General features: G+C 38.2%; 3 non-coding genes across 3 annotated transcripts; all 3 read left to right on the top strand.

Moving 5' to 3' along the window:
- Nucleotides 1-15,884: 15,884 nt before the first annotated feature.
- On the top strand, nt 15,885-15,990 carry LOC122039154. Its single transcript, XR_006128045.1, has one exon. It is a non-coding gene; the product is annotated as a small nucleolar RNA R71 (small nucleolar RNA).
- A 15,315-nt stretch (nt 15,991-31,305) lies between these two features.
- Nucleotides 31,306-31,411, top strand: LOC122039331. Its single transcript, XR_006128172.1, has one exon. It is a non-coding gene; the product is annotated as a small nucleolar RNA R71 (small nucleolar RNA).
- Nucleotides 31,412-36,873: 5,462 nt separating this feature from the next.
- On the top strand, nt 36,874-36,984 carry LOC122039293. The gene has a single exon (XR_006128147.1). It is a non-coding gene; the product is annotated as a small nucleolar RNA R71 (small nucleolar RNA).
- The last annotated feature ends 35,105 nt before the right edge of the window (nt 36,985-72,089 follow it).

The raw sequence follows: 72,089 nt of genomic DNA, 5'->3' as shown, positions 1-72,089 counted from the left end.
TTGCACCAAGACCTCCTGTTACTTCTAGCATTGGTCCTTCTCCATCCCTGTTGGATCGAAAAGAATTTAGATATCTCCACAATGGTATGATATTGTCCACTTTGGGCCTAAGCCCTCATGGGTTTGCTCTTGGGCTCTCCCCAAAAGGCCTCATACCAATGGAGATATCTTTTCTCTTATAAACCCATGATCTTTCCCATGTGTTTTCAATGTGGGACTATGTTTACAACCTTGCAACCCCAACAATCCCCCCCTCAAACAAAGGACCACAGGCTTCCCACGTTCGATCCTCGACCCACCAAGTCTTCCTGCCCCTCGGTCCACCAGACCTACTAGGACTTCCTTGCCTAGTCGCAACAAGGACTTCCTGCCTGGTATCTAGTCCTCTTGATCCGAACATAGGAGCCCCCACTTTCTTTATTCGAGGTTAATATTGTACCCACATGCCTCAATTAGACCATAGCACTTGTGCACAGTCGGTGGTTAAACCTTCTGGCAGTCCGGGCTCTTATACCAATTGTTGGATCGAAAAGAATTTAGATATCTCCACAATGATATGATATTGTCCACTTTGGGTCTAAGCCCTCATGGGTTTGCTCTTGGGCTCTCTCCAAAAGGCCTTATACCAATGGAGATATCTTTTCTCTTATAAACCCATGATCTTTCCCATGTATTTTCAATGTGGGACTATGTTTGCAACCTTGCAACCCCAACAATCCTTTCCTAGTTTATTGCCTTCTCCTTCGCTTCCAGGGCCACTACCTTCTTCATCTATGAGACCTTTAGCTTCGGCCCCACCTCAAGTGGTTTTCAGGCTGGCCCAAGGTCTTCATTCTTGATGGGATCGAGTAGCGCGATAGAGGGGGGGGGTGAATATTGCTCGCTTTAAAACTATTCTTTTCTTTTGAAACCGAAGTCGTGCAGCGGAAAATAAAGAGAGACAAGGTATTTTACTTTGTTCGGAGCCTAGCTCGACTCCTACTCGAAGGCCCGCAGTCCTTGACCGCATCGATGGGCAAAGCACTAAAACTCTTCTCTCCGAACTTCTCGGAGAGAAGCAGATCGTACAAGTACAAGAGATATAAGATAGTAACAGCTCTACTATCTTATACAATTTAAGTGCAACAATAATAAATTTACCGACAAATGAATTTGAAAGTCGAAGCTTGTGGTCGGCGTGAATGCAGAGATTGATGGAGACTTGTTGCTTCGAGCAGCTTGTAGAACAGTAATTTTTTGATCAGAAGAGTTGTTTGCCTCTGTCTTCGAGCTTGGCTTTATAGGGGTACTGAAGGTTCGATCGACCGATCCCCTGTTCGGTCGACCGAACCAGCTCCGATCACCTACAGCTAGCAATCTGACGCTGGCTCGTAATTGTGCTTTAATTTGCCTTCAATGGTTCGGTCGACCGATCCCTCTGTTCGGTCGACCGAACAGGCTCCTTCCCTGTTCGTCAAGATTTGCCGTGATCTGCATTTACTGCGGCTTTAATATTGATTGTTCGGTCGACCGATCAGCTTAAATTCCTTTTGCTTCTGATCGTTGCTGACATAACTGATCTGTGCTGAGTCAACTTGGTTCGGTCGACCGATCCCTCTGTTCGGTCGACCGATCCGGCTATAGCTGCAACACAGAGTTAAGCAAAGTATCCCTGCAACACAAAGGTTAGAATAGTAATATATAATGCATGAGTAGTATAAAGACAGTAGGACTGTCTTGATCTCAACTTGGAAACTTTCCCGGTTTCTTCAGTTGGATTAGCGACCTAGGTTGTTCCCTTTGGGAACCCGACCTCACTGTCGCTCCTCCAGTTGTTTACCTCAACTTACCTGCCAAACATGCTCCTCCAGACATGTTTGGACTTTTGCCTGCTCAGTGTTTGATCGCCTGATCCACTAAGACTTTTTCTGCAATACCATATTAGCCAACAGTAATAATAGTAATACAGAAAACAATAGTAAACCTAAACCTAGATTTACCGAGATCCGCTGGTCCGGTCGACCGGAAACCATCCGATCAACCTTGCTTGGAGTTCACTCCTCCAAGACTTCTCGTTACCTAAGGTTACCACCCCTAGGGTTTTCTCCACTTGGCTTCACTCACCAAGACTCAGTATTCGGCTACCCAGGGATCATGTCCTCCAGACCTATCCACCTGGCTTACACGACATACCGAGATTTTCCTTACCTAGCCTACAACTAGGACTCAGTATTCGGCTACCCAGGGATCAAGTCCTCCAGACCTATCCACCTGGCTTCCACGATATACCAAGATTTCCCTCCTTGCCTAGCCTCCAACTAGGACTTCCCTTGCCTAGCCTACAACTAGGACTTCCCTAGATCAAGCTTCATACATACTTAAGCATACTTAAACATATTTGTCTGACATTAAAACCTTGGAGGTCGATTGCACCAACAATTCTTTATTGAGGAATGCTCCCATTCCTTCTTCTATCGGCATCCTTCAGCTAAAGGACTCCATGACCGATTCTTGGGTACAAGGCCAAAACTCTCTGAGAGGCAAAAATGTTTTTGATCAGGCTGATGCCTACAATCAACAAGCCTCCGCTGTAAGTATTTTAGATATATCTTTCTAGTTTATGTCTACGGATTCTAATCATGTTATTATATTCATCTAGTTTTTCGCTTCAAGCTTCTACATGGGCAACTTAGTTGCTGACCTAGAGAGGGAAAATAGAGAATTGAAGAACCAATTAAGGGCCCTAAAGGCAGCCTCCCCCAATCTGGGTAATGAGGTCATTCAACTCAAAGAGAAGGTAAGTTCTCAAGACAATATGATGACCCTTTTGGAGAAGGATTTGTAGCATCATCGCCAAATGTTAGGAGTTAAAGAAAAAGAGAAAAAGAGAAAAAGTCTTTGGAGTTGCAAATACAGAGCCTCTCCTCTCAGTTGAGTATTGAAGTAGCTTAGAAGAATAAGGCTATTTCAGACGCTATTCTTAGATCTTCTATCCTAGAACAGTTTCAAACTTCCGTCTCTAGATCTCCAGATTCAGCTCAAGAGGTGGCCTCTCAGAATTTTGAGTTATTATAGTTACAAGAGAGATTGAAAGATCAAGATTTAGAAATAGACTTCCTCACCAAGGAGTCAGAGCGTCTCAAAACTGAGAAGGCCAGTTTCCAAGAGAAAACGGAACACCTTGAGTTAGAGTTACAGACATATAAGGCGGGTGAAGAGGAAAGATGGGAAAGCCGTTGTTGAGAGTACCTGACCTATCCTGAGTTCACAAATAAGTTCGCCAGTCGCATGATGGGGACCTTAACTCATTCAATTGATGGGGTTCTGATACAATTTCGAGAAGGAGAGTTCTTACCTCAAGAACCTCCTCCCCGATTTATAGATCGTCGCCAACTTAACAAGGAACTACCTAAGGACGTTATTAGTAGTTTTAAGTAGAACTTTGTGTTGGTTGGTCCTAGGAAGATCGTACCGATTCCACTGTACAAAAATTTTGTACAAGTGTTGAACCTTTCCTACACAACCTATTGTGTTCTTTAGAAATTAAATTAGGAATCGCAAATGGAACTTAACATTATTGATTCCAAATTTAACTTATCTATTCTTAATAGTTTAGATTTGGATCGCAAGCAGAACTTAACACTATTGATCCAAATCAACTTATGTTACAAATTCAATTAAATATCTATTTCGAAAATCAGTTCCCAGGACAAACATGGCGAGACACATGACCTTCTTGGGTATGGGAGCATCCACTACTACCTCGACAAAACCTCTTACAAAATTAAATATTTAATTTCCTAAAATAACATTAGGTTTAACCAAAAGGAATAATCGAATCACAAATTCGAAAAACAAACAAAAAACACAACTTCGAAACAAATCCGAAACTCTAGAATCATATGCCTCTTGTGTTTGGAATTCGTATAAAGAAGAACTAGCATGATGCGAAAATTAAATACTAGTTATACCTCTTCTTTGTATGCTAATAACCTCAAGATCTTATGTCGTATTCCTCGCCTCCTCTTGGACGTCGTGTGGGCGACAATCCTTCAAGACGAACACCACCCAAAAGCTTCTTCCTCCTTCTCTTAAAATCCGGCCACCACCACCACCACAAAGAAATAAGAGAGCAAGGGGAAAAGAGAGGGAGAGAGGGCTGGCCACAAGAGAGAGCTCCAACAAGAGAATAAGAATTGATCTTACATGAGGCCTCCCCTCCCCTTCTTTTATATTACTTGCCCAAGGTAAATAAGGAAAAGATTTTTACAAAAATTAAAATCTTCCTCTTATTTTTTCTTTTCCCCTTTTATTTTTCCTTTTCCTTCCTCTTGATTGATTCAATCATTGATTGGATCAATCATTGATTGGCCGACCCCTTGCTTGGGCACCAAGCAAGAGTGGCCGACCCCTTAAAAGGAAGAAAATAATTCTTGTAAAAAATTTATAAGCAATGAAGAAAAGCTCTTATAAAATTTTACAACCTCTCTTTTAATTTCCTAAAGTGGATGTTAAAAAAGGAAAGTTTTAAAATTTAAAATTTCTCTTCTAAAATTTCCTTTTTTAACATGGTTAGAAAAATAGAAAGTTTCAAATTTAAAACTTCTCTTCCCTTTTTCTAAAAACCATGAGGATGGTTAAACAAGGAAAGTTTTAAAACTTTTAAACTTTCTTTTAAATCATGTGGCCTAATTCAAATAAGGAAAATTTTATATTTTAAAATCTCTCTTTTAAAACCTGTAGATATCTACAAAGAGAAGATTTTAAAAAATTCAAAATACCCCTCCTTGTTTAAATTTTATTGGTCGACCCCTTCTTGCTTGGGCACCGAGCAAAGGGCCAAACCCTTTGAGAAGTAAGTGGCTGGCCCCTATGGCTTGGTCACCAAGCCATGGGTCGACCCCTTCTTGAACACCAAGATGATCTTTTCATGAGTAAATTTAAGGCTTCATTGAGGCTACGACAGGGACCTAGAGGAGAAATTGGTTTTGACTTTCCGATGAGCTTAAGTATCTCGTGTTCACCCCGAACACACAACTTAAGTTCATCAATAATAACTCATTCCACTAGAGAGTTATTATTGCACTACCGTACAAATCCCAAATTACATTATGGGCTCATTCTTATCATGAGTGTGTTAGTCTCCCTGTGTTTAAAATATCGAATGCCCATTAATCTAATTGAGTTACTGACAACTCACTTTAATTAATGTCTTAGTCCAAGAGTAGTACTACTCAACCTTATCGTCATGTCAGACTAAGTCCACCTGCAGGGTTTAACATGATAATCCTTATGAGCTCCTCTTGGGGACATTCTCAACCTAGATAACTAGGACACAGTTTCTCTCTATAATCAACAACACACACTATAAGTAATATCATTTCCCAACTTATCGGGCCTTTTGATTTATCGAGCTAAATCTCACCCTTTGATAAGTTAAAGAAATAAATACTAAATATATGTGCTTATTATTATATTAGGATTAAGAGCACACACTTCCATAATAACTAAGGTCTAGTTCTTTTATTAAGTCAATATAAAAAAAACTTAGCTAAAATAGTCATACTCAATACACTCAGAGTGTACTAATGCAATTTATTAGTCAATATAAATGAATACCTAATTACACTACGACTATTCCAATGGTTTGTTCCTTTCCATCTTAGTTGTGAGCAACTGTTTATAATTTATAAAGAACTAATAACATAATCTTCTGTGTGTGACACCACACACCATGTTATCTGTAATATAAATTAATTGAACAACTACACTTAACAAATAAATATAGACATTTGACCAATGTGATTCTTTTATTTCAAAAATAAATGTTTACAAAAGCTAGGCTTTTAGTATACACTTTAACAATCTCCCACTTATACTAAAAGACTAAGCTGCCATATCTGCTACCATACATCTGATTCCCATCCCCTCCACATGTTGATCAAAAGCTTTTGCCGAAAGGGCCTTAGCGAAAGGATCTGCCAGGTTATCTGCTGATGCAATCTTGGCGACGACAACTTCTCCTCGCTTGACGATGTCTCGTATCAGGTGGTACTTACGCTCTATATGTTTACTTGCCTTATGAGCTCATGGTTCCTTTGAGTTTACAACTGCACTGCTATTATCACAATAAATTGTGATGATTTTGGGCAAACCAGGAATCACATCTAAGTCCATTAGGAAGTTCTTGAGCCATACAACTTCTTTGGCTGCCTCAGAGGCTGCCACATACTCAGCTTCCATGGTTGAGTTTGAAACGCATTTCTGCTTGACACTCTTCCATGCAATGGCTCCACCTCCTAAAGTAAACACATATCCTGATGTAGACTTACTATTATCCTTATCTGATTAGAAATCTAAATCCGTGTAACCCACATGGAGCAAATCATCTGATTGGTAAACTAGCATATAATCTCTAGTCCTTCTCAAGTACTTTAATATATGCTTTACAGCAGTCTAATGTCCTTGTCCAGGGTTACTATGATATCTGCTAACCATGCCTACGGTAAAACAGATATCCGATCTTGTACACAACATTGCATACATTAAGCTTTCCACAGCCAAAGCATAAGGAACTGGCTTCATGTCCTCTATCTCCTTTGATGTCTTCAGAGACATCTCTTTAGATAAAGCTACTCCATGCCTAAAAGGTAAGAAACCTTTCTTAGAGTTTTACATGTTAAAATGAGCAAGGAATGTATCTATATATGAAGCTTGAGATAGACACAACATCCTTTTCTTGCGGTCCCTTATGACTTTGATCCAAAGAATGTATGCACATTCTCCTAAGTCCTTCATATCAAATTGTTTGGATAACCATACCCTTACGTCTGATAACACTTTGACATTGTTGCCAATTAACAAAATATCATCTACGTATAGTACAAGAAATACCACCACATTTTCATTACACTTCTTGTATACACAAGACTCATCCAGACACTGAATAAAACCATATGAGTGGATTACTTCGTTAAACTGGATGTTCTAAGATCTTGAAGCTTACTTCAGTTCATAAATAGACCGATTCAGCTTGCACACTAGATGCTCTTTGCCTTTTTCAATGAATTCCACTGGTTGCTTCATATGGATGTTTTCTTCAAGAATTCCGTTAAGGAAAGCTATCTTGACATCCATTTGCCAAATCTCATAATACATATGAGCGGCAATGGATAAGAGTATCCGGATAGACTTAAGCATAGCTACCGATGAAAAGGTCTCCTCATAATCGATTCCTTCTTTCTGAGTATACCCTTTCGCAACAAGTCTTGCTTTGAAGGTTTCTACCTTCCCATCTGTCCCTCTTTTCCTTTTGTAGATCCACTTGCATCCAATGGATTTTACACCATCTGGTGGTTCTACAAGCTCTCAGACCTTATTAGAATACATAGACTCTATTTTAGAATTCATTTCCTTTTGCCAAGATACTGCATCTTGATGTGCGTAGAGTGTATACACTTGTTAGCATGTTTTGACACACATTCACATATTTTGAGCATGCTTGATCTATGCATTTTTGTACTTCGAGCTTTCATTTTTAGCATATTTACTCTCTTTGTTCGGAGATCTACTTTTGTGCATTTTCTGTACACAGGAGTCGAATTTGGTGAAGGATGCGTGTTCGAGGCCAAATCTGCAAACAAAGCAATGGAGGAAGGCATTGTACTTGAACCCCACACGGCCCTGCCATGGGGGTTTGCCCAGGCCTTGTGGAGATGAGAGGCCGTGTAGCTGCAGCAGAGAAGGGAGATAGCCTGGTCGTGTGAACCTCACACGGTCGTGCCAAGTTTTGAAGCCTAGGTCATGTACACCACACGACCATGTCAGTTTTCCAGAGACCAGAGAAGCCTCGCCCGTGTACCCTACACGACCGTGTGAGGTTTCCAGTGAGCAAGAGAGTGCTAGCCATGTGCACCACACGGCTGTGCCGGGTTTCCAGAGGCAAGGCAGTACAGGCCATGTAGATTTACACGACCGTGCAAGGGGATCATTGGTAAAGGCAAGCCATGACCATGTACCTCACACGACCGTGTGAGGTTGGCAGAGAAGAGAATGGAGAAGGTCGTGTGAACCTCACACGGTCGTGCTTCGGGGCTGTGTGGCGCCCAAACCCCTCTTCTATATAAGGCTTCCTTCAAGATTCTAGGGATGATCTTCTCCCCTTTGGGAGAAAGGAAGATTTAGGTGATTTATCTCTATCTCGGAGGGAATTTTCGACGATTCTAAGGAGGATCTTCATCGATTTGACTCCAAGATCGAAGGATTGGATCCGAAGACCATTCTTCTCCATAGATAAGTTTTCTTTCTCTCATTTCTTGGATTTGAGGGATTAAGAATGCTTGTAATCTTTGTTTCTTGGGATTTCTTTCTTTGATTTATGGAGTAGATCTTTTGTTCTAGGATGGAAGGAGTATTTGTAAGGATATCTTGATGTAAACTTCTTATAGATATGTCAATTTCCTATTTCTATGATTTTGTCCTGTTTGTATCATTCTTTCTTGTGTGGATTGTTGAGATTGTGCCTAATTACCATGCTTGATTGAATGATTGGATACCTTGTGGATCTTGTAGAGGTGATTTCTCATTCGATTTTTCGAGGGATCTTCGTGACATGAACATGCCCATGTAAGGATGTTTGAGGGAGAATCTTGAAGGTGAAATAAGGTCATTCAAGGGGGTAGGATAGATAAGTTGTATTAATCTTTATATTATATCTTGATGGGTTGATGAGTGATGGATTCCTATGTTGATTTTTCGAGGGACGCACGTGACAGGCAAGCCCATGTAAGGACAACATAGATTCATTCCTAATTGATCAATCTAGGTATGAATTTCAGTCCTAGGTCGGTTCTCTATTGCAAGAGAGAACCGACAACCTTCTACAAATGATGGACAATTGAGAAAAAGGATTTGGTAGATCATATGCATTGAATAACCTTACAAAGAAACCAAAATTCCTAGAATATCCCTTATCATTGCCTTTATTCTTGTTGCCTATTCTTTCATTCCTTTGTTAACTTTTCATAGTTACACTTAGACTTTGTTAATTCATTGATTTGTTGTCTAGCTAATTCGCGTTGAGATATTTTTAGTGCTTATTCCAGTCCTTGTGGATACGATAATCTTTTATATTACTTGCGATATTTTCGTACACTTGCGGAGGTCAACACATCTATATCTTGGAGTGCTTCGTCATATGTCTGGGGATCAGGTTCATGTTTACCCGGAATCAAGTCTGAAGACTCTCCCAAAAACATGAATCTCTCTGGTTGTCTCACAACCCTCCCACTACGATGAGGCACTGTCTACGGTTGTGTATCATATGTGACACGTGTTGCAGTCTCTTGTGGTACTTCATCTTGTACTGTTGATATTGAAGTAGACGTGTCCTTTCTTATTTCTTCTAGAACAATTTTACTTTTGAGCTTATGATCCATTATATAGTCTTCTTCTAAAAACTGGGCATTGGTGCTAACAATAACTTTCTGGTCTTTAGGACTATAAATAAACCACCTTTCGTTCCTCTAGGATAACCCACAAACACGCGAACTTCTGTACGAGATTCTAACTTATTAGCATCTGCTTTCAGCACATGTGCTAGACTACCCCAAATCCAAATATGTCTTAGACTGGGCTTTCGCCCATTCCACAATTCTGTGGGAGTAAAGGGTACTGATTTAGAAGGTACTAAGTTCAAAATGTGTGCTGCTGTTTCCAGAGCGTATCCCCAAAATGAATCTGGTAATTCTGAATAACTCATCATCGATCTAACCATCTCCATAAGAGTCCTATTCCTTCATTCTTCCACACCATTCTGTTGGGGTGTACCAGGTGCAGACAACTGGGATTGAATCCTGGCCTATGATAAGTAATTCCTAAGCTCTCCTAAGAGGTATTCGCCACCACGATCAGACCGTAGTGTCTTGATACTTTTACGGAGATGTTTTTCTACATCAGCCTTATACTCTTAGAACTTATCAAAGCATTTGGACTTGCGGCGCATCAAGTAAATGTATCAGTATCTTAAATAATCGTCTATAAAAGAGACAAAGTATTCGAAACCACCTCTTGCCTGGATAGACATAGGACCACACAAATCAGAATGAACCAGTTCTAACACATCTTTGGCTCTATACCCCTTGGCCTTAAAAGGTCTCTTGGTCATCTTACCTTCCAAGCAAGATTCACAAGTTGAAAAATTTTTCAATATTAATGTACCCAAGAGTCCATCGGCTATAAGCCTTTGAATCCTACTTAAGTTAATATGACCAAGCCTTAGATGCCAAAGATATGTTTGGTTCATCTCCGAAGGTTCCTTTCTCTTATTGGAATTAGAAGATGTGTTATTAATTTCCATTTGTTGCTTTGTGAAAGAAATTAGATTTAAAGTATATAAATTACCAACCAATGCAATAGAACAGATAATAACCCTATTTCTGTTTATAACCACATTGTCATTAAAAGAAACAAAATATCTATCGAAATACAGTTTAGAGACTGAATTAAATTCTTTCTAAAACTGGGTACATAAAGACATTTCTTAAAATCAAACTTCTATTCCTATCAAAAGATAATTAGACGTCTCCCACTGCAACAGCCGCAACCTTAGTAGCATTGCCCATGTAGATAGTTATCTCTCCTTTAAATAGTCGTCAGGTTTCCTAGAACCCCTGCAAAGAGTTGCAGACATGATCAGTGACTCCCGTATCTACACACCAGGTGCTGGTAGATAACATCGCTAAACATGTTTCAACTACTACAAAATGAGATATACCTTTATTGTTCTGATTCCTACGAGGATAGTCTGCCTTCCAATGTCCAGCCTCCTTGCAGATGAAGCACTTGCCCTTCGACATCTTCATTCCAGCTTTTGGTCCTGTTCCTAGAGGTTTATTCACCTCCTTTACTGAAACAACCTGCTTCTTCTTCTTCTTGCCTTTCGACTTAGAAGTAGAACCATTTTCAGCATAGTGAATCTGAGAACTGTGACGAAATATACCTTCTGCTGCCTGTAGTTTTATCAGAAGTTCCGCCAACGTATACTCCCTTTTGTTCATGTTATAGTTTAGGCAGAACTGCTCAAAACTTCTGGGTAGCGTTTGGAGAATAATATCGACTTGGGTTTCTGATATGCAACCGCAAGTGTACGGTTTCGTCGTCAGTAATATAAAAGATTGTCGAACCACAGGGACAATTGATTAAGTACAAGGGATATCACAAAGTACATTATCTAGACTAACCTAAGGTTGGTGAGAAAAGAGAGTAAGAGAGAGAGAAGAGGAAAGTGAGAAGAGAGAAAAGAGAGAACTGATCTTGGAGGGAATGAGCTTTGGGAGATGGATTCTAGGATTTCGGTTTCATTATAATACTAGGAGATACTACATAGATTGCTTAGTTTCCATCCTCTATGTCCATGCTCTTGCAGGAAGTTAGATTGGCCAGTATCCCTAAGTATCACATAGAGATGATACCTGTGAAATCCAGTAACGGTTAACACCCCTGTCACGAGGGCGCCTTGGTAGATCACTTGGATACATATCTAGTAAAGAACAAAAAGAATAAAGGTAGGGGTTCGGTACAGTTGCCTACTTCCTTATGGAGGAATTGCCTCTCCTTTCAAGAGAATGTCCTAGACGTCCATAAACGGGTTACCCTTGTCACTAGGGCCCCTCGGGTATACGATCTAGAGCACTCTCTTTACGAGAGCAGCAGTTCCTAAGGGATTGTTTCTTCTTCTAAGGGAACGTCTTAGGTGTCCAGAAAGGGTTACCCCTGTCACTAGGGTACCTTAGTCAATACGCTCTAAGGTATCCCCTTTGCGGGATCAACAATCCTCCACATCAATCAATCAAAGCATAGAAATATAAACATGTCACACAAGCATGAACAAGACATTGACAAGTCATCGAATAGAAACAGGATGAATCTACATAGTTCTACATCTCCATCACATTACAAATACTCCCTAATCCTAGAAGAAGACGTCTACTCTATTGGTGGGGAAGAACAACCCCAGAACATAAAGAAAAGCATACTTACAACCCTAGAAGGAAAGGAAGAAGAGATGCTTGATGATTCCAATGTCTTGGGGATGCTTCCTTGCTCCGGAAATGGACGGATCGTGAAGAGACGACGGTGGATGAAGCTCGACGGCTTTCCCCAAGGGGAGCGACGAAGTCCTGAACCAAAGATACTCAAATATAGGTTTTTTGACCCTTTTATAAGCTAGGGTATGGGCGCCACACGACCCGTAGCACGACCGTGCAAGGTTGACACGGCCACGCCCATCCTCCCTTCTGGTGATGTCGCACGGCCGTGCGAAGTCGCACGGCCATGCTCTTCCACTGCACTGGTTAAGTGGCACGCTCGTGTGTGTCTGCATGGCCATGCCTTCCTACTGCTCTAGCAACACCGCACACCCATGCAGAGTTGACATGGCCATGTGTCAAGGCCGTGTAAACTTTATAGATCATTTTATCACATCTTAACGTGGGATTCTTGAGTTGAGGTCTTCATCAGAGTTGTAGATCTTGAAGTTAGCTACAAATGTGATATAAAGAACAGCCCAAAACTCCAACATACCACAATGTTATGCCTATTTTACTCTTCATGTGCAGTGCAGGATTTGACACGGTCGTGTGCCACGGCCATGTCTCATAGAAATGAACTTTATACCTTCAAGACTTGGTTGTCTCTTGTTGAAGTATTCATAAGAGTTGTAAATCTTGAAGTTATCTACATTTTGATATCTGGAACGACTCATAACTCTAAACTAGCAGAAAGTTATGCTCATTTTACTTTTGGTCTGCAGTACTAGAAATTCCACACCGCCACATGGCCTCAACCGCCCCACATGGCCTCCACACAGCCGTGTGGGTTCTACACGGCCAGAACATGAAGAAAACTTAGTCTTCTCCTGCCCGTGACAATATGGAAGCTCTGGACTTTATGTAGGCTTCATTTTTTTGCTCCAAATCACGTCCTATCAATCAGAAAACACACAAAAGAGCAGATCTTCGAACAAAAAAAATATTTATGATGAATATGTGCTAAAAGAGGTGAACATGCATAAAATATACATGAATAAAGTAAGAGAATGTGCATCAAAACATGCATAAATGATCATAAGATCTACGCACATCAAACCCCCAAACTTAAACCTTTGCTTGTTCTCAAGCAAAACCCGCAATCTAGATTCATGTGGTTAGATAGTGCATCATAATCTCTAGCAAGTCAATTTAATTCTATCAATTGATTTCATTGGTGAGCAAGATACAAAAGTAGTTTAAGTATGACCTAAGTAGTAGTCCTCCGTGCTCAGTGAGAAAGTGGCCTAAATTTATCAAGTTTCAATCCCTAAGTCTAGTCAAGTCGTCATAAAATTGTGTTCCTTATGCTTCCGGCGATAGGCACTTACTTGCCACACGCAAGGTTCGTTCCCCTCAAAAATGCTATGCATCGTCTACACAAGGTCTCAAAGAAATACTCAGTATCAAGAGAAATATAACATTCATTTCCCCAGTAACCTTACTCGGTCTCAAAGGGGTGAATTGCTAGTTTCCACTCACGACAATAATTTTTTTATCCCTTATTTTTTTTCATTCATTTTTTTTGAATGTTTGCAAAGTACTAAACTTGAAAAAACTTTCATTTTTTTTGGGATTAATTTTTTTCCAAATGAGCTTATATGATCTGAGTTTATCCAGTAACCAAAATGTAGTTGAGAGGTCACCATAGAAGCACAAGTACTAGTCCAATTCTATGAATCATGACTATTTTAGAGTTATCAACCATCAAAAATAGGCATAGTGTATAGAGATCCTAAAACATGGTCAATACTTAAACTCTTATAGTAAAATCATTGCTCACTTCATGCTATCAAAGATAGAAAAAGATAGATCACTAAACATACTAGCACCATAAGTAACACATAAACCACATAAAATCTAGAGTAGACATGCTAGTATTTTGCATTAAGGAACAAACAATCATAATATGATGTAGGATGCAACTACTAAGCGAAAAGAAATAAGCAAAAACTGAACTAAACTGAATGCATCTAATGCATCCCCCCAGATTTAAACTTTTCATTGTCCCAATGAAAACTAATAAACAATGTGGAGAAAATTTATAGTAAGAGAAGTTACCAAGTGATGAGACATTCATGTTTTTGAAGATACTCCTCTATCCAATGCTCACATTCTTCCACAACTTTGAAATCTACAAAAATAAGATAGACAAGAAAAATTAAATAGAGGGTATGATTTATTATCAATAAAGTAAAAACAAACTAAAAAGAAAACAAGGAAAATGAACTTGGGTTGCCTCCCAAGAAGCGCTTGGAGGGGTAATAGATTTTAGAACCCTCTTACCAAGGGCTCTTATTATGGAGGGAGCTTTCATCAAAAAGTGAAGAATAACTCTCTCCATCTTTGTCTTCTTGGAAATTCTTTCAGGAGGTCGAAGACGGTTCAGATCGAGTTTCCAATTAAAGGCCCCTTGAAAATCTGCACACCCAAAAGAAAAATATACCCCTCCTAAGAATGCTATATCAGATAGAACTAGAACCTTATTAAGATGAACTGAGTATATATCAAAAATTGAATCACAACCAATAAAATCAATTATGGGTACCTCTATAAAGTTTTCCAAAAGATTGCTAGAAATACTAACCTTGCATTGTTGAGATATACCTGAAAGTTCTAGAATGTGGATGTGACTCCTTCAGAATTAAGTACTGGTTCTAACTCTGACTCAAGTGGTGGAGCTTCTGAAAGTGGTGATTCTTGGGGCTTTGCTTCCATTGCACAAGTCCGTACACATTGGTCCACAACATATTCAATCCTTGCAATTCTCATAATCTCAGAAGGTTGTGTGGATAAAGGAGGTGATTCTTAAGATGCTGCTTCACAACACAGCTCCCTACACTTCCTTTCTTAACATCATCATGAACACAAGCATCAAAAAATAAACAAATATCAATATCCTTAGTGGGAGAATCATCTATAGGAGGATCACTAACTTCATTTGTAGTTTTAAGTTGATCTACCACATCACACTCATCATCTAAAAATTCAATTTCATCATAACACCCTATAAACCTAGAAGGTAAATATGAAAACTTGTTATCCACTGCATTATCATCAAAATCCTCATCTGAAGAGTCCTCATCTTCATATACGTCCAGAAATCTACACTCAACCATATTGGTGTCACAGAATCTAACAAAGTCTTCATTTTCATTGACTCTCACTAGCCTTTGTGGAAAAGGAACCTTTAGTGAAGGTCTTGGGAAAGATCCTTCCTTTTCCTCATATTCCCTTTGAGCTTGGGGAGGATGTCCAATTCGCTTATCTAGTGATGGTGTGAACAATCGTTGAGGGAAGGGTTCGTGTGGCCTTTGTGAACTTCTTGGAGTAATGAAACTGAGGTCTTGTGATCTTCTGTTGTTCATCTTCTCAATTCTTTACAAGTCATTTTTTAGAAGTTCTTCATGATTCTTGCCGCCCCTCAACTTAATATCATTATAATTTTCAATAGATCATATATGTGTAGGAGGGGGATCTTCTTTGAATCATTTTGAAACTATGCTCTCAATCCTTGCCCCCAAATGTTTGAACTCCTCATTCTGTGACTTCTGAATTTCGACATTCTTGGGTGGTTGAACTGCATTTTGTTTGACATGCTCTCTTGAATATATGGCTTATACTTCTTGAATTTTTTAGGGAGATTCCATCCAACTTTTGCTCGACCATCCATGGAGGTTCAATGCCACTTGATCAATTAATGTATAATCTTCTTCTATACTCTTGTCCATAAAAGAACCTCCAGCTGATGAATCTAACAAACACTTATCTGAGAAAGAGATCCCCCTATAAAATATATGCAGGGTCAGCCATTTTTCTAAACCATGATGAGGGCACTGTCTTTGTAGACTCTTGAATCTGTCCCATGCTTCAAATATTGATTCTCCATGTGTCTGAGCAAAATTCGTGATGCAACTCCTAATGTAGATTGTTCTGCTTGGAGGGAAAAAGTGATTCAGAAATTTTTGCTCCAATTGTTCCCAACTTGTGATGCTTTGAGGATGGAGAGAATATAACCAAGTCCTTGCTTTGTCCTTGATACTAAATGGAAATGCCATCAACCGGACTGCATCTGCCGATACTCCTTCACAATTCACTAAAACATAAAGCTCTAGAAATGTCTCAAGATGTAGATAATGACTTTCTGATACTTCTCTAAAATTGTGACCTTGTATCATGGAAATTAACTCTGGGTCTAGTTGGAAATTTTCTGCTTCAATATGAGGTTGCACAATGGGAGATAAAAATCTTGCATAAATAGGTGCAGAGAAATCTCTTAAAGACCTGCTTGACATGTTAGTGCTTATGGATATTCAAGAAAAAAAATTTGAGAGAAAAATAAAAATTAAGAATTAATTGCGAGAAAGAGAATGTGAAAATAAAGAAAAAGAAAAACTGAACCTTAAACTAATAACAAGAAATAAATGCAGAGTTTTTTTTTTGAATTATGAAAATGAAAAAAAATAAAAACTATTCACAAGTCTAGATTGAATAAATTGCTAATATACTAATGTTAATGCGAACATTCCCCGACAACGGCGCCAAAAACTTGTTACACAACCGCAAATGTACGGTTTTATCGTCAGTAATATAAAAGATTGTCGAATCATAGGGACTGTTGATTAAGCACTAGGGATATCACAAAGTACGTTATCTAGACTAACCTAAGATTGGTGAGAAAAGAGAGTAAGAGAGAGAGAAGAGGAAAGTGAGAAGAGAGAATAGAGAGAATTGATCTTGGAGGGAATGACCTTCGGGAGATGGATTCTAAGATTTTGGTTTCATTATAATACTAAGAGATACTACATAGATTTCTTAGTTTTCATCCTCTATGTCCATGCTCTTTTAAGAAGTTAGATTGGCCAGTATCCCTAAGTATCCCGTATAGATGATCCCAATGAAATCCTGTAACGGTTAACCCCCCTGTCACGAGGGCGCCTTGGTAGATCACTTGGATACATATCTAGTAAAGAACAAAAAGAATAAGGGTAGACGTTCGGTACAGTTGCCTACTTCCTTATGGAGGAATTGCCTCTCCTTTCAAGAGAATGTCCTAGACGTCCATAAATGGGTTAGCCTTGTCACTAGGGCCCCTCGGGTATACGATCTAGAGCACTCTCTTTACGAGAGCAGCAGTTCCTATGAGATTGTTTCTCCTTCTAAGGGAACGTCTTAGGCGTCCGGAAAGGGTTACCCCTGTCACTAGGGTACCTTGGTCAATACGCTCTAAGGTATCCCCTTTGCGGGATCAACAATCCTCCACATCAATCAATCAAAGCATAGAAATATAAACATGTCACACAAGCATGAATAAGACATTGACAAGTCATCGAATAGAAACAAGATGAATCTACATAGTTCTACATCTCCATCGTATTACAAATACTCCCTAATCCTAGATGAGGGTGTCTACTCTATTGTGGGGATAGAACAACGCCAGAACATAAAGAAAAGCATACTTACAACCCTAGAAGGAACGGAAGAAGAGATGCTTGATGATTCCGATGTCTTGGGGATGCTTTCTTGCTCTGGAGATGGACGGATCGTAAAGAGACGATGGTGGATGAAGCTCAACGACTTTCCCTGAGGGGAGCGACGAAGTCCCAAACCAAAGATACTCAAAAATAGGTTTTTTGACCCTTTTATAAGATAGGGTATGGGCGCCGCACGACTCGTGGCACGACCGTGCAAGGTTGGCACGGCCATGCCCATCCTCTCTTCTGGTGATGCTGCACGGCCGTGCGAAGCCGCACGGCCATGCTCTTCCATTGCACTGGTTAAGTGGCACGCTCGTGTGAGTCTGCATGGCCATGCCTTCCTGCTGCTCTAGCAACACCGCACACCCATGCAGAGTTGACATGGCCATGTGTCAAGGCCGTGTAAACTTTATAGATCATTTTATCACATCTTAACGTGGGATTCTTGAGTTGAGGTCTTCATCAGAGTTGTAGATCTTGAAGTTAGCTACAAATTTGATATAAAGAATAGCCCAAAACTCCAACATACCACAATGTTATGCCTATTTTACTCTTCAACTGCAGTGCAGGATTTGACACGATCATGTGCCACGGCCATGTCTCATAGAAATGAACTTTATACCTTCAAGACTTGGTTGTCTCTTGTTGAAGTATTCATAAGAGTTGTATATCTTGAAGTTATCTACATTTTGATATCTGGAACGACTCATAACTCTAAACTAGCAGAAAGTTATGTTGATTTTACTTTTGGTGTACAATACTGGAAATTCCACACCGCCACATGGCCTCAACACGCCCCCCCCCCCCCCACACGGCCTCCACACGGCCGTGTGGGTTCTACACGGCCAGAACATGAAGAAAACTTAGTCTTCTCCTGCCCGTGAAAATATGGAAGCTCTGGAATTTATGTAGGCTTCATTTTTTTGCTCCAAATCACGTCCTATCAATCAGAAAACACACAAAAGAGCATATCTCTGAACAAAAAAATATTTATGATGAATATGTGCTAAAAGAGGTGAACATGCATAGAATATACATGAATAAAGTAAGAGAATGTGCGTCAAAACATGCATAAATGATCATAAGATCTATGCACATCACACCCCCAGACTTAAACCTTTACTTGTCCTCAAGCAAAACCCGTAATCTAGATTCATGTGGTTAGATAGTGGATCATAATCTCTAGCAAGTCAATTTAATTCTATCAATTGATTTAATTGGTGAGCAAGATACAAAAGTAGTTTAAGTATGACCTAAGTAGTAGTCCTCCGTGCTCAGTGAGAAAGTGACCTAAATTTATCAAATTTCAATCCCTAAGTCTAGTCAAATCGTCATAAAATTGTGTTCCTTATGCTTTCGGCGATAGATACTTACCTGCCACATGCAAGGTTCGTTCCTCTCAAAAATGCTATGCATCGTCTACAAAAGGTCTCAAATGAATACTCAGTATCAAGAGAAATATAACATTCATTTCCCCAGTAACCTAACTCGTTCTTAAAGGGGTGAATTGCTAGTTTCGACTCACGACAACAATTTTTTTATCTCTTATTTTTTTTCATTCAATTATTTGAATGTTTGCAAAGTACTAAACTTGAACAAACTTTTATTTTTTTTGGGGATTAATTTTTTTCCAAATAAGCTTACATTATCTGAGTTTATCCAGTAACCAAAATGTAGTTGAGAGGTCACCATAGAGGCACAAGTACTAGTCCAATTCTATGAATCATGACTATTTTAGAGTTATCAACCATCAAAAATAGGCATAGCGTATAGAGATCCTAAAACATGGTCAATACTTAAACTCTTATAGTAAAATCATTGCTCACTTCATGCTATCAAATATAGAAAAAGATAGATCACTAAACATACTAGCACCATAAGTAACACATAAACCACATAAAATCTAGAGTAGACATGCTAGTATTTTGCATTAAGGAACAAACAATCATAATATGATGTAGGATGCAACTACTAAGCAAAAAGAAATAAGCAAAAACTGAACTAAACTGAATGCATCTAATGCATCCCCCCAAATTTAAACTTTTCATTGTCCCAATGAAAACTAATAAACAATGTGGAGGAAATTTAAAGTAAGAGAAGTTACCAAGTGATGAGACATTCATGTTTTTGAAGATACTCCTCTATCCAATGCTCACATTCTTCCACAACTTTGAAATCTACAAAAATAAGATAGACAAGAAAAATTAAGTAGAGGGTATGATTTATTATCAATGAAGTAAAAACAAACTAAAAAGAAAACAAGGAAAATGAACTTGGGTTGCCTCCCAAGAAGTGCTTGTTTAAGGTCATTAGCTCGACCACCTCATTAGATTTAACGAAATCACGATCTTGGAGGGGTAAGATATTTTAGAACCCTCTTACCAAGGGCTCTTATTATGGAGGGAGCTTTCATCAAAAAGTGAAGAATAACTCTCTCCATCTTCGTCTTCTTGGAAATTTTTTCAGGAGGTCGAAGACGGTTCAGATCGAGCTTCCAATTATAAGCCCCATGAAAATGTGGACACCCAAAAGAAAAACATACCTCTCCTAAGCATGCTATATCAGATAGAACAAGAACCTTATTAAGATGAACTGAATATATATCAAAAATTGAATCACATGCAATAAAATCAATTATGGGTACCTCTATAAAGTTTTCCAAAAGATCGCTAGAAATACTAACCTTGCATTATTGAGATATACCTGAAAGTTCTAGACATGTGGATGTGACTCCTTCAGAATTAAGTACTGGTTCTAGCTTTGACTCAAGTGGTGGTGCTTCTGAAATTGGTGATTCTGTTGGTTGCTACTCGGAAAACCTAGAGGTTCCACTGTACAAAAATTTTGTACAAAGGTCTGAACCTTTTCCTAGCTACCATGTGTTATTTTAAATTAAATTTTGGATCGCCTGCGGAACTTAACACGTTTGATCCAAAACTTAATCTATTTGTTCTTTTAGGTTTTGACTTGGATCTCCTGCGGAACTTAACACGTTCGACCCAAGTCACCTTAAGTTATTAACTCCATTAAATATTAATTTCCATAATTGGTTCCCAGTACTGACGTGGCGAGGCACATGGCCTTCTTGGATATGGGAGCAACCACCACCGACTAGACAAAACCTTTTATAGAAAGCTAATATTTAATTTCCTAAAATAACTTTAGGTTAACCGAAAAGAACAATCAAATCACAAGGACAAGAAAAACAAAAGAACACTATATCGAAAACAAATTCGAAACTCTAGAATCGTATGCCTCTTGTATTTAGTATTATTTCCAAAAATAACTAGTATGATGCGGAAAGAAAAATACTAGTTATACCTTTTAGAAAAACCTCTTGATCTTCTACCGTATTCCTCTTCTAACCTCGGACGTTGTGTGGGCAACGATCTTCCGAGATGAGAAACCACCAATCACCTTCTTCTTCCTTGCAAGTTTCGGCCATCAAAACATCTTCTAGGATGAAGAGGTTCGGCCACCACCACCATGCTCCAAGGGATGCTAGAAACGAGGCTTGCTTTCTCTCCTTCTTCTCCTTCCTTGATCCGGCCACTAACAAAAGCTCCACCAAGAGGTAAGTTTCGGCCAACAAGAGGAGAGGAGAGAAATAGGGCCGGCCACACCACCAAGGAAAAAAGAGGGAGAAAAATATAATAGAGTCGTTAGCCTTGAAGCCTCCTCTACCCCCTCTTTTATAATCCTTGATCCTGGCGAATAAGGAAAATTTAATAAAAATTTCCTTAATTCTTTTTCCATTGAAAAGGAAAAATTATTTAATTAAAAACAATTTTCTTTCTCAATTTTATTTGGCCGGCCACACCAAAGCTACAAACAAGGAGAGTTTTAATTAATTAAAACTTCCTAATTTGTCTCCAGAAATTTATAAAATTTCTCCAATAATTTAATCCTTCATGATTGGTTTATAAAAAGGAAATTTAATAAATTAAAATCTTTCTTTTAAACATGTGGATAAAAAGAAAGTCATCTCTAAAAATTAAAATCTCTTTTAATCTACAAATAAGGAAAGATATCAAATCTTTTCTCAATCTTTTGTAGAAACTAATAAAAGAGAATTATTAATTTTTAAACTTTCTTTTAAATCATGAACATGGTTAAAAGGAAAGTTTTCTTAAAATTTAAAATCCTTCTTTAATCAACAAATAAGGAAAGATTTCAAATTTTAAACTCTCTTTAAACATGTAGATGATTTACAAATAAGGAAAGTTTTACCAAAATTAAAACCATCCTTTTAAACTACAAATAAGGAAAGAGATTAATCTCTTCTCTTAATCTTTGTAGAAAGCTATAAAAGGAAATTTTTAATTTTAAACTCTCTTTAAAATCATGATATCCACATAAGAAATAATTTTAATAAAATCCTTTTAAATATTCTAGTGGCCGGCCACCTAAGCTTGGGACCCAAGCTTTGGCCGACCACCTACATGGCTCATCCACTTGGTCTTGGCGGCCCTAGCTTGGGTTCCAAGCTAGCTTGGCCGGCCCCATTGGATGGGTAAGAAGGTGGGTATCGGTGGGTATAAATCTCTATATACTAGAGGCTACGATAGGGACCGAGAGGAGGAATTGGTTTTGGTCTCCGATGAAATTAAGCATCCGTGTTCGCCCGAACACACAACTTAATTTCATCAATAATAATTCATTCCACTAAAGAACTATTATTGAACTACGCACCAATCCCAAATTACATTTTGGGCTCCTTCTTATTATGAGTGTGTTAGTCTCCCTGTGTTTAAGATAACAAATGTCCACTAATTAAGTAAGTTACTGACAACTCACTTAATTAATATCTAGCTCCAAGAGTAGTACCACTCAACTTCATCGTCATGTCGGACTAAGTCCACCTGCAGGGTTTAACATGACAATCCTTATGAGCTCCTCTTGGGGACATTCTCAACCTAGATCACTAGGACACAGTTTCCTTCTATAATCAACAACACACACTATAAGTGATATCATTTCCCAACTTATCGGGCTTATTGATTTATCGAACTAAATCTCACCCATTGATAAATTAAAGAAATAAATATCAAATATATGTGCTTGTTATTATATTAGGATTAAGAGCACACACTTCCATAATAACTGAGGTCTTTATTCCTTCATAAAGTCAGTACAAAAGGAACGACCTCAAATGGTCCTACTCAATACACTCTAAGTGTACTAGTGTAATTATATAGTTAAGATAAACTAATACCTAATTACACTACGACCTTCCAATGGTTTGTTCCTTTCCATCTTGGTCGTGAGCTACTGTTTATAATTTATAAGGTACAGATAACATGATCTTCTGTGTGTGACACCACACACCATGTTATCTACAATATAAATTAATTGAACAACTACATTTATCATAAATGTAGACATTTGACCAATGTGATTCTTATAAATGTTTGTACCAAAAGCTAGGCTTTTAGTATACACTCTAACAATCTCCCACTTATACTAAAAGTCTAAGCTGCCATATCTGCTGCCATACATCTGATTCCCATGCCTTTCAAAAAGCTCTTGTCTTAAGGACCTTAGGTTATCATCTGATGAAGTCTAGGCGGCAACAACTTCTCCTCATTATACAATTTCTCGTATTGTGTAGTACTTGCGCTCTATTGTGTTTACCTTATAGACTCATGGTTTCTCTGAGTTTGTTACTGCACCATTATTATTACAATAAATTGTAATAATCTTTGGACAAACTAGAAATCATATCTTAGTCTATCTTGAGGTAATTAAGTCATTCAGCTTTTATGGCTACCTCAGAGGCTTGTCATATACTAAGCTTCTATGGTGGAGTCCAGAAAAACACCTATGCTTATCACTCTTCCATAGTTATGACTTTACCTCCTAAAGTAAACACAAAACCCTGAGGTTGACTTATTATTGTCCCTATCCGATTGGAAGTCAAAATCCGTGTAACCCACAGGGACCAAATTAACTGCCTTATAAGCTAGCATATAATCTCTAGCGCCTCTAAGGTACTTTAATATATGCTTTACTGCAGTCCAATGTCCTTGTCTAGGGTTACTTTGATATCTGCTAACTATGCCCTTGGCAAAACAGATTTCTGATCTCGTGCATAGCATACATTAGGTTGTCTAATTGCCGAAGCATAAAGAACTGTCTGCATGTCCTCAATCTCCTTTGATGTCATCGGAGACATCTCTTTAGATAAAGACACTCCATGCTTAAAAGGTAAGAAACCTGTTTTGGAGTTTTTGTATGCTTAAAACGAGCAAGGATTTTTCCGATGTATGAAGCTTGGGATAAGTAAAATATTCTTTTCTTGCGATCCCTTATTACTTTGATCTTAAGAATATATACATTCTCCCAAGTCCTTTATATCGAATTGTTTGGACAACCATACCCTTACTTCTGACAACATTTTGATATTGTTTCCAACTACCAAAAATGTTATCTAAGTATAGTACAAGAAATACCACCACGTTTCCATCACATCTTTTGTATACACAAGACTTATCCGGTTACTAAATCCATAGATCTGGATTACTTTGATAAACCGGATGTTCCAAGAGCTTGAAGCTTTGCCTCAGTCCATAGACTGATTGAGCTTACACACAAGATGCTCTTAGCCCTTTACAATGAACCCTTCTGGTTGCTTTATATGGATGTTTTCTTCAAGACTTCCATTAAGGAATGTTGTCTTGACATCCACTTGCCAAATAGATAAAAGAATCCGGATAGACTTAAGCATGACTACCAGTGAAAAAGTTTCCTTTATCATCTAGCCTTGCTATGAAAGTTTCTACCTTCCTGTCTATCCCTCTTTTCCTATATAGACCTTTTTACACCCAAAGGCTTTTATACCATTTGGTGGTTCTATAAGCTTCCAGATTTTATTAGAATACATATATTCTAATTCTGTTATTCATTACTCTTAGCCAAAATATTGCATCTTTATCTTGGAGTGCTTCGTCATATGTCCGAAGATCAGGTTCATGTCCTCCAGGGATCGAGTCTAAAAACTCTCCCAAAACATAAATCTTTTTAGGTTGCATAACAACCCTCCCACTATGACAAGGCACTTTTTGTAATTGTGTATCATTTGTGATACGTGTTGCAGTTTCCTTGTGGTATCTCATCTTGTACAATTGGTACTAGATTAGACATGTCTTTTATTATTTCCTTAAGAACAAATTTACTTATGAGCACGTGGTTCATTATATAGTCCTTTTCTAAAAAATCAGTCATTGATGCTAACAATGACCTTCTGATTTTTAAGACTATAAACCTACTTTTGTTTATCTAGGATAACTTACAAACAAGTGAACTCCTATCCAACTTATCATTGTCTCTCTTTAACATATGTGCTGGATTACCCGAATCCGAATATGCTTCAAAATAGGTTTTCACCTATTCAGCAATTCTATATGAGTAGAGAGTTCTAACTTGGAAGGTACTATATTCACTTTCGTTATCAGAGTTTATCCTTAAAACAAATTTGGTAATTTTCTGAATAACTCATCATCTTAATTATTTCATAAGAGTCCTTTACCTTCTTTCTACTACACCATTCTGTTGGGGTGTACCAAGTGCAGTTAGTTGGGATTGAATCCCTACTTTTGATAAGTGACTCCTAAATTCTCCCAAGAGGTACTTGCCACTACGATCTTACCATAGTGACATTTACTTTAACATTTCTCCGCATCAGCCTTGTACTCTTTGAACTAATCAAAGTACTTAGTCTTGCGGTACATTAAGTAAATTTATTTGTATCTTGAATAGTTGTCTATAAAATAGATGAAATATTCAATACTACCTCTTGTCTGGATATTCATAGGATCACACAAATCAGAATGAACCAATTTCAACATATCTTTGACTCCATACCCCTTGGACTTAAAAGCTTCTTGGTTATTTTCCTTCCAAGTAAGACTCGCAGGTTGGAAAGATTTCCACTACCAATGAACCCAAAAGTTCATCAGCTACCAATGAATCCTACTTAAGTATAACCTAGCTTTAGGTGCCAAAGATATAATTGGTTCATTTCCGAAGGTTGCTTTCTCTTAAAATTAGAAGATGTGTTACTAATTTCCATTTGTTGCATCGTGGGAGTTATTGGATTATAAATTGTCAACCATCATACCAGAATAGATAACTTGCCTATTTTTCTTGATAACAACTTTGTTATCAAAATAGACACAATATCTATAATAGTTTAGAAACTGAAATCAGGTTCTTTCTAAACTTAGTACGTAAAGACAATTACTTAAAATCCATATTTTATTCTTATCAAAGGATAAACATCTCCCACTGCAACAGCTACCACTTTTACAGTAGTGCCCATGTGGACGGTGATTTACCTTTCATTTAGTTGTCGGGTTTCCTGGAACCCTGCAATGAATTGCAGACATGATTAATGGCATCTTGTATCTACACTCCAGGTTCTGGTAGATAACACCACTAGACATGTTTCAACTAATGAATTAAATACACCTGAATTGTTCTTAGTTCTAAGAAGACAGTCTACCTTAATGTCCAAGTCCTATTTCCAATCATTACAATTGGGACTACTAAGTCTTTTCTATAGTATGACTACTAGGGGATTGACAAACATTTTAAATCCTAAGAATCACAAAAATATTTGGTCAAGATCAACTTCTTAAAATCCCCATGAATTTTGTATGCCACGATAGTGTGAACGTATACAAAATTGAAGAGGAGATTTTATTCATTAATTTTATTATCTCGTCAACTTTACTTAATGACGAATAAAATTAATAGTTGATCTGTCTTTGATCAAATATTTGGTCAAAACTCTTTGAATTTAAAATAACATTGATTCCTCAAACAATATTATTTAAATTCACCAACACCTCAAACACCGTGAATTTTGCATGCCACGTTAGTGTGGACGTATACAAATTCATCATTTGTAAGAGAAGGGTTTTACCCATTGATTATCTTGTCAATATAACTTTTTGACAAATAAAATTACCTCAAACACCATGAATCTTGTATGCCACGTTAGTATGGACATATACAAATTCAAACATTTGTAAGAGGGGTTTATTAATTTTATTATATTGCCAATCTAGTTTTATGACAAATCAATAGTTGATTTCCTTTTGGTCACACAAGTGATAGTAGTGACTCCGTTGGGGAGGATACTATTAAATTTGTCTAAGTGTATATCATTACTTGACACTAAGTCTATTAATAAGATTATGCCCCTTCCGTTGGGGAAGATCACACGCTCTTAATTAACTTCCTATAGTCATCCAAAAATGAAAGTTTGTTCTAGTGATCCACAAACAAGCTCATCCGTTATGGAGGAAGGCACTCAGAGCCAACGCGCAAGCTTGTTTGCATCACTTACAAACCAGTAATGGAGACCATGGGATTTACTTAAAAATCCCTCTCCCACTTAGTTATTTATAAATGAGGAATTTTAACTATGCTAACCTACTAAATATGCATACTAACAAGCACACACAACACAACATAAAAAGCAATAAATAGAAAAACTAATTTTCAACTATTATAGCTTTTATCTATTGCTGTCCTCCGTGTGTCACCAACCCTAGCTGCTGCCATCTTTGGCCACTGCCACCGGGTCTAGTTGTCGCATCCATCTTGCTCCTTGTTCCACTACGCCTCTGGTCCTTAAAAGGTTCCACGCCTTGCAAGACTCGATCCGCGACATAAATAGAATTTTACATTTTTGATCCTATATTCCATAAAAGGAATGTACATGTATCTAGATCAAAAATAAAATCCTAATAAAACTAAATACAGCTCCTGCTGTATTTTATAATACAATCATGCACACACATATAAATGCCCTTGACATGTCCAATGGTCCAATCACACACATAATAACTAAAAACCATAATAGTTGGATCCTGCATCCACAAAGTTAGCACATCCTACTATTATCCTGCCTAAATTATGTATGACATGTGCATAATTAAACTAATACCAAATACACAGAGGCAAAACCCTAGCTCTGATACCAATTGTTGGTTGCTACTCGGAAAACCTAGAGGTTCCACTGTACAAAAATTTTGTACAAAGGTCTGAACCTTTTCCTAGCTACCATGTGTTCTTTTAAATTAAATTTTGGATCGCCTGCGGAACTTAACACGTTTGATCCAAAACTTAATCTATTTGTTCTTTTAGGTTTTGACTTGGATCTCCTGCGAAACTTAACACGTTCGACCCAAGTCACCTTAAGTTATTAACTCCATTAAATATTAATTTCCATAATTGGTTCGACGTGGCGAGGCACATGGCCTTCTTGGATATGGGAGCAACCACCACCGACTAGACAAAACCTTTTATAGAAAGCTAATATTTAATTTCCTAAAATAACTTTATGTTAACCGAAAAGAACAATCAAATCACAAGGACAAGAAAAACAAAAGAACACTATATCGAAAACAAATTCGAAACTCTAGAATCGTATGCCTCTTGTATTTAGTATTATTTCCAAAAATAACTAGTATGATGCGGAAAAAAAAATACTAGTTATACCTTTTAGAAAAACCTCTTGATCTTCTACCGTATTCCTCTTCTAACCTCGGACGTTGTGTGGGCAACGATCTTCCGAGATGAGAAACCACCAATCACCTTCTTCTTCCTTGCAAGTTTCGGCCATCAAAACATCTTCTAGGATGAAGAGGTTCGGCCACCACCACCATGCTCCAAGGGATGCTAGAAACGAGGCTTGCTTTCTCTCCTTCTTCTCCTTCCTTGATCCGGCCACTAACAAAAGCTCCACCAAGAGGTAAGTTTCGGCCAACAAGAGGAGAGGAGAGAAATAGGGCCGGCCACACCACCAAGGAAAAAAGAGGGAGAAAAATATAATAGAGTCGTTAGCCTTGAAGCCTCCTCTACCCCCTCTTTTATAATCCTTGATCCTGGCGAATAAGGAAAATTTAATAAAAATTTCCTTAATTCTTTTTCCATTGAAAAGGAAAAATTATTTAATTAAAAACAATTTTCTTTCTCAATTTTATTTGGCCGGCCACACCAAAGCTACAAACAAGGAGAGTTTTAATTAATTAAAACTTCCTAATTTGTCTCCAGAAATTTATAAAATTTCTCCAATAATTTAATCCCTTCATGATTGGTTTATAAAAAGGAAATTTAATAAATTAAAATCTTTCTTTTAAACATGTGGATAAAAAGAAAGTTATCTCTAAAAATTAAAATCTCTTTTAATCTACAAATAAGGAAAGATATCAAATCTTTTCTCAATCTTTTGTAGAAACTAATAAAAGAGAATTATTAATTTTTAAACTTTCTTTTAAATCATGAACATGGTTAAAAAGGAAAGTTTTCTTAAAATTTAAAATCCTTCTTTAATCAACAAATAAGGAAAGATTTCAAATTTTAAACTCTCTTTTAAACATGTAGATGATTTACAAATAAGGAAAATTTTTACCAAAAATTAAAACCATCCTTTCAAACTACAAATAAGGAAAGAGATTAATCTCTTCTCTTAATCTTTTGTAGAAAGCTATAAAAGGAAATTTTTAATTTTTAAACTCTCTTTTAAAATCATGATATCCACATAAGAAATAATTTTAATAAAAATCCTTTTAAATATTCTAGTGGCCGGCCACCTAAGCTTGGGACCCAAGCTTTGGCCGGCCACCTACATGGCTCATCCACTTGGTCTTGGCCGGCCCTAGCTTGGGTTCCAAGCTAGCTTGGCCGGCCCCATTGGATGGGTAAGAAGGTGGGTATGCGGTGGGTATAAATCTCTATATACTAGAGGCTACGATAGGGACCGAGAGGAGGAATTGGTTTTGGTCTCCCGATGAAATTAAGCATCCCGTGTTCGCCCCGAACACACAACTTAATTTCATCAATAATAATTCATTCCACTAAAGAACTATTATTGAACTACCGCACCAATCCCAAATTACATTTTGGGCTCCTTCTTATTATGAGTGTGTTAGTCTCCCTGTGTTTAAGATAACAAATGTCCACTAATTATGTAAGTTACTGACAACTCACTTTAATTAATATCTAGCTCCAAGAGTAGTACCACTCAACTTCATCGTCATGTCGGACTAAGTCCACCTGCAGGGTTTAACATGACAATCCTTATGAGCTCCTCTTGGGGACATTCTCAACCTAGATCACTAGGACACAGTTTCCTTCTATAATCAACAACACACACTATAAGTGATATCATTTCCCAACTTATCGGGCTTATTGATTTATCGAACTAAATCTCACCCATTGATAAATTAAAGAAATAAATATCAAATATATGTGCTTGTTATTATATTAGGATTAAGAGCACACACTTCCATAATAACTGAGGTCTTTATTCCTTCATAAAGTCAGTACAAAAGGAACGACCTCAAATGGTCCTACTCAATACACTCTAAGTGTACTAGTGTAATTATATAGTTAAGATAAACTAATACCTAATTACACTACGACCTTCCAATGGTTTGTTCCTTTCCATCTTGGTCGTGAGCTACTGTTTATAATTTATAAGGTACAGATAACATGATCTTCTGTGTGTGACACCACACACCATGTTATCTACAATATAAATTAATTGAACAACTACATTTATCATAAATGTAGACATTTGACCAATGTGATTCTTATAAATGTTTATACCAAAAGCTAGGCTTTTAGTATACACTCTAACAGATTCTTGAGACTTTGCTTCCATTGCACAAGTCCCTACACATTGGTCCACAACATGTTCAATCCTTACAATTCTCATAATCTCAAAAGGTTGTGTGGATAAAGGAGGTGATTCTTGAGATGCTGCTTCCATAACACAGCTCCCTACACTTCCTCTCATATCATCATCATGAACACAAGCATCAAAAAATAAACAAATATCAATATCCTTAGTGGGAGAATCATCTATAGGAGGATCACCAACTTCATTTATAGTTTTAAGTTGATCTACCACATCACACTCATCATCTGAAAATTCAATTTCATCATAACACTCTGTAAACCCAGAAGGTAAATCTGAAAACTTGTTATCCACTGCATTATCATCAAAATCCTCATCTTCATATACATCCAGAAATCTACACTCAACCATATTGGTGTCACAGAATCTACCAAAGTCTTCATTTTCATTGACCCTCACTAGCCTTTGTGGAAAAGGAACCTTTAGTGAAGGTCTTGGGAAAGATACTTCCTTTTCCCCATATTCCCTTTGAGCTTGCAGAGAAGGTCCAATTCGCTTATCTAGTGTTGGTGTGATCAATCGTTGAGGGAAGGGTAGTTGTGGCCTTTGTGAACATCTTGGAGTAATGACACAGAGGTCTTGTGATCTTCTATTGTTCTTCTCCTCAATTCTATACAAGTCATTTTTCAGAAGTTCTTCATGATTCTTGCCGCCTCTCAACTTAATATCATTATAATTTTCACTAGATCTTATATGTGCAGGAGGGGGATCTTCTTTGAACCATTTTGAAACTATGCTCTCAATCCTTGCCCCCAAATGTTTGAACTCCTCATTCTGTGACTTCTGAATTTTGACATTCTTGGGTGGTTGAACTGCATTTTGTTTGACAGGCTCTCTTGAATTTATGACTTATACTTCTTAAATTTCTGAGGGAGATTCCATCCAACTTTTGCTCGACCATCCATGGAGGTTCAATGCCACTTGATCAATTAATGTATAAGCTTCTTCTATACTCTTGTCCATAAAGGAACCTCCAGCTGATGAATCTAACAAACACTTATCTGAGAAAGAGATCCCCCTATAAAATATATAAAGGGTCAGCTATTTTTCCAAACCATGATGAAGGCACTATCTTTGTAGACTCTTAAATCTGTCCCATGCTTCAAATATTGATTTTCCATGAGCCTGAGCAAAATTCGTGATGCAACTCCTCATGTAGATTGTTCTGCTTGGGGGGAAAAAGTGATTCAGAAATTTTTGCTCCAATTGTTCCCAACTTGTGATGCTTTGAGGACGGAGATAATATAACCAAGTCTTTGCTTTGTCCTTGATACTAAATGGAAATGCCATCAACCGGACTGCATCTGTCGATACTCCTTCACAATTCACCAAATCACAAAGCTCTAGAAATGTCTCAAGATGCAGATAAGGACTTTCTGATACTTCTCCAAATTTGTGACCTTGTATCATGGAAATTAACTCTGGGTCTAGCTGGAAATTTTCTGCTTCAATATGAGGTTGCACAATGGGAGATAAAAATCTTGCGGAAATAGGTGCAGAGAAATCTCTTAAAGACCTGCTTGACATGTTAGTGCTTATGGATATTCAAGAAAAAAATTTTGAGAGAAAAATAAAAATGAAGAATTAATAGCGAGAAAGAGAATGAGAAAATAAAGAAAAAGAAAAACTGAACCTTAAACTAATAATAAGAAATAAATGTAGAGTTTTTTTTTTGAATTATGAAAATGAAAAAAAAAGTAAAAACTATTCACAAGTCTAATTGACCAAATTGCTAATCTACTAATGTTAATGTGAATAGTCCCGGGCAACGGCGCTAAAACTTGTTACGCAACCGCAAGTGTATGGTTTCGTTGTCAATAATATAAAAGATTGTCGAACCATAGGGACTGTTGATTAAGCACTAGGGATATCACAAAGTACATTATCTAGACTAACCTAAGATTGGTGAGAAAATAGAGTAAGAGAGGGAGAAGAGGAAAGTGAGAAGATAGAAAAGAGAGAACTGATCTTGGAGGGAATGAGCTTCGGGAGATGGATTTTAGGATTTCGGTCATTATAATAGTAGGAGACACTACATAGATTGCTTAGTTTCCATCCTCTATGTCCATGCTCTTGCAGGAAGTTAGATTGGCCAGTATCCCTAAGTATCATGTAGAGATGATCCCTGTAAAATCCTGTAACGGTTAACCCCCCTGTCACGAGGGTGCCTTGGTAGATCACTTGGATACATATCTAGTAAAGAAGAATAAGAATAAGGGTAGAGGTTCGGTACGATTGCCTACTTCCTTATGGAGGAATTGCCTCTCCTTTTAAGAGAATGGCCTAGACGTCCGTAAATGGGTTACCCTTGTCACTATGGCCCCTCGGGTATACGTTCGAAAGCACTCTCTTTACGAGAGCAGCAGTTCCTAAGGGATTGTTTCTCCTTCTGAGGGAGCGTCTTAGGCGTCTGGAAAGGGTTACCCTTGTCACTAGGGTACCTTGGTCAATACGCTCTAAGGTATCCCCTTTGCGGTTTCAACAATCCTCCACATCAATCAATCAAAGCATAGAAATATAAACATGTCACACAAGCATGAACAAGACATTGACAAGTCATCGAATAGAAATAGGATGAATCTACATAGTTCTACATCTCCATCGTATTACAAATACTCCCTAATCCTCGAAGAGGGAGTCTACTCTATTGTGGGGGAAGAACAATCCCAGAACATAAAGAAAAGCATACTTACAACCCTATAAGGAAAGGAAGAAGAGATGCTTGATGATTCCGATGTCTCTGGGATGCTTCCTTGCTCCGGAGATGGACGGATCATGAAGAGACGACAGTGGATGAAGCTCGACGGCTTTCCCGATGGGAGGGATGAAGTCCCGAACCAAGATACTCAAAAATAGGTTTCTTGTCCCTTTTATAAGCTAGGGTATGGGCGCCGCACGACCTGTGGAACGACCGTGCAAGGTTGGCACGGCCACACCCATCCTCTCTTCTGGCGAAGCCGCACGACCGTACGAAGCCACACGGCCATGCTCTTCCACTGCACTGGTTAAGTGGCACGGCTGTGCGAGTTTGCACGGCCATGCCTTCCTGCTGCTCTGGCAACACCGCACACCCATGCAGAGTTGGCATGGCCGTGTGTCAAGGCCGTGTAAAATTTGTAGATCATTTTAGCACACCTTAACGTGGGATTCTTGAGTTGAGGCCTTCCTCAAAGTTGTAGATCTTTAAGTGAGCTACATTTCCGTATAAATAACAGCCCAAAACTTCAACATACCACAAAGTTATGCCTGTTTTACTCTTCATGTGAAGTGCAGGATTTGTCACGGCCGTGTGCCAAGGCCGAGTCTCATAGAAATGAAATTAGGCCTTCAAGACTTGGTTTCCTCTGGTTTTAGTCTTCATAAGAGTTGTAGATCTTGAAGTTATCTACATTCTGATATCTGGAACGGCTCATAACTCTAACCGAGCAGAAAGTTATGGTAATCTTACTTTTGGTCTGCAGTGTTGGAAATTCCACACCGTCACACGGCCTCAACACGCCCCCCCACACGGTCTCCACACGGCCGTGTGGGTTCTACACGGCCAGAACATGAAGAAAACTTAGTCTTAGCCTGTCTGTGACACTCTGGAAACTCTGGACTTCATGTAGGCTTCGTATTTTTGCTCCAAATCACGTCCCATCAATCAGAAAACACACAAAAGAGCATATCTCTAAATAAAAAAGTATTTATGATGAATATGTGTTAAAAGAGGTGAACATGCATAGAATATATGTGAATAAAGTAAGTGAATGTGTGTCAAAACATTTATAAATGATCATAAGATTTACGGACATCACACCCCCAGACTTAAACCTTTGCTTGTCCTCAAGCAAAACCCGCAATCTAAATTCATGTGGTTAGATAGTGCATCATAATCTCTAGCAAGTCAATCTAATTCTATCAAATGATTTCATTGGTGAGCTAGATACAAAAGTAGTTTAAGTATGACCTAAGTAGTAGTCCTCCGTGCTCAGTGAGAAAGTGACCTAAATTTATCAAGTTTCAATCCCTAAGACTAGTCAAATCGTCATAAAATTGTGTTTCTTATGCTTCCGGTGATAGACACTTACCTGCCACACGCAAGGTTCGTTCCCCTCAAAAATGCTATGCATCGTCTACACAAGGTCTCAAAGGAATACTCAGTATCAAGAGAAACATAGCATTCATTTCCCAGTAACCAAACTCGGTCTCAAATGGGTGAATCGCTAGTTTCCACTCACGACAACAATTTTTTATCCCTTATTTTTTTTTCATTCATTTTTTTTGAATGTTTGCAAAGTACTAAACTTGAACAAACTTTCATTTTTTTTTTGGGATTAATTTTTTTCCAAATAAGCTTACATGATCTGCGTTTATCCAATAACCAAAATGTAGTTGAGAGGTCACCATAGAAGCACAAGTACTAGTCCAATTCTATGAATCATGATTATTTTAGAGTTATCAACCATCAAAAATAGGCATAGTGTATAGAGATCCTAAAACATGGTCAATACTTAAACTCTTATAGTAAAAACATTACTCACTTCATGCTGTCAAAGGTAGAAAAAGATAGATCACTAAACATACTAGCACCATAAGTAACACATAAACCACATAAAAACTAGAATAGACGTGCTAGTATTTTGCATTAAGGAACAAACTATCATAATATGATGTAGGATGCAACTACTAAGCAAAAAGAAACAAGCAAAAACTGAACTAAACTGAATGCATCTAATGCATCCCCCCAGACTTAAACTTTTCATTATCCCAATGAAAACTAATAAACAATGTGGAGGAAATTTAAAGTAAGAGAAGTTACCAAGTGATGAGACATTCATGTTTTTGAAGATACTCCTCTATCCAATGCTCACATTCTTCCACAACTTTGAAATCTAAAAAAATAAGATAGACAAGAAAAATTAAGTAGAGGGTATGATTTATTATCAATGAAGTAAAAACAAACTAAAAAGAAAACAAGGAAAATGAACTTGGGTTGCCTACCAAGAAGCGCTTGTTTAAGGTCATTAGCTCGACCACCACATTAGATTTAACGAAATCACGATCTTGGAGGGGTAAGATATTTTATAACCCTCTTACAAAGGGCTCTTATTATGGAGGGAGCTTTCATCAAAAAGTGAAGAATAACTCTCTCCATCTTCGTCTTCTTGGAAATTCTTTCAGGAGGTCGAAGACGGTTTAGATCGAGCTTCCAATTATAGGCCCCATGAAAATCTGCATGCACACCCAAAAGAAAAACATACCTCTCGTAAGAATGCTATATCAGATAGAACTAGAACCTTATTAAGATTAACTGAGTATATATCAAAAATTGAATCACATCCAATAAAATCAATTATAGGTACCTCTATAAAGTTTTCCAAAAGATTGCTAGAAATACTAACCTTCCATTGTTGAGATATACTTGAAAGTTCTAGATATGTGGATGTGACTCCTTCAGAATTAAGTACTGGTTCTAGCTCTGACTCAAGTGGTGGTGCTTCTGAAAGTGGTGATTCTTCAGACTTTGCTTCCATTGCACAAGCCCCTACACATTGGTCCACAACATGTTCAATCCTTGCAATTCTCATAATCTCAGAAGGTTGTGTGGATAAAGGAGGTGATTCTTAAGATGCTGCTTCCACAACACAACTCCCTACACTTCCTTTCGTAACATCATCATGAACACAAGCATCAAAAAATAAAAAAAATATCAATATCCTTAGTGGGAGAATAATCTATAGGAGGATCACTAACTTCATTTGTAGTTTTTAATTGATCTACCACATCACACTCATCATCTAAAAATTCAATTTCATCATAACACCCTATAAACCCAGAAGGTAAATATGAAAACTTGTTATCCACTGCATTATCATCAAAATCCTCATCTGAAGAGTCCTCATCTTCATATACGTCCAGAAATCTACACTCAACCATATTGGTGTCACAGAATCTACCAAAGTCTTCATTTTCATTGACCCTCACTAGCCTTTGTGGAAAAGGAACCTTTAGTGAAGGTCTTGGGAATGATACTTCCTTTTCCCCATATTCCCTTTGAGCTTGCGGAGGATGTCCAATTCGCTTATCTAGTGATGGTGTGATCAATCGTTGAGGGAAGGGTACTTGTGGCCATTGTGAACTTCTTGGAGTAATGAAACTGAGGTCTTGTGATCTTCTATTGTTATTCTCCTCAATTCTTAACAAGTCATTTTTCAGAAGTTCTTTATGATTCTTGCCGCCCCTCAACTTAATATCATTATAATTTTCACTAGATCTTATATGTGCAGGAGGGGGATCTTCTTTGAATCATTTTGAAACTATGCTCTCAATCCTTGCCCCCAAATGTTTGAACTCCTCATTCTGTGACTTCTGAATTTCGACATTCTTGGGTGGTTGAACTGCATTTTGTTTGACAGGCTCTCTTGAATATATGGCTTATACTTCTTGAATTTTTGAGGGAGATTCCATCCAACTTTTGCTCGTCCATCCATGGAGGTTCAATGCCACTTGATCAATTAATGTATAATCTTCTTTTATACTCTTGTCCATAAAAGAACCTCCAGCTGATGAATCTAACAAACACCTATCTGAGAAAGAGATCCCCCTATAAAATATATGCAGGGTTAGCCATTTTTCTAAACCACGATGAGGGCACTGTCTTTGTAGACTCTTGAATCTGTCCTATGCTTCAAATATTGATTCTCCATGTGCCTGAGCAAAATTCGTGATGCAACTCCACATGTAGATTGTTCTGCTTGGAGGGAAAAAGTAATTCAGAAATTTCTGCTCCAATTGGTCCCAACTTGTGATGCTTTGAGGACAGAGAGAATATAACCAAGTCCTTGCTTTGTCCTTGATACTAAATGGAAATGCCATCAACCGGACTGCATCTGCCGATACTCCTTCACAATTCACCAAATTATAAAGATCTAGAAATGTCTCAAGATGCAGATAAGGACTTTCTGATACTACTCTAAATTTGTGACCTTGTATCAAGGAAATTAACTCTAGGTCTAGTTGGAAATTTTCTGCTTCAATATGAGGTTGCACAATGGAGATAAAAATCTTGCGGAAATAGGTGCAGAGAAATCTCTTAAAGACCTGCTTGACATGTTAGTTCTCATGGATATTCAAGAAAAAAATTTTGAGAGAAAAAAAAATGAAGAATTAATAGCGAGAAATTGAATGTGAAAATAAAGAAAAAGAAAAACTGAACCTTAAACTAATAACAAGAAATAAATGCAGAGTTTTTTTTTTGAATTATGAAAATGAAAAAAATAAAAACTATTCACAAGTCTAGATTGACTAAATTGCTAATCTACTAATGTTAATGCGAACAGTCCCCAACAACAGAGCCAAAAACTTGTTACGCAACCGCAAGTGTACGGTTTTGTCGTCAGTAATATAAAAGATTGTCGAATCATAGGGACTGTTGATTAAGCACTAGGGATATCACAAAGTACGTTATCTAGACTAACCTAAGATTGGTGAGAAAAGAGAGTAAGAGAGAGAGAAGAGGAAAGTGAGAAGAGAGAAAAGAGAGAACTGATCTTGGAGGGAATGACCTTTAGGAGATGGATTCTAGGATTTTGGTTTCATTATAATACTAGGAGATACTACATAGATTGCTTAGTTTCCATCCTCTATGTCCATGCTCTTTTATGAAGTTAGATTGGCCAGTATCCCTAAGTATCACGTAGAGATGATCCCAATGAAATCCTGTAATAGTTAACCCCCTGTCATGAGGGCGCCTTGGTAGATCACTTGGATACATATCTAGTACAGAAGAATAAGAATAAGGGTAGAGGTTCGGTATGGTTGCGTACTTCCTTATGGAGGAATTGCCTCTCCTTTCAAGAGAATGTCCTAGACGTCCGTAAACGGGTTACCCTTGTCACTAGGTCCCCTTGGGTATATGATCTAGAGCACTCCCTTTACGAGAGCAGCAGTTTCTAAGGGATTGTTTCTCCTTCTAAGGGAACGTCTTAGGCCTCCGGAAAGGGTTACCCCTGTCACTAGGGTACCTTGGTCAATACACTCTAAGGTATCCCCTTTGCGGGATCAACAATCCTCCACATCATTCAATCAAAGCATAGAAATATAAACATGTCACACAAGCATGAACAAGACATTGACAAGTCATCGAATAGAAACAGGATGAATCTACATAGTTCTACATCTCCATCGCATTACAAATACTCCCTAATCCTAGAAGAGGGTGTCTACTCTATTGTGGGGGAAGAACAACCCCAGAACATAAAGAAAAGCATACTTACAACCCTAGAAGGAAAGGAAGAAGAGATGCTTGATGATTCCGATGTCTTGGGGATGCTTCCTTACTCTGGAGATGGATGGATCGTGAAGAGACGACGATGGATGAAGCTCGACAGCTTTACTCGAGGGGAGGGATGATGTCCCGAACCAAAGATACTCAAAAATAGGTTTTTTGGCCCTTTTATAAGCTAGGGTATGGGCGCCGCACGACCAGTGGCACGACCGTTCAAGGTTGGCACGGCCACGCCCATCCTCTCTTCTGGCGAAGCCACATGGCCGTGCGAAGCCACACGGCCATGCTCTTCCACTGCACTGGTTAAGTGGCACGGCCGTGCGAGTCTGCATGACCATGCCTTCCTGCTGCTCTGGCAACACCGCACACCCAAGCAGAGTTGACATGGCCGTGTGTCAAGGCCGTGTAAACTTTGTAGATCATTTTAACACATCTTAACGTGGGATTCTTGAGTTGAGGTCTTCATGAAAGTTGTCGATCTTGAAGTTATCTACATTTTGGTCTAAATAACAGCCCAAAACTCCAACATACGACAAAGTTATGCCTGTTTTACTCTTCATGTGCAGTGCAGGATTTGACACGGCTGTGTGCCAAGGCCGTGTCTCATAGAAACTAACTTTAGGCCTTCAAGACTTGGTTTTCTCTGGTTGAAGTCTTCATAAGAGTTGTACATCTTGAAGTTATCTACATTTTGATATCTGGAACGGTGCATAACTCCAACTGAGAAGAAAGTTATGATTATTTTACTTTTCATCTACAGTGTTGGAAATTCCACACAGCAACACGGCCTCAACACGCCCCCCACACGGCCTCCACACGGCCGTGTGTGTTCTACACGGCTAGAACATGAAGAAAACTTAGCCTTCACCTGCTTGTGACATTCTGGAAGCTTTGGACTCCATGTAGGCTTCGTTTTTTTGGTCCAAATCACGTCCTATCAATCAGAAAACACACAAAAGAGCAGATCTCCGAAGAAAAGAGTATTTATGATGAATATGTGCTAAAAGAGGTGAACATGCATAGAATATACATGAATAAAATAAGTGAATCTACATCAAAACATGTATAAATGATCATAAGATCTACGCACATCACTTTCCCCATCGATTTCACCTCCAAGGACTTGTATTTCGTTTAGATAAGCCATCATCTTGAGGATTTGATCCCTTACGGGTGTCCCCTCTGACATGGTGACTGTCATTAACTTTCTCATTGCCTCTTGCCTAGCAGTCTGACTCTGATGTCCAAAGAGTTCTTTGAGATTGTTCATTATATCATAAGCAGTTGATAAATCTTGATGTTGATGTTGCAATACATTTGACATTGAAGCCAAAATGTAACACCGCGCCATCTCATCTGCTTTTACCCATTTCTTATGATACTCAATCTCCTCTGGGGTAGAATCACTGTTAGGTGTATCTGGGCTTACCTTTGATAGTACAAACTTATAACTTTCAGCAGTTAAAATAATATCCAGATTTCTTTTCCAATCTATATAATTTGGACCAGTAACTCTGTTCTCTTTCAGAATAATAACCAGTGGGTTGAAAGTCATCCTAAGAATCACAAAATAAACTTTCGTCAAGACTCTAAATTTAGAAAATATTGATTTCTCAAACAATACTATTTAAATTAACCAACACCTTAAATTACCGTGAATTTTGCATGTCACAATAGTGTGGACGTATACAAAATTAAACATTTGTAAGAGGAGGTTTTACCCATTAATTTTATTCTTGTCATCCTAACTTTATGACAAATAAAATTAATAGTTGATTTTCCTTCGGCCACACAAATAATAGCAGTGACTCCGATGAGGAGGATACTATTAAGTGTGACTAAGTGTACACCATTACTTGATACTTAGTCCATTAAATAAGATTGTGCCCCTTCCAATGGGGAAGATTACATGCTCCTAATTATTTTCCTATAATCATCCAAAATGGAAGTTTGATCTAGTGATCTGCAAACAAACTCATCGGATATGGAGGAAGGCACTCAGAGCCAACGCGCAAATTTCTTTGCATCACTTACAAACCAGTAATGGAGACCATGAAATTTATTTAAAAATCTCTCTCCCACTTAGTTATTTAAGGTGAAGAATTTTAAACTATGTGAGCACACACCACAACAAATAAAGTAACAAATATGGAAAAATATTTTTCCAACTATTATGGCATTTTCTATCACTGTCCTCCGTGTGCTGCCAACCCTAGTTGCTGCCATCTTTAGCCACCGCAATCGGGTCCAGTCACTGCATCCATCTTGCTTCCTTTTCCACTGCGTTTCTGGTGCTCCAATAGTACCACGCCTCGAAAGGATGTGATTCGTGACAAAAGTAGAATTTTACATTCATCTATCCTATATTCCACAAGGGAATGTACATGTAATCTAGATCGCAACAAAAATGTAAAATCCTAATAACTAATACAGCTCCTGCTGTATTTAATATTACAATTATGCACACACAATAAAATTCCCTTGGCATGTCCAAGGGTCCAATCACACACAAGAACCATAAGCCATAATAGTTGGAGCTTGCAACCATAAAGTTAACACATCCTACTATTATCCTGCTAAATTATGTATGACATGTGCATAATTAACTGAAAATCAAAACACACAGAGGCAAACCCTAGCTCTGATACCAATTGTTGGTTGATTCTAGGAAGATCGTACTGGTTCCACTATACAAAAATTTTGTACAAGTGTCCAACCTTTCCTAAACAACCTATTGTGTTCTTTAGAAATTAAATTAGGAATCGCAAATGGAACTTAACATTATTGATTCCAAATTTAACTTATCTGTTCTTAATGGTTTAGATTTGGATCGCAAGCAGAACTTAACACTATTGATCCAAATCAACCTATGTTACAAATTCAATTAAATATCTATTTCGAAAATCGGTTCCCAGGACAAACATGGCGAGGCACATGACCTTCTTGGGTATGGAAGCATCTACCACTGCCTCGACAAAACCTCTTAACGAAATTAAATATTTAATTTCCTAAAATAACATTAGGTTTAACTAAAAGGAACAATCAAATCACAAATTCAAAAAAACAAACAAAAAACACAACTTCGAAACAAATCCGAAACTCTAGAATCATATGCCTCTTGTGTTTGAAATTTGTATAAAGAAGAACTAGCATGATGCGGAAATTAAATACTAGTTATACCTCTTCTTTGTATGCTAATAACCTCGAGATCTTCTACTGTATTCGTCCCCTCCTTTTGGACGTCGTGTGGGCGACGATCCTCCAAGACGAACACCACCCAAAAGCTTCTTCCTCATTCTCTTAAAATCTGGCCACCACCACCTCCACAAAGAAATAAGAGAGCAAGGGGAAAAGAGAGGGAGAGAGGGCCGACCACAAGAGAGAGCTCCAACAAGAGAATAAGAATTGATCTCACATGAGGTCTCCCCTCCCCTTCTTTTATATTACTTGCCCAAGGCAAATAAGGAAAATATTTTTACAAAAATTAAAATCTTCCTTTTGTTTTTTCCTTTTCCCCTTTTATTTTTCCTTTTCCTTCCTCGTGATTGATTCAATCATTGATTGGCCAGCCCCTTACTTAGGCACCAAGTAAGGGTGGCCGACCCCTTAAAAGGAAGAAAATAATTCTTGTAAAAAATTTATAAGCAATGAAGAAAAACTCTTATAAAATTTTACAACCTCTCTTTTAATTTCCTAAAGTGGATGTTAAAAAATGAAAGTTTTAAAAATTAAAACCAAGTTTTAAAATTTAAAATTTATCTTCTAAAATTTCCTTTTTTAACATGGTTACAAAAATAAAAAGTTTCAAATTTAAAACTTCTCTTCCTTTTTTCTAAAAACCATGAGAATGGTTAAAAAAGGAAAGTTTTAAAACTTTTAAACTTTCTTTTAAACCATGTGGCCTAATTCAAATAAGAAAAGTTTTATATTTTAAAATCTCTCTTTTAAAACTTGTAGATATCTACAAAAAGAAGATTTTAAAAAATTCAAAACATCCCTCCTAGTTTGAATTTTATTGGCCGACCCCTTCTTGCTTGGGCACCAAGCAAAGGGCCGACCCCTTTAAGAAGTAAGTGGCCGACCCCTATGGCTTGGTCACCAAGCCATGGGCCGGCCCCCTCTTGAACACCAAGATGGGCTTTTCATGAGTGGATTTAAGGCTCATTGTGGCTACGACAGGGACCTAGAGGAGAAATTGGTTTTGGCCTTCAGACGAGCTTGAGTATCCCGTGTTCACCCCGAACACACAACTCAAGTTCATCAATAATAACTCATTCCACTAGAGAGTTATTATTGCACTACCGTGCCAATCCCAAATTACAGTATAGGCTCTTTCTTATCATGAGTGTGTTAGTCTCTCTGTGTTTATGATATCGAATGTCCATTAATCTAATTGAGTTACTGACAACTCACTTTAATTAATGTCTTAGTCCAAGAGTAGTACCACTCAACCTTATCATCATGTCGGACTAAGTCCACCTGCAGGGTTTAACATGACTATCCTTATGAGCTCTTCTTGGGGACATTCTCAACCTAGATAACTAGGACACAATTTCCCTCTATAATTAACGACACACACTATAAGTAATATCATTTCCCAACTTATCGGGCCTTTTAATTTATCGAGCTAAATCTCACCCTTTAATAAGTTAAAGAAATAAATACTAAATATATGTGCTTATTATTATATTATGATTAAGAGTACACACTTCCATAATAACTAAGGTCTAGTTCTTTTATTATGTCAGTATAAAAATAACTTAGCTAAAATGGTCCTACTCAATACACTCAGAGTGTACTAGTGTAATTTATTAGTCAAGATAATCTAATACCTAATTATACTACGACTATTCCAATGGTTTGTTCCTTTCCATCTTAGTCGTGAGCTACTATTTATAATTTATAAAGAACTAATAACATGATCTTTTGTGTGTGATACCACACACCATGTTATCTACAATATAAATTAATTGAACAACTACACTTAACAAATAAATGTAGACATTTGACCAATGTGATTATTTTATTTCAAAAATAAATGTTTACAAAAGCTAGGATTTTAGTATACACTCTAACACTTTGGTGGATAGGTAAAACTATTTGTGTTGAATTCCTTTGAGGCCATATTTGTGAAGCTTACTTTCTACTCCAAGCATGCTTGTAAATGAATTTTTCAAAATGAATATATGTCAACTAAACCATGAAAAAGGAGAATTCGTGAAGTAGTTGGATGCATGTAGCATGTTTCTAAATTATGAATAACTAACTGAGGGTTATGGCATATCAGCTTGCTTGTGAAACTGCCTTCGTTTTACTCTAGAACTTGGGCCTATTTTAATTGTAAATGTACACTTGAGAGAATATAAGAAAGACATCGCCTTGACCTTTTTTAATCAGGAATATACCCCCGAATGAATTTGCATTAATATATGAAGGCTAGAAAATTGATATATTTCGATCAGGCATATACTTCTGAGTGAATATAAGATAATACTTGGAATTCGACGCATTGATATATTCTAGTTGAGCCTGTGCTCCTGATCCAGTCTCAGTCGGGTTTGTAATCCCGAGCGGATATAAATTAATATGAGAAGGCTGGAGTATTATCGTATTTAAGTTGGGAATGTACTTCCGAGCGAATATGAATCAATGTGAAAAAGGATAGGATATCACCCTATTTCGATCAGGAATATCCTCCCGAGCGAATCTGAATCAATGTGAAAAAGGCTGGGATATCACCCCATTTCGGTCGGGAATATATATCCTCCCAAGCGAGTTTACATTAATATGAGAAGGCAATAACATTATCATATTCAGGTCAAGCATATACTTCTCGAGCAAATATAGAATAACACTTAAAATATGGCAGATTGATATATTCTGGCTGGGACTATACTCCCGAACGAATTTGGCATGATGTGAGGAGGCACAAGTATTGATACATCTCAATTGGGTAAGTACTCCCGAGTGAATTTGCATTGATGTAAGGAGGCCAGAGTATTGGTATATCTCGGTCGGGCATATAATCCTAAGTGAATTTGTATTGATACAAGAAGACCAGAGTATTGATATATCTCGGTCGGGCATGTAATCCCAAGTGAATTTGCATTGATGTAAAGATGCCAGAGTATTGGTATATCTCGGTCAAGCATGCAATCTCGAGCGAATTTGTATTGATGTAAGGAGGCAATAGTATTGGTATATCTCAGTCGGTCATGCAATCCCGAGCAAATTTGTATTGATACAAGAAGACCAGAGTATTGATATATCTCGGTCGGGCATGTAATCCCGAGCGAATTTGCATTGATGTAAGGAGGCCAGCAAATTATCATGTTTCGGTCGGAAATATCTTCTCGAGCAAGTTATCCGGTGATAATGATATATTGAGGAAGTTGAAATCTGATATGTACCAATTCTAGGCTTAGGGTTTTCGCCCATCCTCCAAGAAACGCTGCTGGATTCTCCTTAAAATTTCCTGATTAACTGTTGCCGAGAGGAGGAAGCTTACTCGAACCTTGAGGGTTTAAAGTCTCCGGTTATCCTTAAGGAAATCAGACTGGTCCCTCCTTAAGGTTCCCGATCGACTACTGTTAAGCGGAGGAAGCACGCTTGGGTAGGTCTGAGCAGAGGAAACACGCTCAAATAGACTTGAGCGGAGGAAACACGCTCAATAGTTAGACGTTTAAAGTGTCCGGTTCCCCTCAAGGAAGCCAACCCGGTCACTCCTTAAGGTCTCCGATCGACTACTGCCGAGCGGAGGAAGCACGCTCGGGTAGGCCTGACCGGAGGAAATACGCTCGAATAGACTTGAGCGGAGGAAACATGCTCAATGGTTAGAGGTTTAAAGTCTCTGGTTCCCCTCAAGGAAGCCAGCCTGATCACTCCTTAAGGTCCCCGATCAATTATCGACGAGCGGAGGAAGCACGCTCTACTATTGAGAGTTTAAAGTCTCTGGTTCCCCTCAAGGAAGCCAGACCGGTCACTCCTTAAGATCCCCGATTGACTGCTGTTGAGCGGAGGAAGCATGCTTGGGTAGGTTTGAGCGGAGGAAACACACTCGAATAGACTTGAGCGGAGGAAACCTGCTAAATGGTTAGAGGCTTAAAGTCTCTGGTTCCCCTCAAGGAAGTCAGCCCGGTCACTCCTTAAGGTCCCTGATCGACTACTACAGAGCGGAGGAAGCACGCTTGGGTAGGTCTGAGCAGAGGAAATACACTCGAATAGACTTGAGCGGAGGAAACACGCTCAATGGTTAGAGGTTTAAAGTCTCCGGTTCCCCTCAAGGAAGCCAGCCCGGTCACTTCTTAAGGTCCCCGATCGACTATTGATGAGCGGAGGAAGCACACTCTACTATCGAGAGTTTAAAGTCTCCGGCTCCCCTCAAGCAAGCTAGACCAATCACTCCTTAAGGTCCTCGATCGACTGTTGTCGAGCGGAGGAAGCACGCTCGAAAGAAAAATTGTTTGGTTCATTCTAGTAAATGCATATATTGATTAAAGAGTAGATGCCTGCATCTTTTTCATTATATCCAAAAATTAAATGAAATGTAAGGACAAATTACAGGCGTACTTGTTAGGCTCTGTATGGTTGTAACTGGTTCGCACTCTAAGGCCTCTCAAGATTTCTCCCTTCCAAGTCTTGGAGATAATAAGAGCCGAAAGCAAGTTTCTGTATAACTTTGTATGGTCCTCCCCATTGGGTGCCAATTTAGTAACATCTCCCACAGGTTGAACACGCTTCCACACTAAATCCCCTACTTGAAAGAATCGGGGAATAACTCTTTTGTTGTAGTTCTGTCTCATTCGTTGTCGATAAGATGTAAGACGAGTTGTTGCCTTATCCCGAGTTTCTTTGATAAGATCGAGTTCCATAAGACGTCGACCATCATTATCTTCATCATAAAGCTGTCTCCGATCGGATTCCACCCCAACCTCAATGGGGACTACTGTTTCTCCCCCCGTATACTAGTTGAAATGGAGTTATTCCTGTAGCTTCTCGAGGGGTGGTATGGTAAGCCCATAGCACACTGGGTAACTCATCTACCCAACTACCACCAACATAATCTAGCTTAGTCTTAAGTCCTCTGATGATTTCTCTATTGGTCACTTCTGCTTGCCCGTTACTCTATGGATATGCTACAGAGGTGAATGCCTGTGCAATGCCATATCCTACACACCATTCTCTAATTCTTTGTCCCTGGAATTGTCTTCCATTATCAGAGACTAATTTATAGGGAATATCGAATATGCAAATAATGTGTTGCCATAAGAATTTGATGACTACATTTTCAGTAATTTTTGCTAATGGTTCAGCTTCCACCCACTTTGAGAAATAATCTACAGCTACCAATAGAAACCTTCTTTGAGCAGTGGCTAGGGGGAATGTGCCTACTATGTCCATACCCCATTGATCAAAAGGGCAAGAAACGATGGAAGTCTTCAACAGCTGGGTAGGATGATGTGGGATATTCTGATGCTTTTGATAAGACATACATGTCCTTACGAGTTGAGCCACATCTTCCTGTAGAGTAGGCCAAAAGTATCCGGCCAATAGTATCTTACGTGCTAAAGATCTTCTTTCAATATGACTGCCACACAAACCTTGATGAACCTCCTGTAAAATATATTGCATATCCTCTGGTCCAATGTATTTGAGCAAGGGACTAGAAAAGGCCCTTTTGTAAAGCTGATCTCCTATCAAAGTATATCAGGTGGCTTTCTTCTTAAAGACTCTAGCTTGTTCAGCATCAGCTGGTAAGACACCTTGTTGCAAAAATGATATGATCGGCGCTTTCCAATCGCCTTGTATTTCTATGTTAGCTTGTCTCTCAATACAAGACACCAATACTGTTTGCTCCACTGGTCGGTCTAGATTCCAAGGTACTATTGCTGACGCAAGCTTCTCTAGTTCATCCACCACTTGATTCTCTGATCAGGGGATTTTCTGTATATTTACCTCTTGGAATGTAGCTTTCAATTTATCAAAAGCTTCTGCATATAACTTAAGTCGATCATTGCTAATCTCAAAATTGCCCGACAATTGTTGTGCTACTAGTTGAGAATCAGAATAAATCCATAGTCGAGAAGCTCTCATACCAAGCTGCTTGTAAGCCAGCTATTAATGCTTCATATTCTACTTCATTGTTGGTGGCTCTATAACTTAGACAGACAGAAAGTTGTACCCGATCCTCCCTGGGAGATATAAGAAGAATACCAATACCACTACCTTGTCTAGTAGAAGATCCATCTACATAAATTTTCCAAGTCCCTTTTTCTTCGGGACCATGCACTTTTATTATAAAATCTGTGAGAGCTTATGCTTTAATTGATGAACGAGGTTGATACTGTATGTCATATTCGCTCAGTTGCCCACTTGATTAATCGCTCGGATACTTTTGGATTAAGGAGCACTCAGTTGAGAGTGCTATTAATTAGTACTATGATTGAGTGCGACAAGAAGTAAGGATGCCATCTCCTAGATGTTAATACCAAGGCATAAGCTAACTTCTCAAGTGTAGTATATCTGCACTCGGCTCCTTTTAATAGATGACTTGAAAAATACACGGGTTGTTGTTCCTTACCCTCCTGCCTCACGAGTACTGATCCTACCGTATGCTCATTTACCGAAAGATAAACCCATAAGGTTTCTCCTACTACAGGCTTAGCTAACACAGGTAGGGTTAACAAGTAGTCTTTTAATTCTTGAAATGCGTTGTCACATTCTTCATCCCACTAAAATTTATTGGCCTTTCGAAGTATCTTGAAGAAATGAAAACTTCAGTCGGCTGAGCGAGAGATGAAGCGGGATAACGCAGTGATTCGCCTGGTTAGCCTTTGAGCTTCTTTCATATTACGCGGGGGCTCCATATCCTGGATTGCTTGAACTATGTTGGGATTTGCTTCTATCCCTCGCTCGAGCACCATATAGCCCAGGAATTTGCCACTTCTGGCTCCAAACAAGTACTTGCCAGGATTGAGCTTGAGTCCATATTGTCTTAAGGTTCGGCATGTCTCTTCTACATCTCTGCATAAATCAATAGCTTGAGGTGATTTAATCAAGATATCATCCACATATACCTATATATTTCTCCCTATCTATTTTCGTAAGACTTTATTCATGAGCCTCTGATAGGTCGCCCCTGCATTCTTTAGTCCAAAAGGCATAACCCTATAACAATAGGTACCTTCAGCTATAATAAAACTAACATTTTCCTGATCATCCTTAGCAAGAGGTACTTGATGATATCCCTGGTAGGCATCCAACATAAAAATGTATTCGCATCCGACGATAGAGTCCACCACTTGGTCAATGCACGACAGAGGATAGTAATCCTTTGGGCAAGCTTTGTTGAGGTCCCGGAAGTCGATACACACTCTCCATTTATTTCCTGGTTTAGGTACCAGGATGACGTTGGTTAACTAGCTAGAAAATTATACTTCCCGAATATATCCCGCCTTTAGTAACTTATCCACTTCTTCCTTGATGATCTGGTTCTGGTCAGCCCCAAAGTCTCTTTTCTTTTGCTTGACAGGCCTAGCATCAGGATAAAAATGTAATGAATGTTCCATTACTAGAGGAGAAATACCTGTGACCTCCTTGGGAGTCCATGCAAACACGTCACTGTTCCGGCTCAAATACTATATCAACTCAGTCTTGAGTGGAAGGTCTAGATCAGCTGCCACATAAGTTATAGCTTCTGGTCGTCCGACCTATATTTGTACCTCCTCCTTTTCTTCGTATATCAAACTAGGTGGTTTCTCCTGGATAGTATTAACTTCCATCGTCATGGACTATGGTTGAGACATGCATAACACTCTCCTTCTTGTGAGCTTCTTGAGCTTCTTCGACATTAATGAATTTAGTAGCTTGCTCAATCAATAAATCAAAATTGTTTGGGGTATTACGCACTAAGTCCTTGAAAAAATCGTTATCGTTGAGGCCTTGAGAGAAAGCACTCACCAAGATTTCTGTAGTAGCATTAGGAACATCGATAGCTACCAGATTGAACCTCTTGATATATGCTCTGATGCTTTCCTTAGGCCCTTGTTTGATAGAGAAAAGACTCCATGGGGTCTTATGATATCTTCGGTTACTAGAGAAATGATGTAGAAATACTTTGCGGAAGTCCTTGAAACATCGAATAGAGCCTTCTGGTAATCGTTTAAACCATCTTTGGGCTGCTCCTCCAAGGGTGGTAATTGTTAGAGTGTTACTAAAAGCCTAGCTTTTTGTAAACATTTTATTTTCAAATAAAGAATCACATTGGTCAAATATCTACATTTATATGCTAAGTGTAGTTGTTCAATTAATTTATATTATAGATAACATAATGTGTGGTGTCACACACAGAAGATCATGTTATCAATTCCTTATAAATTATAAAAGGTAGCTCATGACTAAGATGGAGAGGAACAAATCATTGGAATAGTCGTAGTATAATTTGGTATTAGTTTATATTAACTATGAAATTACACTACTACACTCTGAGTGTATTGAACAGGACCATTTAAGATAAGTTTTTTTTATACTGACTGAATAAAAGAACAAGACCTTTGTTATTATGGAAGTGTGTGCTCTTAATCCTGATATAATAACAAGTGCATATATCTGGTATTTATTTCTTTGACTTATCAATGGGTGAGATTTAGTTCGATAAATCAAGAGGCCCGATAAGTTGGGAAATGATATTATTTATAGTGTGTGTTATTGATTATAGAAGGAAACTGTGTCCTAGTAATCTAGGTTGATAATGTCCCTAAGAGGAGCTCAAAAGGATTGTCATATAAACCCTGCAAGTGGACTTAGTCCGACATAACAATAAGGTTGAGTGGTACTACTCTTGGAGCTACATATTAATTAAGTGAGTTGTCAGTGACTCATTTAATTATTGGACATTCGATATCTTAACCACAGGGAGATTAACACACTCATGATAAGAAGGATCCCATATAGTAATATGGGATTGGTGCGGTAGTTCAATAATAACTCTTTAGTGGTATGAGTTATTATTGATGAACTTGAGTTGGGTGTTTGGGGTGAACACGGGAAGCTCAAGTTCATCGGGAGACCAAAACCAATTCCTCCTCTCGGTCCCTGTCATAGCCTCTTAATTATAAAGTGTTATACCCACGCATACTCACATTCTTACCCATCCTAAGGTGGCCGACCAAGCCAAGCTTGGAGCCCAAGCAAGGGTTGGCCAAGATCAAGCCTTGATAGAGCAAGTAGGTGGCTGACCCTAACTTGGAGACCAAGTTGGTGGCCAGCCACAATAAAATAAATTAGATTTTATTTTTTAAAATCTTTCCATATGTTGAAGCCATGATTTAAAAGAGAGTTTTAAAATTAAATCTTTCTTTTTATAGTTTCTACAAAAGATTAAGAGAAAGATTTGATATCTTTCCTTATTTGTAGATTGAAAGGAAGATTTTAATTTTAGAGAAAACTTTCCTTAATTTTAATCATCCACATGTTTTAAAAGAGAGATTTTAATTTATAAAAGTTTCCTTTTATAACCAACCATAAAGGAAATTTTTTAAGAGAAATTTTATTTTAAAAATTTTCGAAAACAAATTAGGAAGTTTTAATTTTGTGTTTAAAACTTTCCTTGTTTGGAGGAATTAAGGTGGCCGGCCATTAAAAGGGTTAAAAGGAAATTTTAATTAAATTTTCCTTTCAGTGGCAAGTAGAATTAGGAAGTTTCTATTAAAACTTTCCTTATTTGCCAAGACTAAGGAATATAAAAGAGAGGGTAGAGGTGCCTCACCTCATAACAACATATCTTCTATTTTTCCTCTCCTCTTTTCCTTGGTGTGGCCGGCCCTCATCCTCTCCTCCTTTTCTTCTTCTTTGAGCGGCGACATCAACTTTCTAGGAGACTCTTGGTGGCCGGATTTTGCTTGGAGAAGAAGTAGAGAAAGGAGGCTTTGTTTCTTAGCATCCCTTGGAGCTTGGTTGGTGGCCGAAGTTCTTCATCTCAAGGAGTTTGTTGATTGGCCAAAACTTGCAAGGAGAAGAAGGAATCTTGGGTGGATTCTCATCTCGGTAAATCTTAGCCCACACGACGCTCGAGATAAGAAGAGGAATATGGCAGAAGATCGTGAGGTCTATAAGCTACAAAAGGTATAACTAGTTATTAGTTTCCATATTATAACTAGTTTATCCTTTTGTTTAGATCTTGAAATACCAAACACAAGAGGTGTAACGCCCCGCCCCTCCTGCTAAGGCGACGGGGGTTACTTGGACACATACATGCTTAATACAGTGGAAGTCTTACTTAGAGAATTTAAAAAACTTTTCTTACTTTAACATTACCATAGACATAAAAGAACCACATAGCATATCCATCATAATTTTTAAGTCTCAATACCCAAACACATACTTAATGTCATGGAGTCATAAAGTAAAAATATCAACATGGCATATTTCTTATTAAACAAAAGCAGGTCTTTTCCTTTAGCCAATCCACTACCACACACATCCTTCTAGCCCCTCCTGCTGCTCCCCTAGTACATCCATTCCTTGCCTTTATCTGTGGTACAAGAAAGTAAGCTGTGAGCACTCATGGCTCAGTAAGTTCCTTTCCTACTCACAAAAACCGTAAAGCATATTAAAATCACAAGTCAAGAGGCACAAAGACAAATTTATCATATCAAGCAGCATATCATGGCATATCGTAACATAACATAAAGTAACATGGCATAATATAACGTGATCATCAAATGTATCCTGACATAGCATAACATCATCATAAATATCATGGCATAATCATAGAGTATAGGAAGGTAAATTCCTAAACATACATCATGCAACATATGCAACATGTCTTTTGAAAACTTATAATATACATACTTAAACATAATCTCAACATGATTAGGTCCCCGACTTGTACCACATACATAAATGTGCGCGTCCTATGTAGGTCCAAGGTAGCAAGTCTTGAACCCTACAAGGCATACATACTAGGCCCGTTTCTTAGTCCATCGACCTAGGGGCACTTAGGAGTCCATCCCTAACGAGGCCCGTTTCTTAGTCCATCGACCCCGGGGCGCTTATGGAGCCCACCCTTGGTACAAGCCATACATAAAGCAAAATAGCATGTCATACATATCATAGTTCTTATCCTTTCATGCATATCATGTTTCTTAACATATCATAAAACATGCATGTTTGGGCACACAGCACATGCATGAATCATAGCGTACATCATGAACATATCACTTATCATATCATAAAGCATGCATATTTGGGCACACAGCACATGCATGGATCATAAGCTTGCATAATGAACATGTCATTTTATCATATCATAAAGCATGCATAATTGGGCACATAGCATATACATGGATCATAAGCATACATAAAAGAGCATATCACTTATCATAAGAAGACATAACCATTCATGGAATCATTAAATAACATTTCTTGATTCATTACATAGCATGTGAGGTACATCTAGGTTACTAAACCCATATGGCCGAAAGTCATGAGTAGGGCATGATCTCTAGACAACATACAAACATAAAAATCTCATGATATCTTCACATACTAGCATAAGAAAGGTCATAAGCATGTTAACCTAAATTTTTAAGCCCTCCTAGGTTTCTAATTCTTTCATGGCCGAAACCTTCATGAAGAGCAATCAAGTTCTAAGCAACATGCAAACATGTAAACCCTAAATACATATCATATCATATTTCATAAGGAACAACTTAAGCATGTTTAGTTTGGGTTCTAAGTTCCTTAAGCTTCTAACCTTATCATGGCCGAACCCTAGCATGTCTCATTCTAGGTTACAAGTAGCATGAAAGTGTTGAACCTTAAGCCAAAATCTTATACATTTTCATGAGGAACATCATAAGCACATTTGTTTTAAATTCCAAACTTCTTAAACCCATTAACTCAAGGTGGCCGAAACATATCAATCATGGAACTAGGTTTTTAGTGGCATAAGAGCATGAAAACCACAACTACATTTCATAGCATACATCACAAGAACATCATAAGCATATACAAGTTGGGTTCTAAATTTCTCTAGGCCTTTAAACTAGTAGTGGCCGAAACATATCAAGCATGGAACTAAGTTTCTAGGGGCACAAGAGCATGGAAACCACAACTACATTTCATAGCATTTATCACAAGAACATCATGAGCATATCTAAGTTGGGTTCTAAGTTTTCCTAGGCCTTTAACCCAAGGGTGGCCGAAACATGTGAGCTTGGTTTTGTTTTTCATATGGCCTAAAAGCATGGAAACCCTACACAATTTTCATGGCAACATTACAAGGAACAACATGGGTAAACTTAGTTTAAAAATCTAAGCATCCTAGCTTTAAAACTTAGTGTGGCCGAAAGTTACATGTAACCAATCTTCTATGTAACAAGCAACCATAAGAACATCAACTAGTTTCATATCATTTTATCAAGAAGGTCATGAGCCTCCTAGAATTGGTTTAAACTTTCTTATACATCAAATCTCATCATAACCGAATCTTCATAAGCATGTAATAGGATTCATAATCAACATACAATCATGGCATAACATTATAGCTTCATATCTTGTCTTAGGAAAAATCTTAGCATGCTTAGTTTTTAGGTTTAAAACTCTCCTAGGCCTTTAGTTCTTCCATGGCCGAACATTCATGAGCATGGAAATGGGGTTTCAAACAACATACAAGTAAGAGAAAAAGTTAACAACATCATTATCATAGGGTACCTAACACAAGAATAAGGAAACATGCTTAGTTTGAGTCTTAAGCTTACCTAGTCCTCTTGTTCATGCTTGGCCGAGAGTCTAGGGTTCATGGATCTAAGTTTTCATTGTTCATTCTAGCATGGAAACCTTAGATTAACCTCTTATATAAGATACATGTCACAAAAATAAATAATAAGCATATCTAGTTACAATTTTCTTAAACACTTCCTCTTGTCTTGGCCGAAATTCTCATAAAGCAAACCTTAGGTTTTTAAGCGATCTATCTTCATGGAAAACCATATAAACTATTGTACCACAGGTGAGGGGAAGCTTACCTAGTGTTCCCTTGTTAATCCTTAAAGAAATGGTACCCTTGGTGAAGAGGAAGGAGGCTAGCACTCCTTTTGATTTCTCTTGCTTGGAAGGGTGCACCTTGAAGGCTCCTTCTTGTAATTTAGTTTCCTCATAGGGAGAAACCTAAACTTGGCTTGTGGAGATGAGGGAGGAGGGCTTCTAGTTTCGGCAATGGTGAGGGAGAAGGAAGAAAAAATGAAATCCTTTCCTTTCTTTCCTTTTTATGCTAAGTGGGTGGAAGATACAAAGATGAACTTTGCTTCCCTTTTTCCTTAATTCATGCATGTATTTTTTTCTAATGAGAATATGTCCTCATTCTTTTCCCTTAATTCTTCTCTTCATTATTCTCTTAAACTCCATGAAAATAGAGAAGGAAAAGGAAGAAAGACAACTTGTCTTTTGCTTACTCCTTTTCTTAACCAAGAGGTAAACAAGAGGAATGAACCTACTTGATTTTCTCTTGTTCCCTCACTTAATCATATCCTCACTTTTAACTACAATTCCCATCATTTTCCATTCATATGTTATTCATTATCCTAGTGGTTATCATACATAACTTTATTTCTATCCTTTGTGAGAGGTTCAAGGTTCAAACCTTCACCTCTTCTTTTTATTTCTCTTATTTCTTTTTCTTTTGATTCTTCTTTTATGCTCTAAAGCAAATAACACCCATATACTTATCTTATAATTTTGTGGGTGTTACAAGAGGCTTATGATTCTAGGTTTCAGATTTATGATTCAAATTTGTATTTCTTTTGTTTTTCGATTTTGTGATTCGATTGTTCTTATTGGTTAAACCTAGGGTTACTATAAGGAGATTAAATATTGAATTTCGTTGAAAGACTTTATCTAGGAAGTGGTAGATGCTCCCATAACCAAGAAGGCCTAGTTCCTCACCATGTTTAACCTGGAAGCCAATCTCTAAAATAAATATTTAGTCAAATTTATAAGATGGGTGGATTTGGATCAATAATGTTATGTATCATTTGTGATCCAAGTCTAAACCTTTAAGAACATATAAGTTGAATTTGGAATCAATAATGTTAAATCCTGTTTGTAATTCTAAATTTATTTTCTAAAGAACATAATAAGTTGTTAGGAAAGGTTCAGGACTTGTACAAAATTTTTATACAGGGGAACCGGTATGATATTCTGAGCAGCAACCAACACATTCGACATTTAACCCCATCCGAAAATTACAGTATCAGAGCAGCGTTCTCAAATTTAGCAAGGTGATCCTTTGGGTCTGTAGTTCTAGAGTATTCTCTAACATTCAAATTCTGATAGCGTTTTGGCAATGGATCATCAAGAACCCTCTGAGAGAATAGAGTAACAATTCTCTCTGGAGAACTATCACCGGTTACCATCTTTCCCTTGCGCTTTTCCCTCATTGGTGCCTCATCCGAGGATTCTTACAGCGACGGCTTTTGCCCTCCTTGCTCCACAGGGGTGCGAAAGAATGCCCGAGGATGTCTAGTGGGGGAAACAGGGGCAGGGGTTATATAAGACACATCATCTTCTTCCATACCTCTGTTTTTGCGACGATCTGTAGTCGAGATCGCCGGATTTATTGCTACTGGTAAGGTACCTCCAGTGTTGGCCTGCTGCTGCTGTTGCTATTGTAATACTTTTTGAACCCTGGAGTTGATGAGCAACTCCAAGTCTTCTTGAGTTAGAGTAATAGTGTTAGGCTTTCCAGTGTCCTCCATCATGTAGTCTCAGATTCAGGTAAGAGTTCCCACAGACGGCGCCAAATTTGATCTTATCTGAGAGCTTGCGAGATGAAGCACTGGGCGACGATGAGTGATGATATATAATTGTTAGAATGTATACTAAAAGCCTAGATTTTTGTATAAATATTTATTTTGAAATGAGAATCACATTGGTCAAATGTCTGCATTTAGTTAAATGAAGTTGTCCATTTAATTTATATTGTAGATAATATGGTGTGTGGTGTCACACAGAAGATTATGTTATCAGTTCCTTATAAATTATAAATAGTAGCTCACAACCAAGATGGATTGGGACAAACCATTAGAATAGTTGTAGTGTAATTTGGTATTAGTTTATCTTGACTATAAAATTACACTAGTATACTATGTGTGTATTGAGCAAGACGATTTGAGGTTGTTCCTTTTATACTGACTGCATAAAAAAATAGAACCTCTGTTATTATAGATGTGCGTACTCTTAATCCTGATATAATAATAAGCACATATACTTAGTATTTATTTCTTTAATTTATCAAAGGGTGAGATTTATTTGTTAAATCAATAGGTCTGATAAGTTGGAAAATAATATTATTTATATGGTGTGTTGTTGATTATAGAAGGAAACTGTGTCCTAGTCATCTAGGTTGATGATGCCCCCATGAGGAGATCATAAGGATTGTCATATAAACTCTGCAAGTGGACTTAGTCTGACATGATAATAAAGTTGAGTGGTACTACTCTTGGAGCTAGATATTAATTAAGTGAGTTGTCAGTAACTCATTTAATTAATGGACATTCGATATCTTAAATACAGGGAGATTAATGCACTCATGATAAGAAGGAGCTCATAATGTAATATGAGATTGGTGCGGTAGTTCAATAATAACTCTTTAGTGGTATGAGTTATTATTGATGAACTTGAGTTGGGTGTTCGAGTCGAACACAGGAAGCTCAAGCTCATCAGGAGGCCAAAACCAATTCCTCCTCTCGGTCCTTGCTGTAGCCTCTATAAAGCCTCACATTCACCCGTTTTGATTTTCCTTCCTACCCAAGTGAGGGGCCGACCACATCCTTGCTCGGTGCCTAAGCAAGAGGCCAGTCAAGCCCTCTTGGTGCCCAAGATGTGGGTCGACCAAGCCATGCTTGGTGCCCAAGCATGGGGCCGGCCATACAAGAAGAGAAAAAGAAGTTTTGTTGAAAACAAAATTTTGTTAAAATCTTTCGTTTTATAGCTTTTTACAATGGATTAAAAGAGAGATTTTAATATTGTTAAAATCTTTCTTTTTTTGTAGTTATCTAAAATGGATTAAAAGAGAGATTTTAATTTTGTTAAAATCTTTTCTTTTTTGTAGTTATCTACAATGGATTAAAAGAGAGATTTTAATTTTGTTAAAATATTTCCTTTTTGTAGTTTTCTACAATGGATAAAAGAGAGATTTTAATTTTGTTAAAATCTTTCCTTTTTTTAGTTATCTACAATGGTTAAAAGAGAGATTTTAATTTATTAAAATCTTTCCTTTTTGTAGTTATCTACAATGGTTAAAAGAGAGATTTTAATTTTGTTAAAATATTTCCTTTTTTGTAGTTATCTACAATGGTTAAAAGAGAGATTTTAATTTTGTTAAAATTTTTCATTTTTTTTGTAACCAACCATTATATGAATAAAAGGAAGATTTTGTTTAAAATAAAATTTTGTTATAATCTTTCCTTTTATAGCTATTTACAATGGTTTAAAGGAGAGATTTTAGTTTTGTTAAAATCTTTCTTTTTTTGTAACCATCTACAATAGCAAATAAAAGGAAATTTTATTAAAAAATTTCCTTATTAATTAGCCGCTAGCAAAGATTATAAAAGAGGAGGAGGGGATGCTCTCTAAATACAACCAAGGCTCCTCTTCTAATTTCTTGTGGCCGACTCTTCCCTCTTTTCCCTTTCCTCTTCATAAGGGCCGGCGACACTTGGAGAAGGACCTTCACCTTGTGGCTGGTTGCATGGAGGAGAAGAAGAAGAAGAAGAAGAAGGAGGCCTCTTCACTTTGTATTCTTTGGTGGCCGAAAGCTTGGAAAAGAAGGAGAAGGTCGGGTGTCTTTGTCTTGGTAGATCGTCACCCAAACGACGCCCAAGAGGAGGAGAGAAATACGGTAGAAGATCGAGAGATCTTTAAAATACAAATGAAGGTATAACTAGTTCTTTATTCTGTAATGAAACTAGTTTAGTTTTCCTTTGTGTGGATCCTGAAATACCAACACAAGAGGCTAGTAATTTTGTGTTTTATTATGGTCTCTATAGTTAAACCTAAGGTTACTGTAAGAAGTTTAAATATTCATTTTCTTTGAAAGGCTTTGTCTAGGATGTGGTGGATGATCCCATACCCAAGAAGGTCAAGTGCCTCGCCATATTTAACTTGGAAGCCAATCTTTGAAATAGATATTTAATCAACTTTTATAATATGGTTTAACTTCTGAAGAACACATGGGTTGAACTTGGAGTAAAAATATTAAGTTCCGTTTCCAATCCAAGTTTAACTTTTGAAGAACAACTTGGATTAAAAATGTTAAGTTTCGTTTGCAATCCAAGTTTAACTTCTGTAGAGCACATGGGTTGCTAGGAAAAGTCCTGTACTTGTACAAATTTTTTTACAAGGGAAACATAACAGAATTCCAAGTAGCACCCAACAATGAGTATCAGAATTAGTTTCTGCCTCTATGTATTTGGTTTTCAGTTAAATTATGCACTTTTCATACATAAATTTAGGCAGGATAATAGTAGGATGTGCAAATAGATTAACTCTGTGGTTGCAGGCATCCTAGTTCCAACTATTATGGCCCTATTGTGTTTGTGTGTGATTTGGACCCTCGGGCATGTCGAGGGCATTTTACGTGTGTGCATGATTGTAATTATTAAATACAGCAGGAGCTGGATTAGTTTTAGGATTTTACATTTTGTTCGATCTAAATTACATGTACATTCCCTTGTGAAATATAGGATCGATAAATGTAAAATTTTATTTTTGTCGTAGATCGTATCCTTGCGAGGCATGGTGCTATTTGAGGACCAGAGGTGCAGCGGAAAAGGAAGCAAGATAGACGTGACGACATGACCCATTGGCGGCACCTAGGGTTGGTGGCACACGGAGGATAACTATGGATGAGGTCATAATAGTTGGAAAATTATTTTTCATATTTATTACCTTTTATGTTGTTTATATGTGCTGGGTGTGTGTGCATGTTAAAATTCCTCGTTTTAAATAACCAAGTGGGAGAGGAATTATTTAAATTCCATGGTCTCCATTACTGGTTTGTAAGTGATGCATTCAAACTTACGTGTTGGCTTTGAGTGTCTTCCTCCACATCGGATGAGTTTGTTTGCGGATCACTAGATCAAACTTCCTTTATGGATGATTATAGGAAATTATATAGGTTTGTGTGATCTTCTCTATCTGAAGGGGCATAATCCTATTTAATGGACTAAGTATCAAGTAATGGTATACACTTAGGCGCATTTAATAGTATCCTCCCCATCGGAGTCACTGCTATTATTTGTGTGACCGAAGAAAAATCAACTATTAATTTTATTTGTCATAAAGTTAGGTTGATAAGATAATAAAATTAATCTGTAAAACCGCCTCTTACAAATGTTTGAATTTGTATACGTCCACACTATCGTGGCATATAAAATTCACGGTGTTTTGAGGTGTTGGTGAATTTAAATGATATTATTTGAGGAATCAATATTATTTTAAATTCTAAAGTTTTGAACAAATATTTTGTGATTCTTAGGATTTTAAATGGATTTCAATCCTCTTGCTGTGATATTGAAAGAAAACAAATTTACTGGTCCCAATTACATTGATTGGAAATGAAACTTAGACATTGTCTTAACTGTTAAATGTTACAAGTTCGTACTTTTTGAGATCTGTCCAAGGCTACCTAATAGAGATTCTAGTGAAGAGAGATTGAGTAACATAAGAAATTAGCCAGGACAGATGAGATGGCGCGGCGTTACATTTTAACTTCTATGTCAAATGTGTTGCAACATCAACATCAGGCCATGCCTACCGCTTATGACATGATGCGCAATCTCAAGGAACTCTTTAGACACCAGAATAGAGATGCTAGGCAGGAGGCTATGAGAAACTTGATGACGACCACCATGACAGAGGGAACACCCGTAAGGGATCATATCCTCAAAATGATGGCTCTTTTGAATGAGATGGAAGTCCTTGGAGCAGAAATAGATGGGGAAACCCAGGTCGATATCATTCTCCAAATGCTACCTAAAATTTTTGAGCAGTTCCGCCTGAACTACAACATAAACAAAAGGATTTATTCGTTGGTGGAACTTCTGACAAAACTTTAGGCAGCAGAAGGGTTATTTCGTCAAAGTTCTCAGATTCACATTGCTAAAAATGTTTATGCTTCTAAGCCGAAAGGCAGAAAGAAGAAAAAGAAATAAGTTGGTTTAGCAAAGAAAGTGAATCGATCTCTTGGGGCTGGGCCACATGCAGGTGTGAAGAAGCCGAAAGGCAAGTTCTTCACATGCAAGCAGTCTGGACAATGGAAAGTGGATTGTCCTCGCAGAAAAGAGAACAATAAAGGTGTCACACCCCAGGTAGTCCTTGCTAGAAGAAATTTTGGCAGAATCTCCCCTATACGGGTGACAATATGAAACTTCCTGCAACCATCTAGATACCTCGACCAACACGGCCGGAACAATAACAATAAAAATAAGCAAACATCCACGCAGTTTAATAGTAAAACTAAACTAATGAAAAGATAAGGAAAATCATCTCAAAAATCCTACTCAACTACACCCATAAAGCTCAAAACTTATATCCTACTCAACTACACCTGATATGGGTTAGGTTTAGTAGGCCCCGGTGAAAAGGGGAAAAAAGATAGCAGAATTAAGAAAGTATAGGCCAATACCGGCCGGGATGATAGGCTTAAAGAAATATAGGCCAATACCGGTCGGACTAATAGGCTTAAGAAAGTATAGGTCAATACCGGCCGGGACAATAGGCTTAAGGAAATATAAACCAATATCGGTCGGGGTAACATGCTCAAGAAAGTATAGGCCAATACTGGGCGGGGTAATAGGCTTAAGAAAGTATAGGTCAATATCGGCTAGGACAACAGGCTTAAGGAAATGTAGACCAATATCGGTTGGGCTAACATGCTTAAGAAAATATAGGCTAATATCGGCCGGGACAACAGGCTTAAGGAAATATAGACCAATATCGGTCGGGGTAACATGCTTAAGAAAGTATAGGCCAATACCGGTCGGGGTCACATACTTAAGAAAATATAAGTCAATATCGGTCGGGGTAACAGACATAATAAAATATAGGCCAATATCGGTCGGGGTAATATGCTTAAGAAAATATAAGTCAATACCGTCCAGTGTAACAAATATTTCAAGAATATTTATAAATATCTTAATGAAGATATCTGTAGTATGTGATTGTATAACAGGTTTGCTAATTTGGCGGGAAGAATGTTTCCAGACTCTTCTACAGACACTAGGCGACAAAGAGGGTACATCTGGGGTACAAAAAAGATTCCTTAAAAGTTATTTTCTGCAAGTACATGGCTTACGTCATCTCATAACAAACTCTAACAAACCGGGATCCGCTTCATGACTACGGAGGTTATATGAAGTTGTATAAAAAGGTTCAATCCTCTCCGTTGGCCAGGTATGCTCAGGCTCATGCTCACACTCACAACCCACATTGCAAACCCTAGTTTCAGTTAGTATTCATCTTCTTCTTCCTTCTTCCACAAAAAGAGAGATCACTAACTTGAGCGTCGGAGGGCCTAGCCAGGGATTCCCACCTCGGTCTTAGGTCACTGACGATAGTGTTGGTGGTTCTCTTGTGCACAGGAAGTCATCGGAGCTCCAAATCTTGGTATTTTTCACCAAATCCTTCCTTTCATCTTTGGATCTTCGTACAAGGAGGGCGTTCTGTGGATTTATTCTCCTAGATCCGCTTTGGGTTTCTCGGATCGGTATTCCATAGGTATTATTCTTCATCAGCAGTAAAGTTTTCTCCCAGCTTTCCTTTTGTCAAGCTTCTCAGACAGGATTAAATTTGGCTCCATCTGTGGGAACTTCACCTGAATCTGAGATTGCGAGATGGAAGACGTTGGAAAATCAAACCTACTCACTATTAATAATGAAGATCTAGATTTCCTCATCAATACTCTTGTGCAGAAGGCTCTACAACAACACCAACAACAACAATAGCAAGCTCATACTGGAGCTACTCTGCCAGTAGCTTATAATCCGGCGATCTCAACTACTGATCACCGAAAGGAAAAGGAGCTGGAAGAAGAAGATCATGTATATTTTCCTCCGGCTACTGCTTCTCCGACCAAGCGCCCTCGAGCTTTTCTTCATACTCCTTTTGAACAGGGTGGATGAAGACATGTATTTCAAGAGTCTTCTGGCGAGGCGCCGGACAAAGAAAAGTGCAAAGCTAAAATGATGGTGACCAGTGATAGCTCACTAGAAAGAATTATTTCTCCATTTTCTCAGGGTGTACTAGATGATCCACTTCCCAAGCAATATCAAAATCTTCAGATCGACGAATACACTGGAACCACAGATCCAGAAGATCATTTATTAAAATTTGAGAATGTAGCATTATTACAATAATTTTCTGATGGAGTGAAGTATCGGATGTTCCTTACAACACTTGGAGGAGCTGCTCAACGATGGTTCAAATGATTTCCAGAAAGTTCTATCCGAAGGTTTAAAGATTTCAAGAAGGTTTTATTACATCATTTTTCCAGCAACAAGAGGTATCATAAAACTCCCTGGAGCTTATTTTCAATTAAACAATGATCCAAGGAGGCCATTAGAGCCTACATCAAAAGATTCAATCAGGTAGCCATTGATGTACCCAATGCTACCACTGAGATATTAGTAAGTGCTTTCTCTCAAGGCTTGAATGATAATGATTTCTTTAAAGATCTGGTGAGAAATCCTCTTGTCAATTTTGACTTATTAATTGAACGTGCTACTGAATTCATTAATGTTGAAGAAGCTCAGGCTGCACGTAGAAAAGAAGACACTACCTCTTCTCCTGCTCCTGTTAAGGAGAAAGCTCTTGCTCCCGTTCATGCACCGAGGGGGCCTAGAGTAATTCCTCCACCCCATCATCATACAGAGTATCGTCCACAAGCCGTACAACATATGGAGATGCAACAAGAAGCACCAAGAAGATGTTGCACTTATCACAAGACCAGCAGTCATCATACAGAAGACTATTTTGTTTTGAAAAATAAGAAAGCAAATAGAGATCGTTATCAAAGGAGAAATTACTATCAATAGCAATATTCCAGGCAACAGAGTCCACTCAAATTAGAATACCACCCAGTCGAGCCTCAACAAGGTGTGTTACCAATCCCGGCCGGTACAACTCAGGTGCCTGAGAAGATTCAGCCTGAGGCCATGACCACCCGACAAGAAGAAAATAGAAGCAATGCGCCCGGGGAAGCATTAATATGATCGCAAGCGGACCCACTGATGGAGATTCCAACAGGACCAGAAAGGCACACGCACGAAGACTTGAGATCCATGCTGTAGGATGTAGCATGGAGAGAGCAGCAAGGCCAAAAATCAATTTTAGGCCCAAAGATCTAGAAGGGGTAGAAATACCCCATGATGATGCACTAATAATTAAGGCTGTGATAGCCAATTATACTATTTTTTGTACCTTTTTTGACACTGGTAGTTCTGTAAATATTATTTTCAAAAAATCTTTTGATCAACTGCAGATTGACCCGAGCGAACTTCAACAGATGGTGACACCTTTATATGGATTCACTGGTAACGAGGTACAACCGCTCGGTCAAATAAAGTTGGTCATATCTCTAGGGGAGGAGCCCCTCCTGAGAACAAGAAGATCTTACTTCATGGTGGTGGATGCCCCCTCCTCCTATAATGTGATACTGGGTCGACCGACCCTAAATGAGTTTAGTGCAATTGTTTCTACTTTTTGCCAAAAAATTAAATTTCCTGTTGATGACCAGGTCGGGGAAGTATGGGGTGATCAAAAGACGACTCGTAAATGTTATGTGGAGATCATTAGAACTGAAGCCAGTGCCGCCCGAAAAATGCAAAGAATGGAGGTCAATGTCATTCAAGAGAAACCACCCGTTCTTCTCTATGAGAAAAAGGAAGAGGTCCAGATACAGACCGGTCGACCTGAAGCTATCATCTATGTCGCGGTCGATCTTGATCCTACGCTGAAAACCGAGCTGGTTCAATGCTTGAAGAAAAATAATGATGTCTTTGCTTGGACGCCTAAAGAAGTCACGGGCATTTTTCCTTTAGTAATGCAACATTATTTACATGTCTTCCCAGACACTCGGCCTGTTATGCAAAGAAGAAGGAATTTCAGTGTGGAGCAAAATCAAATCATTAAAGAAGAAGTTGCTAAATTGATGGAGGTCGGTTACATCAGGGAAGTACAATTTCCTAGCTGGTTAGCTAATGTCGTCCTGGTCTCTAAACCAGGAAATAAATGGAGGGTATGTATTGATTTCTGGGATCTTAACAAGGCCTTTCCAAAAGATTATTATCCTTTGCCCCGGATCGATCAATTAGTAGATTCCACGGCCGGGTGTGAATATATTTCCATGCTGAACGCTTATCAAGGCTATCATCAGGTTCCTCTTGCTAAGGAGGATCAAGAGAAGGTCAGTTTTGTGAAATCTGAAGGTACTTATTGTTATAATGTTATGCCTTTCAGACTAAAATATGCAGGAGCAACTTATCAAAGACTTATGAATAAGGTCTTCCAGAAACAGATTGGAAGGAATATGGAAGTATATGTCGATGATATTTTAATTAAGTCTCTTCAAGCTACTGATCTCTGTAGGGATATAGAAGAAACTTGCGGAACATTGAGGCAGTACAGTGTCAAGTTGAACCCAGGCAAATGTCTATTTAGAGTAAAAGGTGGAAAGTTCCTAGGCTATATGGTGTCCGAACAGGAAATAGAGGCCAACCCGAGCAAAGTCAAAGCACTTCAAAACATGGAGCCACCACGCAATATGAGGGAAACTCAAAGACTCACCGTCCAGATCATGGCCTTGTCTAGATTTATCTCAAGATCGGCCGATCGTAGCTTCCATTTCTTCAAAATACTCTAGAAGGCTAACAAATTTCAATGGGATGAAGAATGTGGCAAAGCCTTCTAGGAATTGAAAGATTACTTGTCCACCCTTCCTGTGTTGGCTAAGCCTGTAGTAGGAGAAACCCTATGGGTATATTTGTCAGCCAATGAAAATGCTATAGGCTTCGTGTTAGTTAAACAGGAAGGGAAAGAGCAACAACCTGTATACTTTTCTAGCCATTTATTGAAAGGAGCCGAGTGTAGATATACTACACTTGAAAAGTTGTCCTATGCATTAGTGTTAACTGCTCAGAGGTTGCGTCCATATTTTTTGGCACATGCAATTATTGTATTGACCAACAGTACTCTCGGACGGGTGTTGCTTAACCTAGAGGCATCTGGTCAGTTGATCAAATGGATGACCGAACTTAGTGAGTATGACATACAATATCAACCTCGCTCGACCATAAAAACACAAGCTCTAGCAGATTTCATCATAGAAGTTCAAGGTCCTGAAGAAGAGAGTGCTTGGAAGGTTTATGTGGATGGATCGCAAACCAGACAAGGTAGTGGAATTAGTATTCTCCTTATATCTCCAAGGGAAGATAAGCTTCAACTTTTTGTCAGGCTGAACTATAGGGCCACTAATAATGAAGTAGAATATGAAGCATTGATAGCAGGGTTACAGGCCGCTCGGCATGTGGGGGCATCCCGGGTTTATATTTATTTTGACTCTCAGTTAGCAACCCAACAATTATCAGGTAACTTAGAAATTAATAATGATAGACTCAGGTTATATGGTGAGGCATTTGATAAATTTAAGGCTCAGTTTCAAAAAGTAATTATACAAAAAATTCATCGATCTGAGAATCAGGTAGTAGATAAATTAGCTAAATTGGCTTCTGCTATAATACCATGGAGCTTAGATCGACCAGTTGAGCAGACATTATTAGTATCTTGTATTGAGAGACAAGCTGAAATATAGATACAAGGTGATTGGAGAGCACAAATCATACTATATCTGCAGCAGGACATTCTTCCGATTGATGTAGAATAGGCAAGAATATTTAAGAAGAGAGTTTCCCAATACACCATGATAGGGGAATAGTAATATAAAAGGGGGTTCTCCAGACTTTTTCTTAAATGTATTGGAACAGAAGATATACAATTTATCTTGCAAGATGTTCATCAGGGCTTATGTGGTAGTCATATAGGAGGAAGATCCTTAGCTCACAGAATTTTATTAGCAGGATATTTCTGGCCTACTTTACATGAAGATGCTGCCAAATGTGTAAGAACTTGCATTTCTTGTCAGAAACATCAGAATATTCCACATCATCCTACACAATTATTAAAAACTTCTATAGTTTCCTGCCCCTTTGATCAATGGGGCATGGATATAGTTGGTCCATTTCTATGGCAACTGCACAGAGAAGATTTTTATTAGTAGCAGTGGATTATTTCTCTAAATGGGTAGAAGAAGAACCACTTGCTCAGATTACTGAAGATGCAGTGATTAAATTCTTGTGGAAGAATATCGTATGCAGATTTGGTATTCCTCATAAATTAGTTTCTGATAATGGAAGGCAATTTCAAGGAGACAGAATCTTAGATTGGTGTAAAAGCTACGGTATTACTCAAGCATTCAACTCTGTGGTGTATCCATAGAGTAATGGTCAAGCAGAAGTAACCAACAGAGAGATTATAAGAGGTCGAAAAATCAAACTGGATCATGTTGGAGGCAGCTGGGTAGATGAATTGCCCAGTGTTCTTTGGGCATATCGCACTACACCTCGAGAAGCTACGGGAATTACTCCTTTCCAACTAGTTTATGGAGGAGAAGTTGTAATTCCTATTGAGGTGGGAGTAGAATCCAATAGAAGACAACTATATGACGATGACAATGCAGGCAGATGACTTATGGAGCTAGATCTTATAGAAGAAATTTGAGACAAAGGTACAACTCGTCTTATATCATACCGACAACGAATGAGACAAAATTATAACAAAAGAGTCATGCCAAGATTCTTCCAAGCGGGGGATCTAGTATGGAAGCGTGTCAAGCCCACTGGGGATGTTAACAAATTAGCACCACAATGGGAAGAACCCTACAAGGTGGTAGAGAAACTGGCATCAGGCTCATATTATCTCCAAGACACAGAAGGAAGAACTCTCGGGCGCCCATGGAATGCAAATCATTTACAGCCCTACCGAACTTAACAAACTTATATCGCTCGAGAAATATAGATATCCCTAAACGAGCGAACTGACGCCTCTTCAGTATATTTCAATCATCCAGTAATATGAAACTTAGCACGTCCAAAAGAACAAATCAAGTTTACTTTGAGAAATTTTCCTTCGTTCGACCCTGCAAACAGATAACAAGTATGATCATAATTTATGTACTTCATTTAATTTGGTAAATACAATGCAGGCCAAGTATCACCTGAAAATTAGACACGGTTTAAACAGCGTGGTGATTACCGAGCAAACATGTTTATTTTGCTTAAGCGGCCGTCAATTGGGATCTTTAAGGAATGACCGATCAAGTTTTCTTAAGGAATCTTGAAGACGTTAAACCATCACCAGGTTAGTGAAAGCATTTTTAGTTTCACTCAAAGCATAGTTGATCGGATAATCTCTTGAAGAAACCCAGACAGGCCTTCTTAAGAGGAACCAGAGACTTTAAACTATCACAAGCATAGTCAATCGGGAAATCTCTTGAATAAACTCGGACGGGCCTTCTTGAGAGGAACCGGAGACTTTAAACTATCACAAGCATAGTCAATTAGGAAATCTCTTGAAGAAATCCGGACAGGCCTTCTTGAGAGGAACCAGAGACTTTAAACTATCACAAGTATAGTCGATCGGGAAATCTCTTGAAGGAACCCGGATGGGCCTTCTTGAGAGGAACCGGAGACTTTAAATTATCACAAGCATAGTTGATCGGGAAATCTCTTGAAGAAACTCGGACGAGCCTTCTTGAGAGGAACCAGAGACTTTAAACTATCACAAGTATAGTCGATCGGGAAATCTCTTGAAGAAACTCGGACATGCCTTCTTGAGAGGAACCGGAGACTTTAAACTATCACAAGCATAGTCGATCAAGAAATCTCTTGAAGAAACCTGGATGGACCTTCTTGAGAGGAACCGGAGACTTTAAACTATCACAAGCATAGTCGATTGGGAAATCTCTTGAAGAAACCCGGACGGACCTTCTTGAGAGGAACCAGAGACTTTAAACTATCACAAGCATAGTCGATCGGGAAATCTCTTGAAGAAACTCGGACGGGCCTTCTTGAGAGGAACCGGAGACTTTAAACTATCACAAGCATAGTCGATCGGGAAATCTCTTGAAGAAACCCGGACAGGCCTTTTTGAAAGGAACCAGAGACTTTAAACTATCATAAGCATAGTCGATTGGGAAATCTCTTCAAGAAACCCGGACGGCCTTCTTAAGAGGAACCAGAGAGTTTAAACTATCACAAGCATAATCGATCGGGAAATCTCTTGAAGAAACCCTGACGAGCCTTCTTGAGAGGAACTAGAGACTTTAAACTATCACAAGCATAGTCAATCGAGAAATCTCTTGAAGAAACTCAGATGGGTCTTCTCGGGAGGAACCGGAGACTTTAAACTAGCATAAACATAGTCGATCGGGAAATCTCTTGGAGTAACCCGGACGGGTCTTCTCGGGAGGAACTGGAGACTTTAAACTATCATGAGCAAAGTCATGCAAGATTGAGTACCTGATCAAAATATGATAAATCGCAGGACTCTATTGACTCAAATTAATCGGGATTACGTGCCCGACCAAAAACTCAAAGGTTGATGAAATTCTTCATATTAAAGCGATCGGGATTACATGCCCTACCAAAAACTCAAAGGTTGATGAAATTCTTAATATTAAATCTTTCGGGATTATTCATCTGGCCTAGACTCAAAGTCATCTGGATTTTCTTTATAAAGATCATTCAGTGTTACACTCTCGACCAGGGTTCAAAGTTTAGAGGGAATTCTTTATATATATATAATCCTTCAAAATTACATTCCCCATCAGAAGTCACAATCATATGAAGTTATCTATTTAAAATCGCTCGGGACTATACACCTGACCCAGAGCACATAAATCCTATGGAATTTTTTTATATAAAGTTGCTCGGGATTACACATCCCTCGAAAGCACCGAGGTCTTTGGAATTCTTTATATATAGTCATGCCCGAATAAAAATCAAGGGGTTTATGGAAAGCCTTATTGTTCAGAGTCATATGATCAACTAAGATACCACAATAGGAAAAGCTTTTGAGCAAGATAGTACTTATTTTCAAGAAGTAGCAGACAGATCATAAAGGTCGGAAAAACAGGAAAGTACAAATTTTTTACAAATTTGCAAGTACTTAATTACAAGTCTTTTACAAATACATAATCATGCTCACTTAAATTGACTCGTTAAATTTTCGGGTAATTCCTGGTTAAGTCTGCGATGATTTATGAATTGAGAAGGGGGTTCATGAGATAGATAACCACCTTCCCTTAGTTGTTGAATAATCCCTGTCACAGAATGATTTAGAGTCCCTATGACTTGACGAGCATATTCGCCAATAAATGCCGGAGACTTCAAATAAGTTAAGCGTCTATCTTCCCATCGTTCTTCCTCATGCTCCTTATAACTTTGAAATTCAGCTTGTAGTTTAGCAGCTTGGTCTTTGAAAGTGTTTCTTTCTAATTTAAGCTGCTCTAGTTCCTTTCGGAGTGAGGATATCTCTGCATCTTGAGCCTTTCTCTATTCTTGCTCTTGCAGAAGAGCAAACTCACTTGAGGCTGATTCTTGAGCCTGCTCAGAAAGAAAGATATTGTGAAGTCTCTCCACTTTATCTAAAATAGTGTTCTTATGAGAATCATCTGAAATAGCTTTGTCTTTCAAAGCAGTTTCCACCTGGACGCTGGAATTTAACCGATCCACCTGTAGCTCCAGGGTTTTCCTTTCAAGCTCTTTGTTTTTCAATAACTAGTGCTGATGCTGCAATTCCTTTTTCATAGTCTCTATTTGTTGAGTCTGTGAGGCTATCTTCTCTTGTAATTGAGTAGCTCAATGTGGGAAGGAGGAAGATTGGCTTTTAGTGCCTCTACTTAAGCTTTTAACTTGCTATTGTCCCTTTCCAAAGCAATGACTAGCTGGTCTAGGTGAAGACTTGAGGCAAGGAACTAAAATAATAATGCAGTTAGCAAGAGACAATAAGATGTTAACAATATATAATGAAAAACACTTACGGCAATAGCTTGATGACTATGACTGTCAATGCGATTTGAAATACTGGTGCCCCTTAACAACTCTTGGCTATGTAGCCAAGACTTAGACAGATGGCCTTGTAGTTGTAAAAAGCCGTAACTGGGAGGATCTGAAACTTGTCCCATTTGAGAGGACAAACCCATAGCTTGTCTAAACAGAGGTGGGAGGACAGAAGGTGAAGAAGGCCGGGTGGAAGAAGAAGGAAGAGAAGGAGAGGAAATGTTAGAAATAGGAAAAACAGAGAAAGAGCTAGAGGGGATGGAAGATGGCAAAGCAATGAAAGTTGATTTATTTGTTGAGGCACGGATAGCTGATGGTCCTGGACTCGGAGAAGATCTCTTGCAAGGTGTTCTTTTTGCTCGTGGTCCAGAAGTCAGAGGAGGTAAGGCCAAGGAAAGAGGTTGAGAGGATGCAGGAGTAGTAGTAGCCATCTGAGAAACAGAAGTAGCTGAAACAATAATAGAAGAGGAAGGAATAAGTAGACCTGGTCTTATCATATTAAGAGAAAGATTGGAGACAATGTGAGTAGGGGGCATTAGTTCTTTACCTCTCTCAAAAGAAATAGGTGAAGGAACAATGGAGATCTGCACAAAAGTACCAAAAGTGTCATGAAAGGGAACTTCCTCAGTAAGCCTGGGTTTCTAATGTATGGCAACAAAAGGTTGTTCTTCTTCCTCTTCCAATGAAGCAACAACTTCCTCTACTTGTTCTTCCTTAGATAATAAACCCAAAGTAGAAGTAGTAGGATTAGCTCGACGAGACTGTAGCCATTTTTCTCCAAGTTTGTTCAAAAAAGACTTGGTCATAGTGGTGTTCTTGTACATGAAAGCAGGTAGAAGAGCATCAGCTGAAATATAAGAATTAGACATTATTATAGAAAATAATTAATAAATGGCTAATAAACATAGTCGATAATGTTTGAACATACCGAAAGAGACCTCCAAGGGGGTTTCGATGGAGCTTATTCCAAAGGGAAACATAAGACCTTCCACAATCAAGGCCGGTAAGCAAAATTTAGCCCCCTTTAACTTGGATAAGACAGAAGAAACTGAGGGATCAGTAAGGAAGCCGTCAGTGCTAGGAACTGGTGGAAGATCATATATCCAGTTGGTAGGAAAAGGAGGAGGAGAAGGAAGACGCATAAAGAAAAATTTGTGACGCCATTCCTCTTAAGGAAGAATCCCGCTAAACAAAATAGCCTTAGGGCGAGATTGAAATTTAAAGACACCAATGTCTACTTGGCGGGAAAAGAAGAAGTAGTGAAAAAGATGAGGGGACAGAAGAAAATCTAATAGTTTAGATACCCCAACAAAACCTACGAGGATAGAAAAAGATTGAGGAGTAAGCTGATTAAAAAGAATCTCAAAATAGATGCTAACATCAAACGAAAAA

This window comes from Zingiber officinale, chromosome 1A, assembly GCF_018446385.1.
Source record: "Zingiber officinale cultivar Zhangliang chromosome 1A, Zo_v1.1, whole genome shotgun sequence".
Classification (NCBI taxonomy): domain Eukaryota; kingdom Viridiplantae; phylum Streptophyta; class Magnoliopsida; order Zingiberales; family Zingiberaceae; genus Zingiber; species Zingiber officinale.
This window is presented reverse-complemented; position numbering and strand designations above follow the sequence as displayed.